This window comes from Anopheles arabiensis, chromosome 3 (genome assembly GCF_016920715.1).
Source record: "Anopheles arabiensis isolate DONGOLA chromosome 3, AaraD3, whole genome shotgun sequence".
Taxonomy (NCBI): domain Eukaryota; kingdom Metazoa; phylum Arthropoda; class Insecta; order Diptera; family Culicidae; genus Anopheles; species Anopheles arabiensis.
In genome coordinates, this window is record NC_053518.1 from 72487529 (window position 1) to 72559617 (window position 72089).

The following is a 72089-nucleotide window of genomic DNA, read 5'->3' on the forward strand; positions in this document are numbered from 1 at the left end:
TTTCCTTTTTTTTCTCCCGCATCGTCGAAGCAATGAATAAATTTCTCCACTCACACACACACACATGGGCTTGGGGAGGATATTTTAAATTTATTGACTTGTAACATTTTGTGGACTGACTGACCGGTTCGATCAGTCTTGACGCGTAATGGCCCCGCGGGGTCAAACGTCTGACGTCTCGTGTTGTTCTCCTGCACCGGGACTAGGCGAAACTGAAACCTCCAAACGGGGGTCGACGATGCGAGATCGCTCAGATGGGTCGGACAGGAAAACTGAGCAGGTCGCTTCGTTCGGATGGTTCGTTTCGTCAAGTGCACGCAACACGCTTGCTCGCTCGCGCAAGAAGGGGACGCGCTTGGAAAAGACGCGCGCGCGCGAGAAATAAAAACAAATGACCGTTATTAATCAAGCAGAACTTGCTGCTTGTGGATGGTATTTGCCGTTTCCAAAAGCAAGTACACCCGGATCGCCTGAAATATCCCCGATCCCACTTTGCCCGTTCCCTGTCTCGCTCATTCTTGGGACGGCTTTCTGTGCAGCGCTTTGCGCGACCATAGCGCACCATACGACCCTTGCCTAGGAGAAAAGGGTGTGTATTTTCGAGTGACATTTTGTCTTTCTACTGGAACTATGTCTACATGGAAGTGTTTTGTATTATATTTAGTAACCCTAGCCCCTATTCTTTGCGTTCCCTTCTAATGCCCAAGCAGCCAGCACTCTGCTGCAGTGAAGATTCTCCAACCTTCACTATCGCTTCTTTTTCCATGGGAAGTCTGTGTTGGAAATCAAATAACCATAAATTTCCAAAAATTAAATAGACACACCAACACCAAGTGGAGGCGCGCCGCAGCGTGCTAGCCTCACACACGCACACACAAGACACTTCAAGAACCTCCGAAGCGCGACGGGGCAAAACGGCACCCAAAAATCCAAAACGTTGGGATAGAACGTTGGTATCGAATTTCCAAAGCCGAAAAAGGTTTAAAATGAGATGCACACGCTGGTGGGTAGAGGGTAGAACGCGCAAGTGTTTGCCAGCATTTGCTGTCGATATATGCATTCTCTCAAGCGGCAGCTCAAGATCCATACTGTGCATTTTTGGTTTTCTTCGCTGGCACCAATTAACTACACGCGCTTGGGTCTCAAGAATGACGGTTTCGTGGCAGGTTTAAAGTTGAGCGCTTTATTGCACTGCCACGGACGGTGCAGCGATCGTATTCTTGGCTGGTTTATGCCAGTAGATCGTCAGTAGGATCGTGATCTTTATCGCGATTGGCAGGATGGGTTGACAGTCAAGGTCAGGCAGGTCGCATCAAAGCGTACGGGGAAGAGAGATCAGCGTTTGGACGTGGTTAGCATCTCCTTTCCGATTGAATTTTGCGCCTTGCGGGGCATTCCTTCCGAGCGTGCGTCATTTCGGGCCATCGACACGTGCGTACGATTTCAATCACGTTGCACGCATTTGACTGGATAGAATGGAAGGCTCCGAATCCCGTACAGAAAAAGAGCCAATCTTTTTCTCATTAGGATATGACGCGAGCTAAGCCTCGAATTCTTGCCCCTGGGCGCCAGCTGTTGCTGTGGCGATATGTTAATAAAGATTTCTCTACTTCTGCCCATGGTGCAAATGGTCGTCTTGGAGCGTTTGAGCGATCTCCCTCGAACCTATTGGGCTCATAAATTATGCACACACAAAATCCACCTTCCTCTTCATCACCCCTGGGCATGATGTGGTTGGCTACGAAAACAAGCTCATCAAAAATTGACATTCTGATGATTGATTAACTACTCGGCTCGGTGCGAAAGCTAGCTGAACCAACAACAAAAAAAGTAGAGTACGCCCCAATACGTGGCGGTGGTCATGCATCCGGTGAGTCTCTAGCATACGTGCGTGCGGAGCTAAATGAGTAGGCGAGTGTGCAAAACAACAACAACAAAAAATGGCAACCAACGAACAGGAAACACACACACAGCTGGGCAGAGTGGTCCGATTCCGATCCATCCACGCCGAACCGTCATGACAGGCCGGTACACCGCAACACACCGGGAACCGACATGGAACGCAAAACCCAGAAACGAAATCGTCCGGAGGAAACGTGCTGACAATATTCATCAGCCTCCGCCGACCGCAAGAAAGCGAAGATACAGCGACGACCTGGGCCTGGGCATTTCTCGGAGTGGCTCCTCTCTGTGTTTCCAACACCCATATAACCCCGGGTATGGGAACGAGCTAGGTTTTTCGGCACCCGGCACTCGGCACTCATGCACAAGCCGAGCGAGTAACAGTTGGACCGGGGCCCTTGTGTACTTGTCAAGAATGAATAAATATTTTGATTGATGAGGATTTCGTTTGGCAGCTTCCAGGCCGCACCGTGCCGTGCCGAAACAAAGCAGCAGTGCATCGGTGCGGGTGCGCGATGCACATGCCAACATGCCCGGAGATGGGGGGTGGTATCGGCAAAACTTTACAACATCTAAACCACCACAGCCGCCATAGCTAGGCCACGGTGCGTCACTCTCAACGTCACTGGCCGTCCACAGACCGGACAAATAAATTCCAGTGCCCTTTTTCCAGTGGGAGGGAGTGTAGATGGGAGTCTAGGAGAGTCCACAGCGCACACCAAAACCAACAAACCATGCTGGCCCATAGTTTCGAACGCCGTTCGCTTCGATTCGCATGATCGGCCGGCAGGTACGGGCGGCCTTTCCCCGGCGTCAGTCCGGAACCATTAATTTGTCGAATGACTTAACAGCTCGTTGGGCACATTGACGAATAAATTAGAGCGACCGATTCGATTCTGCAACCCTGGAAAGCGTTCTAGGCAGAATCACCATCACCACCACCACCACCGAAAAAAGAGTTGAATACGGCGGAGATCGGGGGAGGTTTGTTTACGATTTGTTTATGACCGAAGAATTAATTTGAATGGTAAAGAAATAAATTCGAACGATCGGGGCAGGGTTGCTGCGCCTCGCAGTGAGAGCCATGCATGGAGAGAATAATTAATGACAGCAGCAGTAGAGCCGGCAGGGTCGGATGGATGAACCTGGGGGACCCCCAAAAATAGGCGAGGAAATAAATTCGCGTTTGTTGCGAAGTATTAAAAAAACGCGACCACACGCTTGAAAACACACACAGTTGACAGTATCGATCAAGCGATCGGAAAAGGATTTGCCTTCTTGCGTTGGGGCAGTGAGATGTTTGGGAATTAATGTGCGCTGATTGAGAAGTTGTGTTGTGCTGGTTTATGGCTATCGTGGGCTATGTTTTGTACGAATGCCAGTCTTTTTTTGTTTGCGCCAATAATTCAAAGCTTAGAAGGATTTATTTAAAGCCGATTAAGAAGATCGCTCAATTGGAATTGAAGATCGTTATCTTATACCATTTAATATAAGCATAAGATATAAGGAGTTTACAAGGTATTCGATGTGTCTAAAAGCCATTTTTGCTCAACTTTCCTACAATGTTTTGTAGAAAAATGTACAGAAAGCATAACAAATCAGTTACAAATCATGCCAACCAAGTCTCACTCCAAGTACACTGCCGGTTTTTGGGGACTCCTTCGATGTGGCCCCCGTCATTTGGAAGGTCCCTTGGATGGTTAGTCCAGCATATGCACGTGAGGCCCCGTATCTTCATCCTCCTCTTGGGCCTCTTAGAGCCCCGTGACAGCCCAAACTCGCCATTGTCACAGTAGCTAACCTTGAATCCACACTTAACGCACAGTCCTTCACTTAAGCCTCTATTTTGCTTTATTTAGTCAACACCAATTCATACCCCGTCGGCCCATCTGTTCCCCTGGGGGTTGGACAGCGATTTGCAAAATCCGGTTGATTTATCTCAACGGGCCTTCCGGTGACCCTCTGGTCACTAATGCACTGATCCTATCCCGGTCGGCTGATAAAACGGGCTCTCAAAAGTGAGTCCATCTGTCAGAGTGGTTGCTGTGCGTTTCACGGGGACGGGCCCCATATTTAGCCACTCTAGGCACGTGTTTTTCTGCACCAACAGGAGTGAGGACCTTTTCCCATTTTCCCATTCACGCTCAGGATTAGGCACTTGGTGCACACAACCTTCCGTTCCGACCCATGCAAGACTCCTGCGTTGGCACGGTTATAGCTTTTTAATCCAATACAGTAATCCCGCTTTAATTATTCGTCCTAGAGCACTGCTGGTGCTGCTGCTACTCCATGCCCGCTTAGATGAGTCGTCAGCATGTTTACTTTCGGTGAACTTTCCTTTCTCCAATCTGTTCGGTTGCGCTGATCACTGAGCGCAAAAGTGAGAGGGCATCTGCGAAACCAAACCACCGCCGCAGTTTGTTTGTTCTTTAGTCAGCACCACCCAAACGCCACCAGCACAACAGGCACGGAAAAAGCGGGCCAGCAGGAAAAGTGAAAGCGCACACTCCTCGTCGTGGGCTTGTGTGTTTGGGGTGGTATCTTTCGCCCGTTGCTGGCGTGTTGTGAAGGTTTCCTGGAAAAACAGCAACAAGACAGAAGAGCAGGCAAAAAAAGGTACTTGATTATCACGGCTTACTGCTCCAGAACTAACGCCCGTTAATTACGGGCCAAGTTAATTTTCCACCCATTGGCTAGGAGTTTGCTCGGTGTGTGTGTGTGTGTGTGTGTGTGGTGCTTGTGTCTAGGCATTGACTTTACTAGATTTTGCTCACACACAAACACGAAAAAGGGCGGTTGGAGTGTATTTTGTTGTGGGTCATTTGCTGGGACAGAGCAGTGCCATAACTATCGGCCACACAGCCATTGCAACGGACGCACATGAATAAATAGAAGAGCAAACAGCGAAAAAAAAGTTACTTTTAGCTATTAATTTGTTGGTCTTTTAATTAGATTTGCTCCGGCAAAACTTCCACCCAGAACAAAAGGACCAAAATTTACGATTCGACTGTTATCCTTCTTGTCTGCTGAACCATCGTACATCAACAGCGTCCTCCCCAAAAACACACACAAACAACGAAATGAATCTCATTTCGCAAACACACTCTCTCCCAACCCATCGAACCGGGGAAGCTTTTCATCGAACAATTAAATTTACATCAATAAAGCAATAAAGACATTATTATGATGGAAATATTAAAATGTTCCGAATGGGTGAGTTTATGCTAATGCACAAGGTTTGACCCGCAGCTGGGGGCGTGCTTGGTGGAGCTTTTTGCACCACGCGTTGCTGTTCGCGCTTCATCATCATCGCCATCATCGCCATCTCAAGGGTTCGGAAGAGATTTGGCGCATGCTGTTGTTGTTTTTTTGCTAGTTTTTTTGAATATCATCCATCCGTTTCGCTTCGAGCGTCGATGTTTGTGTGCTTCCGATTGTTTTTTTTTTTTTTATTTGGCCGCTGGGGTAAAATAAACTCGACCGCTTCGAATTTCCATCCATTCAGAGAACCACCCAATTCCGAGGTGCTTCTCCACCGGCGAAGGAGCGAGCGCGCGCTCTCTCGTCGAAGAATCGTTTGCTAAAAATGTAAATTTCAATATTTCCTATTCAATGCTTCACTGCTTCAGCAGCAGCAGCTTCTAGCTCCACCGCTCCACCCAGACGATGATGGAGATCATTCTATTATCTAATAAAATATTCAAGCTGAAAAAGTTAAGTTGATTTCCATAACAATATCATGGCCTGTGAAAACAGCTCCCCGTTCTCGACTGGGCGGCTGGCGTGTTATTCTTTCCCAACCAGCGGTAAAGTAAGCGTGATCTCGGGTACTTTCGGGTGCGCTTATCTGCGCTACTGAGACTTAACTGGATGAGCGGAGAGAAAGGGGAAGGGAGCAATGGAAAAGCAACGGAAAAATATTGTTGGAAAAGTTAACAAGCAGCAACAAATACACGGCCCTTTTGCCTCTGCTTTGTGGTGGGTGTGCTCTTCTGCCCTACACCGGTACCGGTAAATTGATATTAGAGTAATAAAAATGACTTTTGTTTTCATTCATTACGCAAACCACCCCCAGGCTGAGGGAAGAGCTCCCCTCCCCCCAGTCCTTGTTGTAACGACGCCAAGGGGTGATGAAAATCGTGGCAGAGGAAAATGTACAACCTTTGCTTACCGAAAATCCACCGCTTCTGGTCGTGTTTTCCTGCCGGCGTAACATTGACGGATGGTTCTTGCACACTGCCACCGGTGATGATGCACTGATGCTTGCAAAATGTCAGAATCTCGTTGCTGAGGGATGCCTGTGCCTTACCGGGGAACACTGAGATGCAAACACGGGGACCGGCGGTGCAAATTAAATTATGTGGCAAACGATTACACGGCCAAGAAAACGGCTGCGGGCAACGTAGAACAAAAAATATGTGCATAGCGGCAAGCACCGGGCTGATGGTTGAGTCAAAAAAGCCATGTTCTTACCGTCGAGAAAACATGACCGCTGACAAATTAATGCACTGCTAGCACGATGCGTTCGTGACCGACAGCCAACCGGTAGCCGCGTCCGCGTTGGTACGTGCGCTGACGTGATGGTTTTGTTGTTCCCTACGCCGGCAGGGATGGAATCAGATTTTATTTATGCTCTTGTGTGTGTGTGTATGTGTGCTGTGTGTTTAAGACGCGAGCTGCTCGTGTTTTGGCCGGGGTGACAGGGTAAGATGCGTTTTCTAGATGTGTGCTAGTGCAATCGTGCCGCCGCCCGTCAAAACGATCAATAAAAGTTAAAAGCATTTCCCGCGAACATTACTCGCGCTCGTAAGTAAAAATGCCCATTTGTACCATAAACACGTCGTTGTGCTCAACTATTTCGGGCTGGTGCACTTTTGGGGTGGGAAGGAGGAAGGAGTTAACGGCCACGGTTGAATCTTTAATGTCGCTCGCGCGGGTTGATTAATTCTTCAATCACCGCCGTTCCATTTCGGTTCCGCAGCGCCAATGTGAACAGCATTCTGTACTTAAATTGGTTGACAGTGGGTTTGTCGCACTTTTTACAGTTACCACGCGGCTCGAGGGCAGCGGTAATTGGATGCGTCATTAACGGTAAAAGTGCATTCCCTAAATAAATACTTGGTTTGATTTTTTGGAAGATTGAATAATAAGAAGCAATGCAAGAATGGAAGGAATACAATTGTTTAATGGTACTTGGAAGGTTTATTTTTATTTTAAAGAAAATTTCCGAGCAAAAATACATTGATTTCAGAGTATCAATCTCTCACTGGATGATCATTGGACCATAAAAGTGTGGATTAATTGTTCCGCTAATTGATGCAACCATTTCAAAGGTGACTACAATAAGATCACTGCCCTGTTGCTATTTAGACCTATTCTATTTGAAAGAGAGCTACTCAATTGAAATAAGAACATAGCTTTTATGGCACAATGAAATGACGGACTTAAGTGGCAAAGATAAAAGAAAATAATTGAAAGTGTTTAACTGAATTAAAAAGTAGCAAAAAGCTAAAACGCTGTTTAGTTTATTATGACGACATAGGAAGACAATAGGAAAAAAAGAACAATAATGTTATATGATATTTCTTGCCTTCAAGCTATCAATCCATTCATTTTCAAGTTTTGGATTATACTGGACAAAAAAAAAACATAATAATAGGATACACTTTCGTTATCGTTTTCAATCTATAAATTATAATTCTATCCTGTTTCATGCAAAAAGTGCCAAAATGTAGTTTAAATTGCATAAAATTGTAAATCATTCTCACCTTACCTTAAATCGTCTTTGTATTAAAGCTCGCTTTTTATGCCAACCCATGCACACCTCCCCTTCTCGCTTTAATTGAGCCAATTAAATCAATTATCAATTTTGCAACAATCACCGTACCGTCGATGTTCCGCCACCGCCACCATCCAAAACTGCACTGTAATGTGTAATGTGCATTTTGCCAAACGGATAAACGGTTCCATTGCATCCAACGGCGATCAAGCGAACCTCCTTCTTGGTTTCTCCCCCTGGCCAACGTTTGACCTACATCAACGGCCCTGCCAATAGTCCGTCGAGGAAAGCGATTTTCAATTATCTCTAAATGTAGCTCACACATGCAATTCCTTCATCGCAGCCGTTCCAGCAAGACCAGAACCAATGCTTCCGGTCGGGAAGGGATTTTCCCTTTTTTTTTTGGCGTGCGAACAAAGATAAGCTTTTGTATTCTTACACTGTTCCGCCTTGCTCACTTCCGTCTTTTCTCTCTCTCTTTCTCTCTATCACTCTTTACTACCCTTGAAGCTATTCCGGAGCTTGGAAGCTAACTCTTGAAGGTAGCTTCCCACCGCAGGTGCAACCAATTGTCCACCGAAGCAAACAGCAAACAACGGCCAGCCGGACTTTGTAAAAGCGCTTTCGTGTTCCTCCGGGGACTTGGCAACGCTTGGCCTTTCCTCAGCATATCAAACAACGAACAAAAAAAGCGCTGAAAGAGAATTATGGAGACTGCCCTTTACAAAAACCTGAACTACAAAAGCTCCTCCTGTCGGGCGGATGTGAACGGTAAGCGAAGCGATATTATCCACCCCCTTTCCCAGCTAGCCCGGAAGCACACTTTCTCCCACCCCTCCCCCAATCAACCGAGAACCTTCTTCTCGCACATCAAATCAAATTCTGCCCGCTGTTTGTTTTCGACACAAGGCTTTGTGACTTTCTGACTGGTTGGGGCGAGTCTGTTGTTCGTGCCGTGCAGTAGCCCCGAGCCTTTACCGGTAAAGCCCACGCAAACCTACGCCGCATCGTGCGGGCACGTGGTACATTACCGTGCGATTATGAGCCGGCTCGATTGATGGCGGGGAAAAGTTTTGCCATCCCTCCCCCCCCTTGGTTTGGGGTTGGGAGGCTCCAACGCGATGAAATTCGATAATTTTGCCCGAAGCCAACGTCGAAGTGGGTCTTTCTTGTAGGCGAACGTTTTAGAGCGAATTGGAGCTCAAGGTATCGCGTACAGTAAGCGCACTGGTGGTTTTTGTGGAGCGTATTTGCTAGAATTCGCAGCGAGATGGTTTCAAGTTAATCAAACACATCGACAAAAGGTCAAACCAAAGGACCGGATAATTGCCTATTTTAGAGGTAAATTAATACTGTCTCATTTATTTGATTTGTTAAACAATTTCGTGCCTAGTGAAGTCTTTTTTTTATCCGAGAAAATCAATACCGAAAGCAAGTATGACTAATTTGCATTTGACGTTCATGAGCTGACAGCCAAAGCAAAGCAGGTCAAAAAGTTTACCCTTTTGCCCGAGGATGTATTCTATAGAAAGCTTCCCCGAACAAAACTTACACGGAGGTAAATTAAAAAAGGCTCCCCTCCCCCTTCTCACAACTCGTATGAAGTAGAATAGGGCCCAACGGGCGGGTCTAGGACTGCAAACAAGCCGTGTAAGGAGCAACTTTTTCCGGCCTGTAACGGCCAAAACCTATTGATGTAATGACTAAAACGGTTTTAGCGGAGGATCAATTTACATGAGCACCGCACCGGCCTCTTCTTCCTTACATTTTGCTGTACAAAACCGGGCGTAGCTCAATGTTCTGTACGCAAAGGTACAGCAAAAATCCGTAACCGACTGCTTAGAGGGGGCGGAAAAACAAAACGTTACCAAAGTTTAAATGCAAAAGTTTATGCCAGAACGCCAACAAAAGACTGGAAACAAAACAACAAAACATTAACAACGTACGGCCTACAGCAGTGCAGTGTCGGCAGGCCCAGTTTCGCAAAACCAGGACAGGTTCACATTTTCCCATCAGCCGCTCTAGCCAGTCAGCCAGCCAGCCAGCCAGCCGCCCAGAAAGATACAGGACTGTATTGAAAAGTTTCGAATAATTTTGTATTTACCAAATTCCACCGGCCACAGAACGGTGTGGTCTCGGCTCGTTCCACTTCTCGGGGACCTCACACACCGGGTAAGACACCTAGCGTTTGTTTTGGTGGCTTTTTTTCAATCTTTATTTCTCTACACATAGGGGTCTGATTTCTTTTTGTGACACGCAAACAAAAGGTGACAATCCTGGGATGCTGCTAGAGCAAACGAACGAAAGCCACCTAGAAGTGTGCGTCAGTGTGTGTGTGTGTGCGAGTGTCCTGTGCCGTTTGGTTTTGTCGTCTTAGACCAAACATCAAGATCGGTACGGTACGGGGCATTTGTTCAATCAATGGGAACGGGGATTTTAAACGTCTTGTGTCGTTGCTGTCTGTGTGACCAGGGGACAGTGGACAGCTTGCGGGAGGGCAACCTAATTTTACCACCAACACCACCACCAAAACGACAGCGGGTTGATGATGTGGGGTGCATGTTGGCAAACAAAACAAACGACATCGCACCGTTTGAATGGGATACAAATGACTTGTGAGACGGTTGGAACAAATCTTAGAAAGCAGAAATGCTGGGCAAGATGGGACAGGGAGAGCAATTATGAAGTGTTGGTGAGTGAAGAGAAATGGAAGATCAGGATGCTTCACAAAAAAAGGACAAAGAGGATAAAGTCACTGCGTGCAGGCAGGTGTGGTCTTGAAAATTGTTCTTTAATTTCTGCTGGTAGGTGAAATCTTACAGAAAACGAAATGAAAGGGAAAAAACAGTTTTCTCCGAATACATAATTGAGGTTTGGAGAATGTACAAACATAGGAAAAATCGATTGGTCATAGAGTCAAAATCAAGAAGAAAAGTCAGTCCTTAAGTTTCGGGCAAAAATACTGTAGGTAAATTAAAATAATCAAAGTATTCATTGCCAAAAACGAGAAAGATAAATGGATGGATTTTGTACAGTTTCCTAATGTTAATTCTTTGTGTTTTTTTTTATTTATTCATTTTGAGATTATCATTTTATGAGCATATGTAATCAATCCTGTTTATTCAGTTTTTAGATCAAAATTCCTCAGAAAAGATAATATTCTTTTTCTGTAAAACTTATTTTTGTACAAAATATAATCGATGTACTGCTTTTCTATCTTATCAAAAATAATTTGCTATAAATAGAAAAATATAAACTAACCTTGATTTGCGTGAGACTTGTGAATTTCAAATTGTATAATACAAGTTTAGTTAGAAAAACAATGTTAGCTCGTTCCAAGGACAACAAAGGAAAAATCAATAACCATTTTAAAACATTTTCGCTGACCTTTTGATGTTCTGTTGTTTGTGCTCCGTTTAACTCTTCTACCTTTAAATTAATAACGAAATATTTGTAGCCCATCACGCCCAAAAAGGATGGCGAAAGCATTTGTAACTAACAAAGAAAGCAAAGCCTCTCATAAATTCCAAAACACACACTCGAGCACAGTGACGGTGCTTATTTCATTTGCTACCACGATTGTAAATCTGTCACAGCGAAACAATATTAATCACCGTTGCACAAGTTGTTGCTAGAATAGAAAAACACACACAGAAATCGTCTAATCATTCTGCTCAAAAGTCACCGGGACATCGGGCTGAAAAACTGCTGATGAAAATTTCGGTCCAAAAAATCAAAAACCAACTCCCGGCCACTACTTTCTCCCATCGGGCTGGCATCGGGCATGATTGGCAACAAACGCACACGAGACACAGAACGTCGCGTTGTATGTGAGTAACTCAACTGCAACTCATCGTTAGTAGACGAAGACAACAACAGCAGCAGCAGCAAGCAAAAACAACAAATCCTCAGCCCTCCCTACGTTAAGGACCTGCTTCCTTTTGCACAAGCCCTTTACCTCATTTCCACTGCCAAAGTCGTGTCGAATGTATTTTATTTTCCCTTGTCTTTTTTTATTTTATTTTGTCCGTTTCCCATTCCATACCTTTTTGCGTTTTCGATTTTCGCATTCCGTACGTTCCGGTTCAACATGAGTTATACATTTTTTCACTCTCCACTCTGTCTCTTCTCTGTTGTGTTTCCTCTTCCTTTTCCCGTGTTTTTGTTTCGCCTGCCTTCCCATTTTCGCAACCAAAGATGCCTTCAATTTGATTTACCACCAACCGGCAGTGCATTAGAGGAGTATTTTGGGTTGACTTTTGGTACTGGGCAGAACAAAACACCACCGTATACCGTACCGTACCTCCCGGCCGCACACCACGGGTGGTAGTTGCGAAAGTAATTTTTAATGAATTGCTTTTTCAAGTCCCTTCCTCTCGCTGCCCGCTCTCTGTGCTTTTTTGTGTGGATGCATTTTTGCAGGAATCACCGGGCAAACAGCACAGCTTAAGGTTCCATACCGTGCACCAAAAATCTCCCTCGTTTTTACTGTTTCTCGTTGTGGCGTTCATGCTACATGGCAATGCACTTTTGCTGCATTGATGGTTGGGATAGGAGAGGAAACAGTTCGGGAACACCGGGGCGATCGCACCCGTAGGCAAACTGTGACAAAAGGTGTGAAATTTATGAGCGATCAAAACACTGTGTATCACCACCATCACCACCAGCGAGCGACACGGGTGTGGGTTTTGCCATGGTGAGGTGTTCCCGAACGCTCAACTGGACAACCCAGATGCTGTTGGTCCAAGCGCAGTGCGCGGTCGGTGATTTTATTTGTCACTCTTACCGGGGGGAAACATAATTTACGAGCTCGGTCGGTGAGCTCGAATAAACCAAAATTTCTCCGAAAATGGTTGCCACTAATTACTCCACGCACTGCACACATCGAATAGAGGGACCCATTGCAGATTAATGACAGAGGGCGCAACTCCACCGATCGTGGCAGTTAATGGTTTAACGATCGTTGCAGCTGCCATGTACGCATCACTTCGCGACGACAGCGGCGAAAAAACGCTAATGATCTATCATCGCTGACGATCCTCCGTGGAAGCTGGTGAAATGTCAGGGCCACAGTGCGTCTGCTTTGAAGTTTGCATGTGCAGTACAGCGCGGAACAGCGCTGCCTGCAATTATGAATTAATTCCTTACGAACATGATTAATGCTCAATTTGTACGGAGCCAGGGAGCGTTCGGTGTGCGGCGGCGAATGCAGCATTTGTGCGCAGTCCGTGTTATTTTGGGGTTGGATTTGCATCCCCAACGATGAACGTCTAAGCTGGCACGATTAATGTACGCGAATGACAGGAATGCCCTCTTCCGACACTACCCCGGTTGTGGTGGAGTATGTGAGTTTTATTACCTTTTTTTGTTGTTTGTTTAGCAATGTTTTTCCACGCAACACCCCTACTCGGGATATTCGCTGATTCCAGAAACGACAACAACGACAGCAAAAAAACACATGTTAAAAATCGTTAAAACACAAAAACATTATTCATCTTCTTCTCCAGACTCCCAGACAGGGCGCGTAGCACAGGCAGCAATGTTTTTATTATACTTCTGGGCTTACCAAAAGGTTCGTTTGCCATTTTTTCACCCCCGTTTGCTCTGTGTCTTCCTCCTTTCCCTGTTGCATTCTATTGCGAATATACTGGGAATGGGTTAGGATGTTTTTTTCTTCTCTCTCTCTCTCTCTCTCTCTTCCTGCCGTTTTCTCATGATGGCAGGAACGAGCATGTTTGCGAAACGCTGTCACCGCTCGCGTTACGACCCGGTCCGAAACGAGTGCGTCAAGATCCACTAGACGGCTACTAGCTGCTGCTGCTGCTGCTACTACTTACCCGCCGCGTGCAAGCAAGCAACATAACTACTTGACAGCTCGGCAAGTCGAGCTGCCGGTGCCGGTTGCGTTTGTTTGAACTGGGCCGACAGCTAAAACAACTATCCCTGACAAGCGCGCACGATACGTTTTCCGTGGCCCGTCACGTCGACGCACGCCCTCCGTGCCTTCCAGGGCACGCAGTTGCTTCAGCCGTGGGAGCACCGATCGTCCGAGAGTCTATTCGGTATGTTTGCAATGATTTTTAGCAGCTCTTTCGCTTGGCTTTTCTGTGTGAGCAGGATGATGTTGTACTTGTCGTGGAATCGGGCGGTTCGGGCGTGTCCTTCGCAGTCCAAATTGGGAAGTGAAAAGACATCACGTTTCGTGCATTTTTTTTAAAGGTGTTTTATTAATTTGATATGATGTGAGGTTTTTGTTATCTGTGATTGTTCTTGTCTTTAATGACTACATGAAAACAATCACCTCTTTTTCTTTCATTATTGCTAATGATCTTCGATTGTTGCAAGCGCTGTAATGAAGATTAATTGTTGACTGTTTAGAGTCATTTTACCTGTGTCTAATAGTAAGCTTCAGTTTTTCCCCTTTTCCATTACCAACCATAATCCTCTTACTGTTGCTAGCATATGTTATGCTGGATTGTGGTCTGATTAATTTTTATTGTCAACACAGCACTCACGCAGCACAGCCAGATATCAAGCCGAAAGAAAGGGAATTTTTATATCCAAAAACCATTGATTCAGTCGAACGACTCCAATCGGCTGTGGTGAACAGATGCCTTTGATTTATTTACAAACATACGTGGATTGCCGCCCGTTCCATGCACGGCAAGCCACAAAACCTGCAAACCAAGCGGTATTCATCCCAGACCCAGGCTCACATAAAAGCACCGAAAACATAACCATAAACAAATAATGCAGCCCATGTCCCATTTATCACGGGCAACGGCGAAGGCTGCCAAAATCCCTTTGGCCCCGCGCGTTAGCGCAAAAACCACATCGAACCTCATCATCATCATCGTCATCATCGGGGCCTAACAGGGGGACAGTCAATTGAAAGGGACAGTTCCAAAAACCCCGACTTTAATTCTCAAACAATCGATAGAAACCGACAAACTCCGGGGATGTGACTTTCAATTCTTCCTGGTTCTCTGCTAGGTCTGTTTCAATTGTCGCTCCCAGGACGATCCCTTTCGCTGGCAGGGTACGCACAAAGCATCAGCCGATCAAGCCGGCATTACGCCATTATCCACACTCCGTGGCCGTCAAAGTCAAAACATTTGGGGGACAATCCTTACAGATAGACAATCCTATAGAAATCACATTAATCACGGGGGAAATAAAAGGAGAAAAAGGAGCATCAGCAGCAGTAGTACCGGCTGCAAAAGGGACGACCAGTTGTGGACGATGTCACGGTCCACGGGAGAACGCTTGCGAGACCACAAACACTGAAGCTGGCCGCAAAATGTCAAACCAGCGGCCCCGGGACCGCCCAGGTGCAAACTAGGAGCTTCTTCCGGCGGTACATACGGAGCCGCTTCTCAAGGGTTCACACTATCCACTATTGCTAGGCATACCGTGTGCTTGTGTAGGTCAACTTTTTGACAAATGAAGGAGTTTTTTGGTTGCTGTTGTTGTCGCTCCTTTCGTTCCGTAAAGTTTGACCCCCCGCTGGAAGTGGCACAAGGAAGCCATTGCCATTGTGCCGAAAGCGCTTTTTATTATTTGGGTTGCAACTTGCAAGCGGTTTTATACCGAGGGGGTCTGAAAGTTGCTGCCCCGATAGCGGGCAAAGATGCTGCTGCCGATGCTTGCAGGAAGCGTGTTCACACATTGTTCACGATTGGAAAATGCGGTAAAGTTTGCAAATGTGTCGAGCTGCTGCAGCACACTGGTTCGGTGTGGGTTTGGCTTTGTTTGGCAAACAGTTTAATTGTTCCAGAAAAGTTTTGCTTCTTTTCTTGCTGTGGCTTCCTGATGGCAGGAGGGCTTGTGGTTTTTTCAGTGTGTGTGGTCCTTGAGGGCGGGAGGAGTGTTTTTGGGCATAATTCTTAGAAAAGGACTCATTTTTTGTTTGAGTAGTATTTTATCTTCCGACAGATATCTATAAGAAACTCGCCTTCCTGAAATTATCGACAAAATGTCATTTTTCTTTCTATCATGCTCAAGTCATCGAGCAAGTTTTCGAGGCATACTAAAGGCACCTCCAAATTCTAACAAGAACTGGGCTACATAACAAGCTCTCCTAACGACTCGCCGGAAAAGCTACTCGTGTTATTTAATGGACAATATTTTCAAATCTAAACTACAATTCCCGATGTCCCCGTTGCGGAGTTCCTCTCTTTCTCTCTATACCATAAATCTACTTTCCCCTCTTGAGAATCAACTGTAGCCATTTATCTTGCATAAAGTTTCGGCTTAAAAACATGTCCCCCTCCCCAGTATGTCCTTGCAAACCGTTCCTGCACACCATAAAAACCCTGCCGGCGGTTTCTCCTGGTAGCGATTTGAAGCATTTACCAAACTTTCTCACGACAAAACTTGGAGCTTGCCATCGGTTCGGGACGCGGTTGATAGTTTGGTTGTCGAGCAGAGTGAGTCGAGCTCGGTGGCTCGAACTTTACTCCGCTTTGTGGGTGAGAAAACTATTCCCAATATTCGTACAGAGCGAGGTAGTGGATACACCATTTTGGATGCCATGCCGTGGGTGTCCGTGTCTGTATCATAGCTCATTGCAGGGTCAGCGTGACCGAAGCGGGACGACAAAGACAAAGTTTGCCACCCTGGCCATGCTTTAATTGCAGTAAATTTAATCGTACTTTCAAGTTCATGCCATTTTGTCGCTTAGTTTCGTTGCTCGAGCATCTGGGCACTAGAATTAGCTCTACACGGTCGTACTTCAAGACGGGGTCTGTTGCAAATAACCTTCTTGTTAGTGAAATAACAACCAACCAACTTTCCAATCGGGGAGTTTGAGGGACTGCCCAAAATATGCTCTAAATTTGTAGCAAACCTTGCATCACGTCCACGAAGTGTTTCGAAACGCTTCAAGGATATTATTAGAACCTGTCCACAATCTGAAACGCGATAAATTCCAAATTCCTCATCCACCTATCAGATCTTCTTCAAAGCTGTCAAGATAGAGGCGACCCCGAATTAGAGATCGGAATCGTATGCAGCTCAGAGCCCTGTCAAACCAAAAACCCCCGATCAACGAAGAACTCACCCGTGAGGATGATGATGATGATGATCCTCTAATGCTGTGAATAATAATAATAACCCGTCCCAGTAGAAGATTGATCGAGTTTAAGGTAAAACGCGGGGGAAACAACGAAAGGGAACGCGCGAGTGCTCACAATTTTATCACAAACTTACGTCAAAGCAAGCAAGAGCATGTCCGATAAAGTGGCGTGTTTTTCCAACACCCGCCAGCTCTTTAACAAAAAAAAAAGGATTCCAATGGAAAGGGAATTCATTTCGTGGGATGAGGGGGAATAGAAACTGGCTAGAAGAAAGTCAAGCGAGGAACCTGCAAGTGGGGAGGGCGATGACTGAAACCTGATCTTTGGAACTGCGGGTTGTACCTGTTGTACCCAAGGGCGTTATCCCAGCGTGCCTCACATTTCGATTCTCCCCGCTGCCCTGGGCTCAAGGGGTTGATTCTTCGGTCAACGCGTTTCCCAATGCGTGTCTTTGATGTCTGGAACGATGCGCGGTGAGGACCTCCGTTGTCTTCAAAACCGTTCGTGTAAGTGTGTGTGCAGCGGGGGGATAATTTGTTCGGGGCAAACTGTAACATCCCTTTCGTTGCCCGTAGAATCCGAGCGGGGATGGGTTCTGGTCTCGGAACTTGAGCTCGGAGGAGGTCGTAAAAAAAACATTCCCAATGTTAATGCTCCGATCACCTGACCAACTCGTTCTCCCACTATGTGGCTAGAACAACAACATCAAACACACACACACACACACACACACGCGCTTTCTTGCAAGTGGTTCCACGGGACCTGGAAACCCATTTTCTGTATGCTAACCGGAGGGAAAGGTAAATGTTTGCCTTCGAATAATGATTATTTTTATCTAAACAGACCGTTGAAAAAAGAAGGGACAGTGACGGCGGCGGCGGCTACGATGGCAGATCCCGAAAATGTCAGAACTGGAATAACACAACCCGGTGTGCGGTAGAAATAGTTCCACAAACACTGCAGCGCAGATAGAGAGAGAGACTGAGCGCACCCTTAACCTGCCACCAGTCAATCAGGGAAGTAGCGTGTGTTTTGTTGTTGTAGCAACCTCGGGGCTCGGTCGGTTTCGTCGGTGGTCGGCTGTTTGCATAGGGCAGCCCGTGTGGGTGGATTATCGATGTTCAAAGATTACGGCAAGTGGCGATTAAGGATGAATCGATTGGCTTTAGACTTTCCCTCCGGGGTCGAAGGCAAAAGGGGCTTCCATGTTTTTTTTTGTGTGTGTGCAGTTTTTCGGTTGCAGGGCTTCTTAGGTAGAGCGGGAACAAGTTTTCCAGAAATTGTAAAAGCTTAACACCGCTTACGACTAAAGAAGATTAGAAGGTTTTAGCGGAAATGAAGTGGAAGGTTTCCGGAAAAGAAGACAAACGAAAAAAACAACAAGGTTATCAGCAAGACGGCATCAGTATGCAGATTAATTGTCTGAAAGGACTTGGGAGAACGCTTTAAGGAAAGGAACGAGAATGAAACTGTCCTTTTTTGATTGAAATAACAGCTTAAAAGTTTTCCCATTCTGGCAGAAATGAGCTACAAACGTTAATCAGTGTTAGAATTCCCATAACACTGTGGATGTTAATTAAATTGCAGCTCAAATTGAACGAAAATTCTCAAATTTCCCATCCTTGGGCAGTAAAAACAGGCAGCAATCAATGTGGTTTTCGCGATCGAATTTTTATTGATCCCTCGTCCCCGTCACCTTTACGTTAATCAACACGAGCAAGTGCATGTTTCGGGAGTGCCAAGCAGCGCTTCCGAAATGAGTTACGAGCTGTAGTAACTACCTGCATCGTGCAATTAAAAAAAATACGGAAAGACATCATTTGGTTGCATCTTACTTCCATGTGATCGTTAATTGCTGCCATCAAAGATAAGAGCATCGTTTCGCAAATTCGGATTTCTCATACACACACTCTGTATTCTAGCAAAGCGCGTTTGGGGAAGTGATCGAGTTTCGTGCAAAACGCCATAAAAAAGCTCCCAGGGCGCAATTAATCCGCACCCGAAACAGGGATTGGTGAGACAACAACTTCATTACCGGCTGGTAGAATCAACCGCACCGTGAATTAATTGTGCTACCCGAAACAGTGTATTTGATTTGGCGATCATTTGCTGCCAAAAATCTCCTGCCTCCTGCTGGTAGCAGCGCTTCTGGAATGACGGTTACGGTTTGACCATTTCGAGGTCTTTCACGGGAGCATTTGGACATTCGATATATCTCTTCGATGGATGGATGGGCTTTGGAAGTATGATCACTTTCCGGGGACAACGCCCGAGTGCAGCCGGTGGGCGACCAAGGATCGATAAAAACTGTGACAATAAAATACTTTTACCCAAAATGCGTCCAGCGATACGATCATGTAAGTGCGCTCCTTCCTTTTTTTGCGAAAAACCGAAATCTGTAGTTCCCGCAGACGGCAAACGACGAGAGTCGCACGGTCCGTTGGCAGGGACAGGGACAGCAAAGGGACCACGGGGATCGGCTCGGGAGGGCGGATACTCAATGCTAAGCGCATTAATGTTGGGTATCGATGTCAGTTCTGCCCCTTGCGCCGAGGAGCCGGTGCTCGTTTGGAGTCCTGCCCACGGAAGGCAAGCGACCGTTTTGCGACCGTGCGACAGACGGTCCGTTTGCTGTAAGCAAAACGGCGGCCAGAATGTCGGAAAACAACCAGCAGCAGCCGCAATAGCAACAAAAAAAAAAAAAAAAAAACCCCGAAAGGCTGAGAAGGGGCTGGGCCACGCGGAGATAGAATTGCACTTTTGAAGATCTACCGACGATACCGGCGAAACCTTTTGCGCTCGCGCGCTGCCAGCTTCCTCCAAAAAAAAAAAAACCCACAAGCAAAAAGGAAGCACAAGCGGACCTTTTCGGGAAGCGCACGGAACGGCAACAGCAGTAGGCAGCAACAGCAGCAGCAAAAAAAATCAGAAAGAAATTCCATATCCTTGCCAAACCGGCCGACCGGAAAGCGCTGCTTCCACCGGAGCGTGGAAGATCGGAACGCGGGTACAAAAGCGAGATCGAAATGACAACTTTGAACTCAAGTATCCAACAATTGTCATTGTCAGTCAGCGCAATTCATTTTGACGAAAGTGGTAAATCGATATCTTTTTGCCTCCAGCCGCCCGCCTGTGTGCCACAAGAGCAGGCCGGGATCCAGTTAACGATGCCGCATCGGGGATGCCGCTTCAATCGACTGTAACAGTAATCATCCGGGGCGGCAGATTGTGAGGATGATTGTTGACAATTCTTAAAGCGAAATCAGCTTTCGGGAGGATTATGGTGAAATTTGAAGTGCTGTATGAGAATTGAAGGCTACTGTTTTATTATGAATTGTGAAATTCGCGTGACTTTTTTGTCGTATTGTCCCAATGGAAGCATTTAATTGAGAGATTTCCGCTTTCTCGTCCCTCATCAGCATCATTTTCACATATATTTTTTAAAATAAACATTAAAGCAGTCATACACAAAAAGCGCCGATAAAAAAGGCCCGTAACGATATCGAATGTCTTTTGGGCACGGTTAACAACATGTTGCTTACATCACACGATCCGTTTTTTCCGATTTTTTTCTCCTCACACCGCAGATGCAAGTGATGAAACAGTAAAGAAAAGAGAAAAAATAGATTGCCATTCTAGCTCACAACAAAAAGCTAACTTCTTCTACGCCTTCTGCCGCCAGTTTTGTGCTAACCGGCGGGTACCGTTTAAAACGTTTGCAATCGGAAGAGAAGAAAGTGTACCGCTCCAACAAGTTGGCAGTAGCATCGCGATATAAAAGCGACGAATGCCGAAGTCGGGCGCGTTTGCAGGAAGTGAACGATTGTCGCTGTTGTTGGGCGAATCTTGCACGCTGCACACACACACACACCGGTCGGATGTACGGTTTGTTGCGCAATCAATTTAGCTTTCGATATGAAGAGGATGTAGGTGAAAACAAATAATTGAAGAATTGATTTTTGAATCGTTTATTTTATTTTATATAGTTTGCAATGATAGCCTTTATGAAGCTTTATTTGTTTAAAGCATGTTTAAAAGCATGATTATTACAACGTAAAACAAATTAAATTAAAATTATATCCTCTTACCAACGTTCTGAGTTAGCAAGCAACATACTTTTTTTGAATTAATGGAACATTATTTTTTAATTATATTCAGTCAAGTTAAAATTCTTTTAATTTTTCGTTGCAGTTAAAATGATGGAGTATAGTCAAATTACGAGTCCTGTAAAATACAATTTTATATGAAGTTTCGTCTTGAAAAACAATGCAAAAGTTCCAAAATTTCAATTTCACATGCATTATTTCTCTAATCACTGCTCTAGGTGAAACACCTTGATGTTCATTGATTTTTCTATCATATTTAATTTTAAAAACATTCTCCATTCTCCAAGCAATCCTGTCCCTCGTCACACTGGTTCTGTCAAGCCTATACAGCTTAACATGTATCTTCTCTTTTAACGAGGTTTTCGATCAAACTCAACAACCCGTTGATCGTCATTCAGGACGCTTCTGCTCCATCTACCAATTAGCGGGCCGAAAATTGCTCCCCGTTGTTAGGGAATACCGGCCTATTTTGGCGATGACATTAGGTTCGAGCACCAGCTTCCAGCACCCCTCTCCCTCGTCTATGTTGCGGTATGGAGGAAATGAAAAACAAACGACTGCATCGACTGCAACCCTGTTGCTGGGGCCCGTAGTCCCGTACGGCCGGCCGTAGCCGGACGAGTTGATAACACGCTCGATTTCAGCAAACAAAACAATCGAGTTTCAATATTGCCAAACCACCGCTCGCTGCTTCCCACACTGCTTCAAACCAGGCGATGTGTTGAAGCTCCAAAATTTGCCCCCCTCTCCTTTCCCCCTGCATAGGCCCGGCATTCGCCGCACCGTTCGATGGATATCATAAACTAAATCAATTTTACGCCCGACTGAGTGTGTCCTGGTCCGTTTTTATTGAGTCATGCGCTTGCATGCTTCGCTGCCCGATAAAACACTGCTAGAGATGGGAGAGATCCCCTTCACGTGTGGGTAGAAGTGCACTGTAAAATGCATTTTCTATTCCACGCTCGTATGGGCTGGGCTCTTTGTGTGTTCGCAACTCTTTTACCAGTTTTTGCGCCGACGACACGACACACCGGGAAACGCAAATCGAACACACGATGACGGTGGTACGGTGCGGTTCTGTGTTTGAGTTTCCTTGGGCTCTGTAGGAGGCTTCACCGGTCGGGCCGGTGGAAAAGGATCCGGCCGAGAGCCAGGAGCGTTCTGGCCGTGGTAATATCTTTCGTCTACAGTGATACGGTCCAGTGCAGGCAGCGGGATGGGTCAGAAATAATGAGACCGGAACCTGGTGGACACGATTTAAAGCGCTCTGCTTTCAACAACTCTTCCCGTTTGCTGTCAATATGCAGTGACCCGAAGAGCGGGAACGGGGGGGGGGAATGTTCAAAGGCGTAGTCTAATAAAAATCAAAAAGTAATTAAGCTGGACACAAATTCAGTGAAACGGAGCGAACAAAGAGCGATCAATTCCTTGTGAGTGTATAAGAAAATTTGTTTTAATCTTCCATTTTAATAAGTCTGGTAGCAAAGACTTTCTACACAAAATTGTAGTTTAGGCAAAACGTATTTTTAGTTTTATTTTTCATTAAATTAGACTAAGCTACTTATTGAGGAACACAATAATATTCAACAGATTTTATCATCGTTTTTATGATTTATTGTATAGCTTGAAAACAGGTTAACTTTCTTTACAAATGATTTGATATTTAATAAGATTTGAGTTCAATTTTAATAAACTATGAAAACCATTTTATCATTTTCATATGATGTGGACAGTCTTGAAGGTCTTTAAAGGCTTGTTTTTATCATTTTTATAATCCTTTCGTGAATTCCGACCTGTCCCATACACTATTCTACCTTCATGTTTATTTTTGTACAATTCAACAAAACCAACAAGACACCATGCTCCCTTGCTCCAAGCAGCACCAAACTAATCTCAATATTGAACCTCAGTGCAGCGAATCTCTGGAGAGTGCTTTGCTTTTTGCTCGTCTAAAATCAGCCCAGCCCCAGCAACGAGTACGAACGCCGTAACCTAATATCGCCTAAGTAGAGTGGGAAATAAAAACGAATGATCAATTTATTTCCTCGTCACACCTTACCCATTGCTGCCGGCAGCCGGAGCTAAACGGGAGTTCCAAAGTAGTTCTTTGCGAAGCCCCAAAATAGTACCTTGCGATAGTGGTTCCTACTCTTCCTACACAAAAAATCCGAGTGCAGTCCAGCGATCAACGATTTGTTTTTTGTTTTTTTTTTGGTTCAGTCTTGATTTTACTCGCAAACCGTTCCTTCTTATCCTTACCGGCCTGGCACTAGAAGCGCTTGCTTTTTCCGTCCAATCGAATAAACGGGCTGGGAAAAACTGCACCATTTTCCCAATCTTTGTACAGGGAAAAGAGTGGAGAAAAAAAATCTAAACAGCTCGCTTTTCTCCTGGTTTGAACTGGAACAGGGCAGTTTCCCTTTGGACCGACCCGAGAGTGGCTTTTCCGACTATTATCGTAAGCGATTTCACAGTATCACAACAATCAATTTCTATCTGGCTATAGTGAGGGGTTGCAAGCGAACTACAGCGCTCCCGGAGGCTACGAAAAAAGGGCTACAAGCTCCACACCCAAGAGTCTGGGTTGTGCTGGGGGAGTGGAAAATTGTTTTGATTTCATCACATCAATGAATTAAATATGCCGCTCCACATGGGAGTTGTGTGAGCTGTACATGTTGGGCAAAGAATTTCCACACAGCGCACAGGGGTTTCTTTCTTTCTGGAGCAACCAATCCAGAGGGAGAGAAAGGGAAAAAACGGAAATCAATCCAACATAAAATATGCAACATTATTCGAGCGACAATGATGCAGTGCTTATACACACGCGTCCCGGTGCAATGTGTCCCCTTTGAGGAGTATTGCTCGAACTAAAATGAAGTGATCCCTCTCTGCCCGAAAGGAACTCAAGAACTCCCAAAGATCGATAGGATGATGACGTCCCTCGGGCCAAACGGTAAGGGCAATCGGTAGTTTTTTTTTTTCGGTGAAGATGCTTATCAGCAACAGCAGGCAGTGGCGAAGTTTTGCAAGCGTTTCAATTGTCCGCAGTAAAGTTGAGCGATTGTTACGGAAATGGAGTGTAGCAAAAAAAAAAGAAGCAATACTTGAAATCAGGTCACATTTCACTTGGAAGGTTTTACCCATCCATTCAGTAGTTGTCGCAGGTATTGTCACAGCCAATTGAGGTGATGTGCAGCGTGAAGCACTTCAGGATGTGACGGCAATTCTTTCGAGTGCATTGGTACGATACGATCGCAGCATACACATACCAAATACCAGAGCACCCTTAAGAAGGTTTTGAGTAACAAGAACGGCGACCAAGAGGAAAGGAGCTGTATATGCATCGATGAGCTGATAGAATTATACTCCGGGAATCGATTGCGACAGTCGGCTGCGATCGCATGACGCTGAGCATGCAGCGAAAGCAAACGATGCAAAACGGCTCAAATCGAAGGAATGTGCGTGTACTGTTGTATCACTTTCTACAAATGAAACAATACAAAAGGACAAGATAAGAACCAGATTGGTTAAGACGATGGGTAGGAGATGCATTCTTTGGTTATGAGCAGATATCTATTGCGTGCTTAATTGGCAGATTCGACTGAAAGTAACTCAACACCAGCTGCTTGCGCGCAAGATGATGATGAATCACGAGGGTTAGTCAATAATCGCTATAAGTTTATCACCATAAATGCTTGAAAGGCTATATAAAAAAGGCACATATACCAATAATGGAGCAAAATACTGTTCTTCAGGAATTTTTGAACGTTTTAGAAAGGGAAATATTCGCATATCTCAACACATTTTCATTTGCAATACAATCGACATTCTCTAAAACAACCTTCTTTCCTGTGAGTACACAACTTTTACGACAATAATCACAATTATGACTACTTCTTTGCATCTCTAATAGTAATATGGTATGATGAGTCAACATTGAAATCATTGCTAACCTTGACAAAGACAAGAGAAACGTTCATATTGCGATAAAGAACATTATAAAACTATTGGTAGATTTTCTGTATGCCCTTTACTTATTAGATTTTTTACTACAATTAGTTACAGAGACTCTGACTTTATTCGCCTCTCCTGTTCTGTGATACCAATCGCTCAAAAAAACGTGTATTTTCTTTAAGCTCTTATTTGCCACTTTGTGTCTCCTGCTAAATTACCACAGTAATATAACAAAATCGCTAAAATAAACGACACCCTTACTCGTTTTATTATTCTCTTTGTCTCCAAAAAAAGAACAAGAACTCTTCCTAGCAGTCCCGAAGTGGCATGCTGGGGGACAGAATTCTATTGATTTTTTACACAGAGCTGAACACTTCTGTCGTTTGATGCGTCGCTTACCCCCTTGCTTCCCTTGCGTATAGACACACTTAACACTTCTGTCAACTTCCCTTGCGAGTCTATGGTGATTTTGGTTAGAGTCCGCGAAATCCTCGCCCACAGCAGACACACAAAAAATCCCCCAAAACTCAGAATGGCCACAAAAAAGGCAGCATTTTTGTTGTTGTTTTTGTTGTTGTGAGTGCGTGTCCGCTGTCCCTCCACAACACTTTATTGTCCTTTTTGGCTTTTCGGTTGACCGATATTTCCGCTCTGTCCATCCTCCCGGAGCGGATGACATAAAATATGCAAATTCGCGTCATTGACATTCCATTCCATTGCTTCCAACCGAGTGGAGGGGCGAACTGGCGCGCTCGGTTGTGATCAGTTTGAAAGGATTAATCACTCGTTGTGTCTCCTCCGCTGTCAGTTTACATCCCTCCCTCCGTCCGGTTGGTTGGGATTGTTTTATGCCTCTATCGCTATCATAAACCGCACCAAGCATCGTTTTCATCCCTCCTCACACACACGCATTCACATTGCGCCACTAATTATCGTCTTCATTATCAAAAATATTTGCTTCCCCGGGCCGCTGGCCGCTTGTGTGTGGTTGGCAATAGAAAGGAAAGTTTTAGGACCGCTTTGCGACTTCGACTCCGAGGTTCGTTGCATTCCATAAAGTGATAAAAAATTCAAATCAATCAAACCCAGAACCCAAAAACAGCCGCAAATGCGGGAGGGCGGTGTTGGGAATCGATTTGTGGAACCTCGGGAACTTGGGTTTTGTTTTTGTTTAATTACTCCTGCTCGCTAGTCTATTCGGTTCGAGCGGCTGGGTTTTGGGACTGTTGTGTTTGCCTTGTTGTGTACGACTGCCCCGTGTGTGTTGTTCGACATTGTGTGCTCTGTGTCTGTGTCTAAAACCAAAAATCTCGACGGGTGATCCCTTTTCGGATGCCCCCTTAAACCCTCGGCAAATGAGCTGAGAAATATTTGAAGAAAAGAACGAACCAGCAAACAACAGAAAAAGAGGTTAGTTTGGTAACTGTTTCATATACTTGAAAGTGGGACTCGCTTGGTCCTACCTGGAACCGGGGCAAGGATGTTTGTGGTGCACTTTTTTTTTCTTTGGTTGTTGTCCTTCTTCTTCAACACAAGGATGTGGACACACAGTCGGTCGAAATTAGCTGGGCCGAACCGTGCTGTTTCATGTTTTTTTTTTCTCTCTTCACAATATTCTCCGAACTCGTTGCAGATTGCGAAGGAACGGAGCAAAGCGAGACGAGCCAAAAATTATGACCGGCCGACGGTTTGGTTGTCTGCCTTCTCGCTCTCCTTCTGGCATAACCGCTCTCGCTTCCCCTGTCGAATGCATTCGATGCACTTGCACGCAACGACGAGCGGGATGCTGAGAGCGCGCGTGAGAAGCGAGCAATGAGCAGTGAGAAAGAGAGCGAGAGAGAGAGCGCGCGAGAATGAATGTTGTGGGCCGTTCGGGATGAATCGTTCGTCTCGGGATGAACGCGCGCGTTCACGCTTCGGCTTTTCTCACCGGCGTGGTGAATTTGACAAAGGGCAAGAGCGAGAGAGCGAGCGTGAAGTAGAAAGAGAAACGGAGCGTTTAGGGCATGCAATAATGGGAAGAAATGGAAACAAATGGACAAAACTGAACAAACCATGCGGGTTCACGAGAAGGGAATGATGTTACTTTCGTACCTCACGCTTACCGTGCTGTTCATTCGTTAACAAACTCTCATCGCAAGCGGACGTACGTTGCATTGGTCGTACGCTCCGTCTAGAAACGCCTAAGCTTAATACCGCTTTAATCATAACGAAAAAAAAAACAGAACAAAAACGATACAACTGTATCGTTTGTATGAAAGTTAAGCAAACGCATCGGTACATTCATAAGTTGTAAGAACTTTGAAGAATCTCACAATTGCTACCGTCGTGAAAATCAAACAGCAGTGTGAAAAGTGAAGCTAGCGTGTTAAAACCCGTCGCAATTACGCAAGAAAACGAACAATTTCTCTTACCATCAACCCCACGCGACTGGTGAAAAGTGTACAGCATTGAAGCGTGTGTGCGTCTTTGTGTGTGTGTGTGTGCGTTGTAGTGTCTGTAGCGTGAAAAGCAGTGTTGTGAAAAATCGAATCCTTCGCTAGGATAACCGGGAAAAAACGAGGCGAAAAAACCAATCCCTCCCTCCCCGTACCGCAAGCCGTAATGAAGAAACCGTGTTGCTCGAAGTGATGCGATTGTGGGGCGCGTGTGTAAGCGTGTGTGTTTGTGTCGTCGGCGTCTCCGGCGAACCGAAAACCGGGCAACCCGGGGCACCGTGGTGATATAGCCGGTGTTGCGAAAAAACCACCCCCACAACCAGCGACGATGATGATGCTGTCCGTGCTGGTGCTGGCGTCCTTCCATACCAACCGCACGAGAAAAGTGGCAGCCGCAGCAGCAGCAGCAGCAGTAGAGTCAGGCTCGACGACGAAAATTTTCTAGGCACCCGGGAGTGCGTTCGGGTGTGGGCCCGCGTGTGTGTGTGTTCCCTTTGCAGGGATTTTTCGTTTTCCTCCGTTTGTTACGACTTTATGTTTTCCTTCGACACAACACCCCCGAAATTCGGTGCTGCTAAGCTTCCCTTTCCCACGGCCGTTACGGTGTTTTCAACGATTTTACTTGCGTGTTGTGTCCCTCCGAGAGAGTGAAAGAGCCTCTGCAGTGTCTGTGAGTGTGTGTGTATATGTGTACGTGTGCCCAACTCGAAAGTTTTTACCCACAAAATCTAAAGCGAGGGCTTCACAACCAAAAAGAAAAGCAAAGAAAAAGTAAAGCAGAGTAACGCAAAAAAAGCCGTGTGAGTGTGTATGTGAACGTGTGAGTGTGTATGTTTGGCAACGTGGCCATACGAATTTAGGGAAAACAAAGTGAAAAGAGTCCTTAGAGTGCTTAGGGCGATATAGCGTATTGTCTGTTAAGGCACAATCATGCAGCTTCAACAGATCGTGACGGTCCTGCTCCTGCTGGGCCTGGTCACCGTGGCCGTGGCCCGCTCGAACCTAATGTCCCGCATGGACGTTGCACCGCGGGGCTGCAAATGGCAGCGCGTCCTGGACGAGACGGGCGAGGAGGAAGCGCCCGCCACCGTCACCACCGTGCTGTCCTGCAAGCTGAAAACGATCGGTGCTACGGACACGCTGATGCGCAACCTGTCCTCGTACCAGATCGAACGCATCAACTCGCTGCGGCTCGAGTGCAGTGACATTCTGTTCTTCGAAAGTTCGCTCGAAGCGAACCAACATTCGGGCGCGTTTCTCGGTTCGCTGCGACGCCTTCGCGACCTCAAGATCGAGTACTGCAAGATCAAGTACGTGCCTTCGATGGTGCTGGCTACGCTGCGGGACCTCCGCTCGCTGTCCCTCCGCACGCACAACACCGACTGGTCGGCGATGAACCTGGAGTTCCATCCGGAGAGCTTCCGCGGGTTGACCGAGCTGAAGCGGCTCGACCTAGCCGACAACAACATCTGGGCGTTACCGACGGACGTGTTCTGTCCGCTGTTCTCGTTGCGTCACCTCAATCTCACCCGCAACCGGCTGACGGATGTGTCGCAGCTGGGCTTCTCCGATTGGGGCAACGGACCAACGGCACCGGGCAAGGCGTGCAACACGGGGCTGGAAGTGTTGGACCTTTCGCACAATGACCTCCTAGCCCTGCCCGACAACGGTCTATCGTCGCTCCGGTCACTCAGTGTGCTGATGCTACAGGACAACCTGCTCACCGCGCTTGCCGACCGTTCGTTCGTTGGACTTGGCTCCCTCAAGGTCCTCAACATGTCCAGCAACAAGCTGGTGGCCCTGCCCCCAGAAACCTTCCAATCGACACGCGAACTGCGCCAGATCTATCTCCAAAACAACTCCCTGTCGGTGCTGGCGCCCGGTATGCTCGAGGGCCTAGACCGGCTAGAAATCTTGGACCTCTCGCACAACGAGCTAACGTCCGAGTGGGTCAAGCGCAACACGTTTGCCGGCATGAAGCGGCTGGTAGTGCTGGAAATCGCTCACAACGCACTCACCAAGATCGATCGGCACGTGTTCCGGGAGCTGTACAGTCTGCAGATACTGAACCTGGAGGCGAACCAGATCGAATCGATTGCGGACAATGCGTTCAGCGATCTGAAGAATCTGGTCGCACTGACCCTCTCCCACAACCGGCTGAAGCGCATCGAGCAACATCACTTCTCCGAGCTGTACGTGCTGAACCAGCTGTACGTGGAGTCGAACCTGATTGAGTCGATGCACGGCAGAGCGCTGGAGAATCTGACGAATCTGAACGATCTGAACCTGAACGACAACCGGCTGACGGAGATACCGGAAGGGTTGGGCAAGCTGCGGTTCCTGAAGTCTCTCGATCTGGGCAAGAACCGTATCAGTGCGGTTAGCAACGCTTCGTTCGAGGGTCTGGAGCAGCTGCTGGGACTACGGTTGGTCGAGAATCGCATCACGAACATTTCGCGCGATGCGTTTGTGACGCTCTCGTCGCTGCATGTCCTCAATCTCGCCTCGAACCAGATCCGTCACATCGACCAGTCGGCATTCAGCTCCAACCCAACGATTCGGGCTATTCGGCTGGATAATAATGAGCTGGAGGACATTAGCGGTGTGTTTACGTCCTTACCGGCACTGGTGTTCCTGAACGTGTCCGACAACCAGATCCGGCTGTTCGACTACTCACACTTCCCGGTATCGCTCGAGTGGCTCGATATGCACCAGAACAACATCACCGAGCTGGGCAACTACTACGACCTGGACAATCTGCAGATCAAGATGCTGGATGTGTCCTTCAATCGCCTAACGTCGGTCGATGCAAAGTGCATCCCGGACAGTATCGAAACGCTGTTCCTCAACAACAACGCGCTGGAGGAGGTCGCTGCTGGTACGTTCCTCTCCAAGCGCTCCCTGGAGAAGGTGGTGCTGTACGGGAACTATCTGCGAAAGTTGGAGATCGGTGCGTTGGCTCTAACGCGCGTTGCCGACGACCGGGAAGTGCCCGCGTTCTATCTCGGCGACAATCCGATCCACTGCGACTGTACGATGGAGTGGCTGCAGGGCATCAACAAACTTGCCCATCTGCGGCAGCATCCCCGCGTCATGGATCTCGACACAGTCCTCTGCACGATGGAGCATGAACGGGGCGCAAGCATTCGTCCGCTGATGGACCTTCGACCGCACGATTTCCTGTGCCGGTACGAGACGCACTGCTTCGCAACGTGCCACTGTTGCGAGTTTGATGCGTGCGACTGCAAGATGACGTGCCCGGACCGGTGCAGCTGCTACCACGACCACACCTGGAAGGCGAACATCGTGGACTGTGGCAGTGCGGACTACACGGAGGTGCCCGAGCACATCCCGATGGACGCGTCCACGATCTATCTGGACGGGAATGAGCTCCGCCAGCTCGCGAGTCATCAGTTCATTGGGAAGAAGAAGCTGGAGGTGCTGTACCTCAACGGTAGCAACATCCGGGACGTGCACAACCGTACGTTCAATGGGATCCCGAGCCTTCGGGTGCTCCATCTCGAGAACAACTACATCAACGAGCTGCGCGGCTTCGAGTTCGATCAGCTGACGAACCTGAACGAGCTGTACCTGGACCACAACGCGATCGCGTACGTCGGGGAGCGAACGTTCGAGAGCTTGCGGTTCCTGGAGGTGGTCAGCTTGAGCGACAATCGCATCAGCGAGTTCCGCCCGTGGCAGGCGTTTGCGGCGGCCGGTGAGACTGGGTCGTTGGCGCGCGTGGCATTGGACGGCAATCGGTGGCGCTGCGACTGTGAGTCGTTGCGGCGGATGCAGCGCTGGATCCGGACGGTGAGCGGTAACTTCGAGCTGCAGCGGATGATCTGTGCGGACAGCCGGGTGGTGGCCGATGCGATTGCGTCGTGTGACAGTCGGCAGGGTGGTGGTGTGTTCGGTGCCGGTGCAGAGGCGGGCGAAGTGGACGGAGATGGACCGCCTGCTGTGCATCGGACGGTGCTGCTCGGGCACGGACTGATTGGTGGTGGCTATGTGCCGCTGCTGGCGGCCATTCTGGTGGCCATCATCGGTACGGCGCTGATCGTCGCGTTGGCTTGTGTGTTCCGGCAGGACGTGCGGCTGTGGGCACACGCCCGGTACGGTGTGCGGTTGGTGAAGGACCCGATCATTGTCGGTGGCAGGAAGGAGCCGGACTCGGACCGGCTGTACGATTGCTATCTCGTGCACAGCGTGCACGACAGTGACTTTGTGGGCCGGCTGCTCGGTGCCGAGCTGCAGCTGCACGGCTACTCCGTGTGTCAGCATCATCGCGACGTCCATCCGGGGGCGTTCTTGGCCGACTCGCTGCAGAGTGCGGCCGATTCGGCCCGCAAGCTGCTGCTCGTGGTGTCGATGAACTTCCTGCAGACCGAGTGGTCCCAGCCCCAGTTCCGGGTGGCGCTGCAGTCGGTGATTGAAAGCATCCGGCCGGCCCACCGGCGGCACAAGATCGTGCTGGTGCTGACCGCGCCGGTGGAGATCGTGGCGATGGATCCGATCATGCATCTGCTGATCCGCACCTGCACCGTGGCGTGCTGGGGCGAGCGCAAGTTCTGGGACAAGCTGCGGTACGCGCTGCCCGACGTGCCGAAGGACCGGGTGCCGGCCAAGCTGGGCGACATTACGCGCAGTCCGGCGAATCTTCGCTACACCCCAGCGCCCACGTCGCTCGAGCAGTGGTGCAAGATCAGCCCGGGCGAGACTGGCCCGAACGGAGGGCAGATTGTGCCACCCGGGGGGCCGGTTCCAGTGGCCGGCATCTCGCAGAGCACGCCGTCGCAGAGCACCTGCAACACCGAGGACGAGTCGTCCTCGTCCGCCTCCTCGCAACACTACGAGGCTCCGATGAGTCAGCACTACAACATGAGCCGCTCCAGTGCCTCGCTTGGTCACGTGTACTCCACGATACCGGAGACGCCCCAGATGGGACGCAACGGAAGAGCTTATTTCGTGTAATTAGTGGGATATTTGGTGGGATAATGGGGACGCTGCGGGGAACAGGGTTCCTATTTTCCGTTTGCCCCAACAACTAAAAGCGTTTTGTACATACGAACTACTTGTAAGTAGTGTAGGAGGAAGAAGCAGAAAGCGGACACCATTATAGTCAAGCGAAATGTTGCAGTCAACGCTATACAAACACAAAGGCAGTCAATTTTGTTGATTTTTAGTTTTAACATATTTTTGCGAATAAGATTTAGCATTAAACAAACAAAACACACGGAAACATACACACACAAAACCCTCGCCTCTTAAAACGAAACACGTTAACGATGATCTCTTTGGCCACGTACGAAGCAAACGGAAGCGCAGTGGGCCTGGGTCAAAGGGTTGCCGTGCAGGGCGCTATGTATTGTAATTCTTCCGGGAGGCTTTGAGGCGCAAAAAACAAGAGCTCCCACACGGTAGATGTGTTACTCCCTTTACTATTATTATTACTATTATTGCGCCTCTGCTCTTATTTGCCAAATATATTTGAAATGTGTATTTTCACGAGGAAGTTGCGCGATGAAAACGAAAAAAGAAAAACAACCTAATGCAAAAGGACCAGAGTTAGTGTGGGAGGGTGAAGTGAGTTGAGGAAGATTAAGTGGTGAGACAGGCGTCCCAGGGGACTGTGAGAGGAATATATAGGACTAAATATATATATATATGAATGACTTAAATGATCGTGATACTAGTTTTTACATGGCCTTCCATATAAGAGCGATAACGGTTCCACGTAGCTGTGGTCCTGACTTAAGCATAGAAAACGCAAAACACAAGAAAAGCGCACAACGTATAAGCGACACACATACACACCGAACGAAGTTGAATCGTTTCAGTAAGTAAGAAATGTAATAATTGTACTTGAATCTGTTCCCACCTCAAAACGTGGCACATTGGTCCCCGCGAGTGTTTGTGTGCGTGTGTGTGATGCGCTAGAGAAATCTGTTCTAACTTGATCCCTTTTTTCACGTAACACACGAACACACTTTCCTGTCCGTGTTTTTTTTCGGTCCGTTCGATCTTTTGTGCTCTTCTCTTCGTCAGGTTAGGTGATGGATAGGATTGGAAGCACAAAGATGTGTAAGATGATTAGAGTCGTTTTGAGTTGAGTGTGCCATTTTCGCAAGACAAAAAAGCAAACAGAACTGACCAACAAAATGCATCTAGTGAGGGCGGGAAGAAAATAGGAAGCAAGCAAAACAACAAAACAACAGTCTGAAGCCGTTGCGTGGTGCGATCGGGAGAGAATTACACAATTATTGCCATAAAGAGACAGTGCAAAGAAATTACAGGAAGAACGAGCGAAACAGAGAGAAACAAACACACACACATAATGTATATTAACAAGTTACCGTAACAAAACAAGAGACAAAAAGAGTAAGAAACACATAATGCAAGGAAAAGGCAAGAAAATTACATAATAAACCAAATCAGATGAAAATTAGACACATCCAGGCACAAACAATGGCGCACACTAAAGAGATATGAAGTGAAGAAGAGAAACACGTCGAGTCGAGCAATGAAATAGTAAACCAACCCGGACAAAACACGCAAAAAAAAAAACGGCGCATCAATGTAAAACTCGCTCCAATTTGTACATTTCGACATTAGGAGATAATAATTTATTACACACGTGAAGCATAAAGCAAGCGCGATGAAAGAGATACACACTCACAAAAGGAAACAAATAACAGCAGTAACAGAAAGGAAAGAGCCACGTTAAAGAGGTAAATAGAAGCGGTTAAAATTGAAGGTTTGAAGGTGAAACTAGATAGAACGAAGCAAAAGGAGCAAACATTGTTAAAAGCGGGAAAAGGGTAGAAACAAAACTACGAAAAAAAGCTCCTTTTTAAGAACGAGAAGATAATAACAAAAAAGGGAGAAAGAGAGAGAGAATAACACTCGCACAACACAACCGAAAACACAAACAAAATCGAATGAAATACAATTTTGAATTCACGAAAAATGAAGCATAATTTCGCCCGTGTGTTTGACTTTTTTTTTGTTTCTTCTTCTCTGTTGTAGTGTTTGTTTGGGGGCTTTTTGGGGGAGCTGTTGGAGTTTCGGAATTGGAGTGATTAAGGGCGGTTTTCTTCCTCTGCTTCTTCTCCGCTCTCGTTGCTTGTTGTTTGCGTTCGCTTTGCTTGGTTCGCTTCGGTGGTTGTCATAGTGATCGTTTCGGACTCCTTTTTGAAGGCGGTGTTGTGGTCGAAAGTGGTTCGGTTTCGGCGAGGCTCAGGTAAGTCTGGTAAGGTTGTGATGCTGGTTGTTGCCCAGCATCACCACCATCATCATCATCAGCATCTCTGGCATCATCTCGTGGTGCGTCGTGAGAGACGGTGAGGTCTTTCTGTGGGACGTCGTAAATTATCGGAACTCTCGGACTGCCTTTGGGAGCGGGAAGGGAAGCGCACCACATCGGCTAGGTGGCTAGCCGGGCGCCGAATGTTTTGTTTACTTGCCCTCTGTCCATCACTTGTTCGGCTTTTTTTTCGTTCTCTTCTCGCTTAAGATCAGACAGCAATCCCCCACTCCCCCCGAAGTACGAGGGGGGACGCAAACAGGCTCGGTTTTGTAGGCGGCCTACGGCGTGATTGGCGTGCGGTGCGCGCTGTGGTCGCATCCCCTGTTCGCTGACCGACCGACCGGCTAGTTTTCTTAAATTATCAAGATTTATTCCATCCGATTCCGGGGGCCGTCGTGCAGGAGGCCCCCGTTTGCTAGGTCCAGACTCTCCCCCGGGGCCATGCCTTTATTTATCCAACACTCTATTTTTTCCATCCTACCTGGCTGCGTGTGCACCTTTCTGTGCCTCCTATGCCAGCGATACACCCTTTTCGGAGTAACCGTCCACGGTTCGGGTGATGCTTGTGCTTGGGCGCACGCTGACCTTCGCCGGATTGCAGCACCCGGGGAATCGTGCGCTGGAGAGATGGGTTTGGCCCTTTTTTTTTCGTTATCTGTGCGGCGGGAACACCGCTGGGAACAGGGCCGATACTTCGGGAGGGAGGCGAGGGTATCGGGGGTTGCTCAACAAATATGGCCCCATTTCAGGGGCTTTGAGGCTGTTGCCTGGGTGCCTAGGGTTTGCTTCGCCGTGCCTTACTCTTGTGGGTGAGAATTATCGTTCGGGGAAGTTAACAACGGCCGGCCTCTAAGTGTCTTTTCGTGCGGAGGATTGATTTGGGTCGTCGGTTTTGTTGGATGTCCCGTGGAAAGAAATCAATATTTTAAAGGTACATAAATCGTTTTGAAGAAGATATTTTGGAACGAAACTTCATGAAGAGGACATTAGAACAAACCAAAAACCAAAAGATAGAGTCTTCCCAAGCAAGAGTTTAAATTAAATAAAAGAAGGCTTAAACAGAATCACAATCGAAACGAAAGCGGCGAAAAACAGCATCCCAATTCCCAACTCCACACACCAGACAGAAGAAACGAATGGACCATGAAAGCCAAAAGCCAAACACAACTCGCCGTGCTCGACATAACGAGCACCAAGAACGAACAAGGTAAAGCTTGGAAAGGGGGAAGCGGGCGCTCAATGATGGGTGGCAATGTGAAAATCACGGACAGATTTGCTCCGGCTCCAGTTCTTTATGATTATGATCGTGTTTCTGATCGTGAAATTGATGTTTACTCGTTGATGATGCTGATGAGTAAGAATAACAGTCCTCGTCTCGTCCGCGTCGCGTCGTTTGCCGTTGTAGTTGCTTCCCTGGGCCGTTTCTGTTCGGGTTTCTAAATGCACTTTGATTTTTGCTGTCCGCTCTGGATTTCTGGAGGCACCATTGAGAAGGATGTGTGTGTGTGGTGGAAAACCGAGTCGGCAGAACGAGAAAGCAGCGAGCTTATACAGTATTCCTCCGCTTTCCATCCAGCATTTGTATGCTCGTGCGGCTCGTGGTCGCACCCTAACTCCGGTGAATGCATGTAAAGGAGTTGTGCGTGTTTCTTTTTCTTCGGCCAGAGAATTGTTATGCTCACGATGCCGAAGACGACGTACGACGCAAGAGTTGAGCATTGTGCGTTTTGGGGCGAACGATCGAATCGATGCGACAGGGGTTGCTCCGCGTGTTTCGGGAAATCTGTTTGCAATAAATCAACCGCTTCTCGGAGGCAGCAACAGCGGAACGAGCAACCAAAACCGGGGCTCACAAATTAATTTTTGACAAATCATTTCCCACCGGTGTGTACCCAGAGTACCCGTACACCGGCGCGCGGCTATTGTGGCCGCGGAGTTCGTTTGTGGCCGTTCCGGTTTATGTTCCGGGGCGGCTTTCTCAAGACGGTTGTGTTGCGTAGCGTATTTTCTCCTGTCTTCCTCTCCTCTGTGCGTTAAAATTTCGAGATGATGCCACAAAAACGACGGCGACGGCGTGCACTATTAGCCACGTCAGTCTCGTCCCGTCCGCTCCGCGATGATGTGAAAGCGTAATGTAAACACAGACACCGGGAAAGGGTTCGTTGGGTTGGGATGTTTGCTATGGGATGAGCCGCACGCAGGCCCCGTGAATAGAAAGGGGGAAGAAGTCGGTAAGCAGGGCCAGGGCAAAATTGCTTCCCATTAACTGGTTTGGCATTGTTGTTCGGACATTCTTTCGTTACCCTGCCGGGTGCGTGTGTGAGTACGCAAATTCCCGGTGGAATTTTATTTATGCGTGTTCTTTTACACGCCAGACTCTCCTCGTAAATTCTCATTTTACAGATATCACTAATAGTTATTGAGGTTTGAAAATATAAACGAAAAAAAAACAGAAATCATATCAAGCTATCGATCCCATTAAAGCCCATTATCATCTTGCACGGTGTCTACGGCGCTGCCCGGGGGCGGCGCGGCCCTGCTTCACACCATCCATTTGGAATAATTAATTAGTTAATTAATTTCAATGCATCAGCACCTAATTTATTTATCGGTCTGGGAAAAGCACCGGACAGTGCAGTTCGGACCCATCGCCCACCCATCGAAACCCATTCCAACCCACCTACACACGCGCACGCACGCACGACATAGGGTCAGACATAAATATGCAAAAGCACCGTTCCGTGGGCGTTTTGGGCGATTCAATGTGACAAAAAACGGGGGAGTGAAGGGGAAGTCTGCGCGCAGAAAATGCTGCTACTGTGCGGCTGAAAGGAAGGAAGCAAAAGCCTCCCCAACACTCGCCCCCCCCCCCCCCATCCTAGTGGTGCTGCCTGTCAAGCGCCGGCGAAAACGGAACAGCGCAGCACGCTCTATAATTTATTGACTTATTTTATCGGAATTTATTCCATTCCGATTTCCACTAGAAAAGCATGCAAAGCGGGGATGGGAGTGGTTTGATGAGGCAGAGGGGACAGTTCGATTCGATCATGCCCAATGCGCCAATGCCCCACCTACGGAAGGGCTCGTGAGGGGTGAAAATGTGAAGAAACGGCAGAAGAAGGCAAACACAACACAAAACAAAAAAAATACAGATCGCTATACATAAACGGTAGCATAAGTGGCTGCTTAATGCTGCGGTTTATGCGGCTTCGGGTGGGGCCCGCTTCGTGTGGGTTTACGCGACAAACGCCGCGATGCCGCCTTTGAGCGAAAGATCGGCACGGCAGCGGTTGGCTTGGGCGGCTAGATTTATCAGGTTCAGCGGCTCAACCGGTACGTCAGCCTCCGAGTCCGTCGAGGTCGAGGCATTCCGGTAATGCTGCAAATTGGAATTGAATAAAGTACAGCTCATTACACAGCGAGCAGCAGGATAAGCTTCAGCCACCGTAGTTCACCGCGGTGGTAGGTTGCCGCTTTTCGATGGGAAACGTATCAAAAGCAGACGTACGGGAGGGGTAAGATCCGTCCTCCGATCGTCTCCGATCGAGCGAACAAGATGCATTCTAATTGAAGCTTGGACCAATGGACCGGAGGGGCTTGGCTTGTTATCTCTGAGTCAGAGCCGAGAAGACGTTAACACGATGGTACGGTGCGATGAGCTTGGCGAGCTTCTTTCTATATTCCAGCGGATGCCCACCGTTTGAAGGGTGTTTGGCGGGCCAATTATAATGATAATAATGACAGCAGCGAACACCAGCGACCTGAAGCGGGGTTGCATTGAAAATCGTGTGCCCAACGGGCAATGGATGGGTCGTGGCCGGACCGTGTTTGGGCAACAGCGGCAATCGGAAAAGCGCAGTGAATAGCAAATAGTTCGAGATCCATAACGGCTTCCTCCCCTCGTGGTGGATTAGCTAATCGTGAGCGTGATCGGACGGGGATTGTGGTGTCGTTTTTTTTTCTAGCTGCTTTCGCAACTTCTATTCGATTAAATGAATTCTTAGTGCGGTTGGTTTGGTTTGGGAAGTTGATTGGGGAAAGGGGTATGATGGAATGGAATTTTGAAGCCGTGCTACTATGGGATGTGCTTCGTGTGGTTGGGCAGGCGAGCTGTACAGCAGCATTGCATTGTTTTGATTGAGGACTGAGGAACACGGGGCAGGCGGGAGCAAAAATTAAATAACGAACTGTGCCGATGGGAAAATTCACTTCACGAAGAGACATTAGTTGATTATTTTCTCATGCTGCTCAGAAACTGGATTGGTAATATTAAATGAATATTCCGTCCCGATCAAAGATGGATTCAATTAGGACACTAAGGAAGACTTCTGAGTTGTTTATTTAAACCATTCTTGTAGAAGATAGCGTTTAAGGACATGGAAACAACGTTAAACTAAGCTTGTAGAGCTCTCATAGCCTGCACAGTGTAATGAATTGCATCTCCAATTCGCAAGGTCCCATTACAAGCTCGAATTGATTTACATCCTAAAGTAAATCTTCAGTCCAACTCTCGGCGAAAAGTTTGAAATATTTTTATGCGACGAAAATTTCAAGCCAAAACGATAAGGAATTTCAGAGTAGATGAATAATTGACTAGACTGGCCCTTCAAAGCTATTTTTATGAGATTGATCACACAATTTCCTGGCAAAAACTGAACTGATTGACACATTTTTTGGGCACCTGGAAACCACAGCTCATAACACGATTTCCAAATGTAAATCATAAGCTTTTTTCCTTTAAGCAAATCAGCTGTTTAGCTGCCGCAACGGTATGGAATCTCAATGAAGAAAATAAAATAGAACATGCATTGAATGAAATGCATTAGACCATTAGTATTTTAGACGTTTGATTGAGAGTTTGAGCTGGATTGAAACACTCTGTATTTGGAGAATACTCGTCCGCTCTCGTTTAATATCATGGAGTTTAACCTGGTACAGATAAGAGCGACGGCTCGGTGCGTTGTAGTGCGCTCGATCTTGCACAACAAAGGTAGCGTGTTCGATTCTAATTTCTGAATATCGTGATCTGTGATAATTCTGATTATATTATCATCGCTGCTGTAGTTTTATAATAAGAACGAAGTGTGGCAATATATGAGGTAAAAGAAGATAGAAAATTATTTGATTAGATTAATATTATGAACAATGAACTCCTTACAAATATTGCAACTCTGTAACATCCATCCATCCAAACAACACACAGTGAATGCTTGTTTTTTGCAGTTTATATTGTTCATTATTTCATTTCTTAATATATGCCCTCATTATTTTTCTCCTTAAGAAACATTTATTTAATCAACTGCTGGAACTCCACCATGTGATTGCCCTTCAAACTGGCGACGGTGCACCAGAAGCACTTCCCTCGCTCTAAACGCGCGCACGCTGCTCCCGTCTCGCTTAACGCTTTATTGCGCAATTTCACAATCTAAGCTCGTTTGCGAACCATTTTTAGCCTAAAGAGAACGTACGCTAACTAGCAGTGAAATCAGCCAGCTTCCACCAACATCACCACCACCACCGCCGATTTGCACAACCTGCTCCAGTTCCACGGTGCAAAACGATCGCACTGAAACTTAATATCATATTTAAGATTTAACTTTATCGACCAACAAAAACGGAACAGAGTAGGGAAGAAAAAAACAACCCAAGCTGCACTGCGCTCGGTCGGCATTCGGCTGGAGGGCTGCTGTTGTCGTCCACACAAAAACACACACACACATAACCGTTGTCGTTTAATTTAAGCGCATTACCATGCAATCACGGCCAGCACCGTTGCGAACACACCGTTGTTCGCAATGTGCAGTTTTTTTTTGCTTATGTGTGTTTTGATGCCTTCCCCGGTTTTGTGATTTCAGTCAGGATTCTTTTTTTTGTCCTTCCCTCGCGGTTTTGTTTTCATCTGCCGCCCTGCACTTGGGCCTGCAACTGGTGCATCACGTGCATGCTCGCGCTCATCTGGGAACGATTTGGAGAGTCGTTTTTGTGTGTTATGCTGCCGCTGTGTGTTGTACTTTCCTTCTTTGAATCTGTTTTCCATGCACACACACACACAACCACTCACACACACACGGCATCGTGCATTACAGTGCAGTCCGTTGCATCTAATTTGCATTCAGTCACATTCGAAGGCACACGGTCGAACACGTCGTTGCTGAGGGATAGATTTTTCGGAACGTTATGCTACCGAAAAAGGCGCTTGGAATGCGCATGGCTCAGGCATTAGGCGCATAAGGGAACAGGGCGATTTCTTTTCCTGAAAGAAGCACTTTTTTTTACTACTCCTCTCGATCCATTCCCACGTGCAGGTGCTCGGGTTCGATTTTTCAGCCACCAATCGTGAGTATTACTTTTCCAGCACATCCCCTCGGCGGGCGGTTTGTCCGGTCAGCGGGAGCTATGGATGGATGTTTTTTTTTTTTTTGAAGGCGGCAGCAACAACAGGAATTGACAATATTGAATGAAAAGTGAACAATTTCTTTCGCCCGACGCAAGGGAAGCCGCTGGCGAGTCAATTCCGATTGTTCCCATCGACACGCATTCGAACGCGCGCAATGACCGTGAAATCATAAAAAGAGTAGCGCGCCGTCCACCCCTCCCTTCGGCCCGGAATACTTTGCCGTCGTCTCTGTCTCTGTTGGGCCCGGTGCTGCAGGGCTCGATCGATCGATTTTTGGGCAGGCAAGTTGTGAGCGAAAGTTGGGCTGGGGGTCGTGTTTTTTTTTCTCTCTCTCTTCTGCCTCGGAACGCCGAAAGCGAAGTTCCGCCAAGCAGCGGGAGCACCTTGCGGTGGAACGAAAGTAAACGTTTGCGCTTCCAGTGGCGCACAGTACGTGGTGGAATTTTGGAACAGTGGAATGGCTTTTCCCAGCGCACGTGGAAAGGGAAAAGGGTGTGCCGGGTGTGGATCTGCCGAAAGGGGGCCGCGTGTTGGAATGAGTAATAGTGTAAATAGTACAATTAAAACGAGGGGAATCGATAAAGATGATTACCCTTCGGAGGGGTTCCGTTCGGTTTAAGCAGGAAATGAAATCGTTTAATAAAGTTATATCGATGGACAAAAAATGATGATAAATTGTCAAGTGGACGTAAAATGAGCTGAAAATAATGAAAACAAAATAATATTGAAAGAACTGTTTCAGCATTATACCTTCAAGAACAAAGGTGACACAATATCAATAAAAATAAATAACTAAACAATTAAATAAAAATACCTAAAAACAAAACAGTAGCCATGAAAAAGGTTTACAGTCTGTCCAAAAAGGCTGGTCAAGTACTACGTACACGTTAATTGTGTTTATTATTATCAATCTGCTAGTGACTTCCTTCTAAGTTAATGTATTTCTGTTGCTTGGATTACACTTCAAGCGCTCTCTGACCGCGCTAAAGGCAGGAGAGTTAAATGAATGGAGTATGATGGCGAAAATCTTATCTTAATCATATGCATAACCTATCCTATTCATTTTTTGAAGGTTACAAAATGTGTGGGAGGCCTCGTTCCTTCATTTGATCAGCGGTTGGCCATTTTTCAGACACTAATTGTGTGACAAACTGCCATGTAAGCAGCCATCCTTGACAGTTAATCTAACGAAATAAGCGGCTTAATGTCCAAAAAATCAAATATTACTCAAGGAATCAGTGAATATGATTTTGATGGCCAATAAGATCAGGAAAAGTGATGGGTCACATTTGGTTGATAGATCATACTGCATTTCATTGTAGCTGGTCATGTTATGGCTTGAATGAGTGAGTTGTTACAAAAATGTTTTGTAGTGTAAAACACCATATTCAGAAAGTGGCCAAATCTGAGGAGGAAAATCAAATAATTCAAAAAATCATTTCCAATAAGACTGTACTAACATATTAAAAAAAATTTAGCTCGTCAAGGTCATACTGCCACCATCTAGAATAGCGAACACAGTCTACTAAGATCCAACAGCAAAATCTCGTGTAACGGTAGCACCATGGTGCCATTATACCAGGGCTCATTGAGCAAAGGTGTGCTAGAAAAATGATTCAAATTAATAAGGGAAATGATAAGGGAATGATAAGAGACGAAATAGGGAAATATATTCTTGCAGTTTTAAAGTACTTTGTGTACCAGTTCAGAGAAATTGTACCTTAAAAAATACCACATTTTTCCTTGGCCACGAGGTCCGGAAATGCAATATTTCTACCAGAGATTAATTAAGTCTTGCAAGATGAGTGGGTCAAAATACGCCATTTTTGAGGTTCAAATGAGTTATGGCATTGGTCAAGTAGTCAATAATAGTCATGAATACAATAAGAAATAAGATCAAGATTTTTTTTTTAAATTCCATAACTTTTGTTTTTATTCGCATATTTCGCCAAAAGTCTGATGGCCGAATACTTTTTGCGCACTCATCAAACAACTTTTTTTAGTTTTTTTTTATAATTCAGTTATAATTGTACTATTTTAGTGCTTATTTTTTAGCAGTACTTGTGTATAGATGGTCCCTCCATCTAACCCCATCATTACTTTTACCGCCCCATGCCTATTGCGACCATAATTCTCTTTTTTTCCGAAAAAAAATCAGCTAGACGAATACTTCTTGGACTGACTGTAACTTGCTACGAAAAGAAATCTACCACTACAAAACAATCAACCAACAGAAAGCATAATCTAAAGTGTAATGAAATCAAAAAACTAAACTACTAATGAAACACAACAAAACCCATCATTTTGCCTGGGTTGATAGGCTTGCATTTTGTAGATGTTTGACTTAAAAGATATCACAAAATTGAATAATTGTTGATTCACATCCTTCAATACATAATCTTATCCTTGAAAGGATTCTGGTAAAATTTATATAATTTGCAGTTGAGTTTTCCCACATGACACAATCAAACCCATTGTTTGAATAAATCAACCATTCATTCAAAACACATTGCCAATTGATTGTGTTAAATCAAATCTCAACCCCTCCCCAATCGCTCTAATGGTCTATGTGTATGATCCCCGGCTCATATTGCGGCTTTGACCAACATTCCTCAACCAAGGCCTTTCCCAACCACAGTGAAGAATGTCACCGAGATGACAATGTCGCTGTGGCCATCTGCGTTCGCCCATCTGAGTGTAAGCGTCATGTTTACATAGCAAACAACCTCAAAATCGTTCAAAAACCACTTAAATCTTTGCCCGCACACCGCACGGCGCGGGTCACCAGAACCAGAACAACTAAACACTACATTAAAGTGACGAAAAAGAAAAGACGAAAAGATCTGTTAAAAATCAACCAACAAAAACAACACCGAAAGAGTTGTGCGAGTGATTTGCGTGCGAGCGCGGAGTGGACTGTTTACGGCTCCCACCCGGCTAGTTTGGGGTCTGGGGCGGTGATGGCCGGTCGCCACTTTCAACTCATTTGATTCATTTACTGGCGTGGCGTTGTGGTTGCGAAAAAAAGAAAGAAAACAATTTCTCGAGCCGAGTCCTCCGGCGACGACAAAAGAATGGATTTAGAATTCATTTTCAGCCCTCCACAAATTAATGCCATTCTGGCGGCGCTCCTCTCGCAGCGACAAACAACGTTCAGCGCATAGCGTGCAGGAGGAGAGCTACGAGCAACAAAACATCACACAAAATATCACACTCACATACACCCGGTGCCCATCTAATGATGACCGAAAAATAAAGCAAAACCAACCCACAAACACACCAAAGGCAGAGTGGACGAAGAGAGCGCACTCGGGGGGCTTGGGAAAAAGCGTGCCCGTAAATCTTCGCTTAATTTAAAGACTTGAGGTCGCACTTGTTTTGAATAAATTACCGGCACGAAGATGACGTGCTGCACAGGGCGTGATAGGTGAGGCGAAACTGATGGGGGTAGGAAAACTAGAAGCCAAGTCCGGGCACGCTGCGAAATGCTGCGAAAGTGCGAAGGCGGATTATGGTCGGAATTGCCAAGACCGACCGTCGGCAGGCGATGGGTGTGCGATGGGTGTGTGATTAATTATAAAATATTTTCATTACCCACATTACGCCGGGCGTCCGTTCGGCAAGAGAAGGCAGCAGAAGGCGTTGGTGGATGTAAGCCATCTTCTGGCGAGTCTTGCTGGAAAACGAGCAAAGTGAGAAAAGAGCCACCATTTCCGTAAAATGCAGTCCAGCAAGCGGTTGCCTTTTCCATCCTTTACGGCAACTGCTCTTTGGCGTGGAAAGAAGTAGAGAAAGAAGTGAAAAATACGCGAAACCGATTACAACTTAATTGAAAATCGATGGAATCTTGTTGGAATAGAGCGAAAGAAATGCGCTAAAAAGTCTATTGGCCATATGAGCCTCGCCCGGTACATGATTAATTATTAGATCGAAACAATCGAGCAAATTGAATGATTTCGAACGAAATGGAAAGCACCTTGCAAGCGCAGCTCCCATCTCTCCTACCCGCCCATTGGATTTGACCATCCCTCCGAAGGTCCGAAGCCTGATTGATGGCGCAACGCAGGTTGCTGACGGCGGGCGTGGTCCACTTTTAAATACCGAAAACCCTTCAGAAATGATTGATTTATTGTTGAGTCCTCCGGGGTGCTAGATAACCCAGGCGTTTTGTATCCATCGCCCGGTGTAAAATGGAGTTTGTTTTGCAAATTTCGGACGAGATAACGATAACGAGACAGCCTTAGACACAGCTTAGGGTAGCTTCGCGTACAGTGTAATGAATTTGTAAGCAGCTTGGGTGTGAGCGGATGTGGCATGGATTTGTTTTAATTTGCAATTTTATTATTAATTTAAACGTAAGCGAGCATAAACTGGAGCTTTTTTGCTAAGCGTTTGGATTTAGGTTTTGTAGTTTGCAAAGATTGATGGTTGTTTTGTATTTTATCATCAAGCCAGTCGCTAACCGGTCGCTTTATTATTCATTCACTTTTAATGAAAAGCGACGCATGGCATGGTTTTAATCGACTTGTACGAACTTGCAGGCTTGAAGTCTAGCAGAAATTTAATTTAATCTCAACTTTAATTTTTCACAATCATTCCCGCTAGCCCGGTTGGCTCACGCACGGTCCTCGAGAAATAGCACACTCACAAAAAGTCCCATATTTTCTAGTTTAAAAAAAAACAGCTCGTCGCAGACTCGACTTTTTATTACGCCGGCTACAACCATTGGCTCAAGCACTTGCACGAGTTTTGCCCTTTTCTCCTCTAAGAAGTTGTGCGCTTCTTAATTAAAACATAACAACCCGTTGCTGCCGCGCGTCCGCGGGTTGCCAATTTCGAGACGCCACACTTACCACTACATCCTGCTCGAGCAGCCTTGAACCACGACACGAGCATTTCTTTTCGAGACTTTGTTGGCCTCGGCCAAACACGGGGGTAGCATCAGCGGACGGGTGAAGAAGAAATGAAATGAAATTTCGCAGAAAAAGGACGAAACGGCGTGGATTCAAGCTGCTGCTCCTGCTGCTTTTTCGATCAAGCCGTGGGGACCGCCAGTGTGTGTGTGGTTTGGTGGATGGCGGGCCGGCGAGAAGTTTTGCGAGATTTATGGTACACCGGGAACGGGTGTGTCCGGGCGCGCAACAGGCTGGATTCGTTTCCAAGGATTGGGTGTTTTTTTTTTGCTCCGTATCTCCCTCCGCACACACACACATATTCACCTTTCCGATCGTTGATCGTTGCACTTTTCGTGTCGAAAATGAGTAATGGGAAGGAAATATTTCATCCCCTTGGCTGCTGCCTCAGAACCCAAAGGTATGCCTCGCTCGTTCGGGAATGTGTCAATGAGGCGCGTTGGAATGAATCCGTCGGTCACCTTGCCACATCATCATCAGTATCGTGCCCTCCGCCCCCCTCCCCCTCGCGGACGACCACAACAGCATTAAAACAATGGGGAGGAAATATTTTCGGGACCAAAGCGAATCGCAACCCGCTGCGTGCGACGGAGCATTGTTTGGGATGACTGTGTCAGTTTTTGTTTCCCTCTCCTCCCACATTTCTATTCTATCTGGCGGTTGCGCTAGAGAATCCAATCTTTGGCCACGGTTGACCGCTTCAAATTCACACTTTTCCGGTCACTTGGAATCCCGAGAAAAAAGGTTCAACCCCGGCTCCGTACCGTTTTTTTTAAATTTCATTCTCAATGTTCAGGGTTGTCGGGTATTTGGTTGGGTTCTTTTTCCACCTCGCCAATAAATCTTCGGAAGAGGTAAGCAACGACAATTAGTTCGTATTTATGAGGGAGCGAAGTACTATCGTGAACGATGCTTTTGTTCGGGCTTGGAAAGATATGGATGGGTTTTTTAGCATAATGATACCGGTGTTAAGATACATCTTGTACGCTTACGGACTTACAAGATATCGAATAATAAAGCAGTATCTGGACAGCAGTGTATGGGAAAGTGGGGCCTAAATTGAGTATTTAGTTTTGTGAATTGTCCTGTAAAGTTTTATTTCAAATGAAGCCCTACATTTTAAGAACTACAGTGGAACGTCGATTATCCGGGCAGCTCGGGACCGGGCGGTTGCCGGTTAATCGATTTGCACGGATAATGATCCAAGAAATGTCAAATTCACACAAAAATTAAAAATCCACTAGTTTTATAATTAATTCACCTTGAATCAATCAATAAATCGTTAGTAGAATATTATTATAATCAATAACTATAGGTTTTACAACTGTTCATGAACAAAACTAAATTTCGAAAACACCACTAGACACTACAGAGGTGCACAAAAAACTGTTTGCCCACTTGACTATCGCAGCAAATGGTCTCTGTACGTTTGAACAGCTGTCACGGCCGCCCGCCGGTTAATCTGCCCCCGGATAATCGACGTTCTACTGTATTTATACTATAGCTTTTTGTACTAGAAACCTAATTTCAAACCCATGTTGATTCTGGAACTTTAAATAATACAAATTCTGCACGTTATCTCAAACCGATACAAGATTTAGGCTCCTGAAAATGAATCGATAACGTTCTGAAGTCTTGCTGATTCTGGAATACAGCCTTAATCTTGGAACTGATCTCGATCGTGGATCTGATCCTGAACCCATACAGATCCTGGAACATATTCTGAATCATTACCACTTCTGGAACCAATAATGAATTCCAGAGCTGATACAGTTTAAAATTGAATCTTCAAGGGACTGTCAGCTTGGAGAGATAAGCATATTACTGAAAACTAATGAAACTATGAAGTAAATAAGAAACCATATGAGAAATCAGGTTGCCTAATGACTAATATTTTTATGAACTGTCCTCATAAAATTCATCTTAAAGAATTAAGGCTGTCAAATCGTACATGCAGTTTAGAGAATATATGCCTTAGGGAGACATTCATCTTGAAGAGACATAACATTTTCTGCTGAAGAAACTAAATCTCAGAGAGATTTCATTTATTTTTTGGAGTAGCACATTTTTGTATTAAAAGAATATTTTTTTTAAAATTTTTTACATTCACACATATCCATTACAATTGTGCCGCAACATCCCTTAAACCAATACACATCTTCTGGATCGTGATTTTTTCCCTATATTATGAATCATTAAACTATTCGCGGTCATCTGATTTATCGGATCGGTGTTGCACTTGCATATTTTATGCTTCTCGCTTCCTTTCACGTTAAATACAAAAACGAACCATTAACTACCGTCCCCGTGAACATGATCGGTTTCAACCTTCCACCATCCACCGCCACCGTTCGCAACAACCTGAAGTGCCTGCACGACGCAACAACGATGTATGAAAATAAAACATAAATAACACCTCGATTGCCAGGGTGGTAACAAATACGGCCAGCGCACTTGAACTTCAACCGAAGATATTAATTTCCATTTTATTGGTGCGATTTATTCGCAAACGTCCACCAGCCCAGCAGTGCAGGGAGACAACTCGCGAATCCAGCCTGATTTTAACGACCCACACCTTAAGGGGGCAGGGTACAGGCCCGAAACGGGGTTCATCTGATCGTTTGCAACCGGGAGTCAAGACAAGATAAGCGACAAACTAGCGCTCGGGATCGAGGAAGTAAAACCGATTTCCATTCCTGCCACGGGGTGGGCTCTCGCCCGCGAACAAATTGATCGCATTCGTTAAAATCGTTTAATAAAAGCAAAAAAAAACGCACGTCCCTGGTGGCCTCGCTCTTTGGTGCAGAGTGTTGATGATTTATCCCGACGGCAACCCGGCGTTTGTTGACTCGGGCGTCCCGGCGAGGGCTCGTTACCGGCAGCAACGGCAATGCGGTTGCGATGCAACAATGTGGCCTCCTCCGTTTTCCCTTGCAATATGCAAAGCATCCCGTGCTGGTGGGGCTTCGAGCGGACGAAGCAGCAGAGTGGTGTTTCGATTCAAACACGCACCACGTTTGTATCTCGCCTTGCGTTTGTCGTGAGCAGCAGCTTAGCAGATTGTGATAACAGTTCGTTAAGGAGCCGCTTGTGACGAACGGGGCAGATTATGGGTTCGTTCGCGCAAACACACGGGGGCCACGAATGATGATGAAGAGCGCGTTCCGACCGATTTCCGGGGTGATGATCCAGGCACGGGGAATATGCACGCAAATTGGACGTTTTGCGCCGTAATGCTGCTGTCCGTCCTTCCAGGCATTCCCCGGCATTCGACGTCTTGCGCGAATGAAGCGCTCGTCTCGTTTACAGCATCATCGTCAGCGCTCAGGCTTAGGGATGCTTTACAATGTCGCACATCCATGTATGCAGACGAGTGAGAAGCGAAAGCAAAAAAAAGGAAGAAAAGCCCCTCCTCAACCGTACGCTATGTCCTCGTGGGTTAGTTATTTTTTCAGCGAAGTAAAGCTACCAACGATAAGAAGGATTTGTGTGCCTTCGTACGGCCAGTACGTACGTCACACTGGCTGGGTGGATTATGTAACGCACCAAACCGAGACACCGGGTCCCTTGCCCGCTGCCTCAAGCGCCTTCTCTGCCCCGTGGACGGAAAACGGATAATCACGTGAGGAATGTTCGCAACAACGCTCTGAACTCTGACACGTGTCAGCCGGTACACTTCTGCCAACAACCATCCGTATCGGGCCGCGGGGAGCAGTAGAACCGGTCAGAGGGCAGCAAATCATCGAACCATGGCACATGGCAGCATATCTCAGCGGCTCGGAGATTTGAGTGTGCATGCGAACGGCAGCCACAAGTAGGCACGCACAAGTGTACGAAACCGTAACCGGGACCATCGGGGGTGATTATATTTTGATTTCTGTATTCCAATGGGTGCCCCAGCCGATCTCCTCCCCCCTCTCGAAAAACTTCTCGGAAGGCTCGGAATGGGTTACGCTGAACGATGGGGAGGATTCATAAAGAAGGCATTTGCTGTTTGGATTCGGTGGATCAAACCCCGCGTGTGCGTCATGCCCGGGCCGTTGCGGTTGTTGAGAAATATTTAACAAGAAGTCTAAATATATAAGCGATGTAACGATGTTGTATGTCAACTTGCGGGCAAAGTTGCTTAACGAGTGATTTGGCTGGATAAGCCATTGCTGCGATGGATAGGATTCCCTACTTATGGTGAAGCTGTGCAGGGTGAAGTCAAGTGCAAAGTTGGCGCGCAGACGGGAGTTTTCTAAAGGTTGATTGATTTTTTTCAGGGAGTGAAGTTGCTGTGGGGCGTATCGTAGGTACTTTTTATGAGGATTTATTTAGAGTTTATTGTGATTCCTTTGGGGGCATAGGAAGTTTCAAGAAACGGTCATAAAAATCCACATAATATTTCCCATTAAAGGCATGAAAATGTAGTCTTTTTTCTAATTTATCTCAAAAGTAAATAATAAAAATGGCTACTTTTATATATAAATGGTTATTAATCATCTCACACCTTCATTACATTCATATTGATTCATTCGTTTGTCTTCTTTAAGACTTTAAAATCCTTTCCTTTCTGTCCTATATTAATTTATATTTTATTTTGAACACTTTAACATCATTTCACATCAAGAACAGAGAATTCATCAAATTCTTTTAATTCTAATAGGATTTTAACCAACTTTTTCGATTTATTTTAAAAATGCTTGTATTTTTTTAGATTCAAATGTTCAAATTTTGTTAGTTTGAAGTTCGTTTTTCGTTCCTTCTGCTTTTAAACTGACTGAAATAAGATTATATTTCATGATTTACTACTTTATCTGAATACAATCGCATTCTTGCAAATTTGCGTCAATAAATTGTCTACAGATTACACAATATGAGAAAAACATAACATGTGTAGCTTGCAGTCAAGTCGAATATGCCAGATAAAGCAAATCTAGCAGCAAAAAAGGAACTCCTCCCTTACAACACGTGTAGATATTGAGCAGAAAAGACCCATTATACATCAGATCGATCAGTCCCTGCATAGTGTCAGTGGCAACGTCCCTCACACACAAAAAACGACTGGTTTTCGGTGTTGAAAACCCATGACAAGTGTGTGTCATTTGCGCAATCAACACCTTCTCCGCGCTGCAAAGCGCCTGCCACAGTCGAGCCGTATGCAGATAAATGGTTCCGCTGAGAGCATGACAATACAGAGTTTGACAAGTTTGACAGCTCGACGCGGGGATGTTGGGGACTGTTGGCTGAAAAATATGGAAGCAAAAACAAACACAAAACAAAACGCTTCTTCACAAGCAAGCACAGTGATATCAAGTAATGGAGCGACTTCCTTTTAATGCTTTGAAATCTTTGACTAGCAACGTCACACACACACACTAAAAAACAAAGACTCACCAGCGACCATTTACGGTGAGTCCCCTTACCCACGGTAATGGGTGGCCGAGTGTGTAATAATTTCTGATTAATTTATATCTCCCATTTATGGCCACGTTGGGCCAGCGAGGAAGCAATAAATTCTAATTTCATCTCAAAACAAAGCGACGCCAGGCCGTGGCGTACTGCTTTAAAAGCAAAAAAACAAACCACAACCTCAAAGCAAAAGGCACCGTTTCTTAAGGGCCTGCCTGCGTGTTCTGAAATCCCCTCCATTCTGGCACAAAGGAAGTAAAAAAAGGAAAAAAGGAAAAGTTTTTCATAGCTCTTCCCGCCACTAAAAAGTGCAAAACCGTGTGCCATTTGAAATTGGTTTAATTTATTCGGATTCACTTTTTGCGCCCTCCACTACGCCTTCCAACTGTGTGGACAGCAGGAATTTCCTAAAGGGAGTCATAAATTTTGTGGAGGAAAAGATTTGCAACATTCGTCCCTAAAATGATGCATTTCTTCACTCGCTCGCTAAGACCTGAGAACCGATTATAACCCGCACTTAACCTGAATTTCATCAAACGTTTGATCGTTTTTTTTTTTCGGTTCGTTCTTCCACTCAAACGAACCGAGTTCACTAAGTCCTTCGCCAAGAGCATCGCTGGTCAATAAGTCATCTAACCGACTGCGGCGCGGGTTTCGGTTGCCCGTCTTCCCATTACAAACGAGTTGCGGAAGCACTCTGGCGGGAACAAAGCGGGAAGGTTTGAGGCGGAAAAAAGGTTTCCGCGAGCTTGAAACTCAACGCTGACAGTGATTGATCTTCGTGTGTAAGAGCATTCAGCATTAAATGGTTGCCACATGTGCCCGTGCGCTTGTGTGTGTTGTTGGTTATGTAAAAACGGCTCGTCGGAACGCGCCCAGAAGCTCTTCAAAAGATTAGACACATCATCGTCGTCATCAGAATGCCGAAGGGGTTTTTTGCTGTTGTTGTTGGAGAGGAAAAGGAATCCACTGCACGAGTTTCCATCCCGGTCGCACCGTCGCACAGTCACTCCAATCAATGGAAATCCTTAAAATGTTCTGCCGAATGGGGTGATTGGAGAATTTCGGTCACTTCCAGTCGGCACTTCTGTGCTTGCCCTCACTCTTTCTCTCTCTCTCTCTGTTCTACCGCACTCTTTATTGACTTTGATGCATAGAAGCATCCTTTCGGTTCTGCCCCGAGGGTAACCATTGTGTCCATAGCAGCTTAATTGATTGATGTGAGTAAGCGTGACGCTACCAAAGAAACGATCCAAAAATCTCCGTTCCGTTCCCGTCCTCCTAGGAACTCCAGGCTATCCCAAATTCCCCACCCAAAGTGTGTGAAATCGAGTCGAAAGAATGCTTCACCGGTTCGGTGTTATGATGAAGTCACCTTCACCAAAAAGGCATCGGCTGCAACCCGTGAATCATGTCACCCAATAATAAAAAAGGGACGCCATCGTACCTTTTACCTCGTTAAGCGCACCTAGTAGCTGCGCCGTGCGGTAGTTAAGGATCATTTTTCCACCGAAAATCCTCTACAACCATGCACCATCACTCCGAACGGTTAAGAAACTTTTCCCCAAATTTGAATACGACCGGCTGCGAAAGAACGGACATTCATTTGCCATTTGCCGAGTTCAATGGCGTTTAGCTTCCTGCAACTCCGGTCGACAAACGTTTTGCGTAATTGATGGTTCGAAGCAATGCTCCCGAAGGGCAAACAATATGCAATATTTAAATTCAATCAAGAAGGGTAAACTTCTACCCCGTTTCACTCATTCTTGCTCTTGGAAGCGAGAGAGACATGGAGATGCTTTTCCGTCGGAGAATATCTTTGTTTAAATATCAAATTTGTTGCAACAGGAAGCTGCGGCAGCGTCTTGAAAGCGATGCCTGACCGGACCAGGCTCCAGACGTCCAGAGTGCAAACGGTCACTTGTGCAGTGCCCAGGCCCGGGGAAGTTCTTGACCGCTTCCTTGAACACCCTGTCTCCTCCCGGACGGACGAACGCTGCCAAGCACCGAAGGTAAATCAATTGAAATGTATTTGAATAATGGCAGAAGTCAATTATCTGAACCCTGCTGAATGTAAATCAACTAATCAGTTAGGCTTCCTGGTAGCTCCCCGATACTGCCGGAGATGGAAGGGAACGCAAGCACATACACACATAAAATAAATACTTCGCCAGTTTTTAGCCACTCTGGTCGATTCTGTACGGAGCTCGTCTCTGGAGTCGTCTGGAGTGTCTGGTGACTCTCCGAGTCGATTCGCTTGGGTGGAAGGGGCTTTTGCTTGCAGAGAAGGGAGCTGGCATGAAGCTTACCCTTGCTGGCACCTGACCCCACCGGTTGGCCCCTTAATCATATACATGTTGTTCAGTATGTATCGTAGATAACCGTATTGCTTACTGCAAACAGGCACAGACCGACACACAAACACCCATTGGTGGGGGGTGATGTTTATGCTTACAGTCGGTTTGGAGGGAGCGCGAGCATAAAGGAGAATAAACCCCCCTTTGCGTCCCTGTTGTTGTGTCTGCATACTCGTCTGCATACTCACGCTTCAATGTGTGTCTAGGCGCAGTTTTGCGCGCTCCCCTTTCGGACGGCCGAGGACGAAGTCGTGGCCGCTGTAACGGCACTTGACCAACAGTCGAAGAACAAGTGAGGAAGTATAAATGTTCCACAAATAAACACAACCAGCATAACGCCCATAAATCGTTGGAACAAATATATGTGAGCGAGATCTATAAATAAGCCACTATGCACATTATGCTGGCGGGATTGGCACTTGGACTGGCCAGCTCAGGTTGGAGCCAAATATTCCATCGGTAGAACTAGTTGGGGCTAGGCTCATTTGATGGCTAAATCACATTGAACGGTCAAAGGAATGAGGTTGTTTATGATTTGATTAAATTTAATGGAGATCTTAAGTTAATAGAGCCTAGAAATCATAGATTTTAGATAGACAGTAACAACGCAAGACAGTGTATGATGTTTAAAATCAAATATTTTGTTTGGAATTGGAAGAGACCTACAAAATAAGATGATACTAGGATTCTTTGCATTTTCTATAAAATATCCTTTTTTCATTAAAAGGACATATTGTTCTATAATATTAGACATTCAAAGTCCTCTGTTCTTTATTCTTCCTTTTTCTATCCGAGTCTTTCTAAAACCTGCAACATCCAACGCAAAGAAAGTTCTCCTTTATCTAGTTTCGTAGACAGAATCACTTTGTCCCTGAGCGCGCCGGACGGTCGAAGGCCCAACGCCCTTTCGCCAGCAGTCGCCAGATCCATCCCGGCTGCTGCAAGAATCAGAACAAACATATCGATGAATATGTTTCGGGCTCGGTGCTGCACAAAGCGTCCGTCGTTGCGCAAGGTTTTATTTATGTTGCACGGTAAACATGCTCGGGCAGCGTGAGCACACAGTGTGGCCCCGTATAGTCGGCCCCCGGTCGGACGATGTGAGGTGCTTGCTAAACGAACGCATTCCACACGCCGCGTGGTTCTCTCTTTCTCGGAGGGTCTGCGGATTTGCGGGTCGTCGAAAACCATTGACCGAAAATGATGATGACGATGATGGTACTTCCATCGGATGGTGTACGAACCCGTCAACATATAGGAAGAAACTGGAAGAGGGAGAGCAACGGAAGGTAGAAGCTGGACAAAAAAATGGGACCCGCACAAATCGGATGTCAAACGATTTATGCAAACGCTGGCGAACGGCTGCAGCAAATCGAACGCACAGCACTCGCCTAAGATAATCACTTGTAATGTAAATTTATTCCACCCGAGCTTCCCCATTTTTACCGAGCTCGAGGTACGCGAACGCATGGATTTTACTTTTTACCCAGCATGACCTCCCGGTTCGAGAGGGCGAGTGGATGCACCACCCGGATGCACACATTTGCACAATCGAGGCGGGGGCCCAACATGTGTACCATCGTTGCAGTGCAATTCAAAACGAGCCCATCAATCGTGTTGCTGCTGCTGCTGCTGTTGCCATCGCATAGAACAGAATACTCAGAACGCACAGTTGGTCGGTGCACAAGTTTTGGTCCTGTTGGAGCTTGGAATGGGTTAGTTAGCGCCTCCGGGGAGCCCGAACCGAGCCTGCGTTCGTATTTGCCAAACAAATCATATTACATACAATGTGCAATTCATTTATGCTAAATATGCAACCCGATAGCGTGGATGAGACCTTACCGGACGTGTGCCATATTCCTGCGTTGACTGCGGTGGTAGATTGATGGGAACAAAGCACCCACGAAATGTATCGCGGCGACCGTTTTGAGCAGGACATGGTTTGGCCTGGTCAGTGTTTGACATTTTGTAGATCGATTGCATGATGACAACGAGAAAAACATGGTTCAATATGTGAGCTGATTGTTTCGACTTTTTGTGATGTATCTGTCTTTTTGTGATGCATCATACAAATGTATAACTCTCTCAACATAATCAATGTAATACTCTTATCTTTACTTGTATCACATGTTTTACTAAACATTATAAAATAGTGAAGCGATCCATGTAATTTAATCCCGTAGAATCGAATCGATAGAGTCATATTCAAGATTTAATACATTTTTGTTTAGTGTCCATATAACTATCTATTTGGAAATGAATCTTAGACATCGTTTGTAGAGTTTGTACTAAAATATCAATATTGAGATATTGTGTCCTGAAAATGATGATTATTGTTGCAGGACAACATCAGATTGCTCAAAATAAAGGGTAAGTTGTACATCATGCAATTCTTTTACTTTTAAGATTTTTGAAGAATGAAAGACAATTCATTTTCAAAAATGAATTCAAGATTGAATTTAAATAAGCAACAAATATTCCTAGATATGAAACAACAAGGAGATCAATCGATTTTTTTTAAATAAAATGTATCACACGATGAAGTTGCAACACGAAACACGTTCTAGCGCGAATGACCATCACATAAAAAAAAACATAAAATTGCAGCAAAATCTCATCACAACGCCCGACGCAATTTTCTCAACCCCTCCGATCCCGCCTGTGTCCACTCCGAATGCATCCAGCAAATCGGGTGCAGGTTGTCCCGGTGTCCCTGATAATCGCTGATGACCGTGTGCTGACGGAATCACACCCAATCAAATGTCGCGTCCAGCTTGCCATCGCTGTGACTGTCGCTATCGGTGCGATCCGGCCAACAGCAAAAAAAGATTGGATTCCACACCCAAGCACACCGATCCGAGCGCGTTGAGATGAAGGAAAGCATCCTCATTTATTTCCCTCGTTCCCGCACTTGCACGTGATAAGGTGTTGGGAGTGGACTCCCCACCCATCCCACCTTTCATTTCATTACAGTTCACACATTCTCGGCTGTAATTTGGAACATCCTTTTGTCGCTTCGTTTGAAGGAGAAAGACACAAGGGGCTGTTCTTTTTGCTGCTCTTGTTGCGAAGCGTTGCAACTATTTTTCGATTTGTGCAAAAATTCCACCACACATCGCACATCCTTTTTGCGATTCCGATTCCGTAGCGCGATTGGCAATGGCGCGCGCGAGAGGAGAAGGTGATGATTGCGCTGTCCCATTTGTGGGCAGGGGTTGGTTTGGGTTCGGTTGGGTTGGACTTTTTTGCCTTCTCTGTGTGTTTCAATCCCCGTTTGAGCCGCTGGATGTGTGTAACTCTGGTGGATGGTTTTCGCGTTTTTTGTTGCGCCGCTCTCAAGCCATCTCAATTGTCCATACTAGTGGCCAGTGTAGATTTGTTTGGTTTTTTTGCTAGCATTTGCTCTGTTTCTGCGAGCGAAGGGTTGAGGTTGTATCCTTTGATTCAACCGAGCGTCTGCTTCCATGCGCCTATGTTAGGGTGGATCTTTGTTATTCGTCTGTCGTCGCCCGTTCGGTCGTGTCTTTTGACGGATGAAAGCGAGCGTAATTATCAAACACGTAGCGAACCGTTGCCACGTAGTGATGTCACGGGTGTGAGTTTTCACACCGGAAGTGAGAAGTGTGAAACATAAAAATGAAATTTAAATATTTTAAAGGGCTAGATGAAGCAATTTTTCCAAGAAATAAATAGAACAAAACCTTCTGTAATGTATGTAAAATAGAATTTTCAATAAATTTCATCCACATGGCACTACGCACCAAAGGCTTTACAATTCTCCCTACCAAAGATTGCATTCGGTGCAAAATGCTCCACTTCTAACTGTTGAACATGCCTTTCGGACCCATCCGCCGTAGAATGTTCCAGTTTTTATTCCACACTCCACAGTCATTTAGAGCCATCGTTGTCAGCAGCCTCGCACGAACGACCGAACAAACCGAAACTGGCCAACGTACGGAACGGATTTCCATCAGCACCGTTCCTGGGTATGTACTTTATTTTTTATCCCTCCTGCCCAGCAATAGGCAAGCCCGGTTTTGGGTTTTGAAAATTCCATTCCATCTTGGCACGGAATTGGCAAATGGCCGGGAGTACATGGGCTGTTCCCTAAAACGAAGAAAAAAAAAGGCGACACAAAATTGCTCTTGCTTTTGTTTCCGTTTTTGTAATTCCTTAAATGTGGTTCAGATTCCGCGATTTCGATGCCGCGTACGTGTCGTCACACACAGGCCCGTTCGGAGCAAATGTGTGTCTTTTTTTGTTTGCTATTACAGTGCACACTAAAAGGATGGTGTTACTTTGAGGCCCAAGTGGCTGGATATTTCATGAGACACTGCAACGCGTTAGCGCTTCACGCTCGTTTCATGCTTAGAAGTGGGGAGCAGGATTGCACGAGAAGAGATCGCAGAATGTGGCATTGATCTTTTGCCTGCTTGGAAGAGCAAAAACAGTGGAAGCAAAACAGCGCCCCGGCTGGAAACAATTCAACTTTGGCAACCATCATTTTCCCACTATCAACCATCGGTGTTTGTGTCTTTTTTTGTGTGTTCTGCTCTCTTTTCCATCTTTCAAATCCATTGACGATGGCCGAACACAAAATTGGCGAAAAATTCCTGTTGCACTTCCAACGCCGCTCAACGCCGAAATGTCGCAACAAACGAGCTGCTTCCGACGCAAAAGCCAGCCGGAATGGAACGGATTGTTGCAATAGTTGCGAGTTTCGCGTCAACCCGCGCTTTTATCTATTGCGATGTGTGCTTGTTCACGTTGAGCTGCACTACCCCTTTGGGCGGAGAATGCACGGTTTCACTCTTATTTTGGCAAATTGTCAACATATTTGAACGGGGGACGACATGTGGCATGAGCAATTTATTTGCCATTGTGCGATGCGCGAGAGCGTTTACAAATTGGATAAGATGCACTGGCACTGGTGTGGTTTGTGCACACACACTGCACACGCGATTTGGGTTTGAAGATAGAAAAATTAAAATACTTTTTCGAATGTCGAACACAACTCAAGCGGTTTTGGTGGTGTTTCGTGCCGGAGAGTTACCACAAAAGTGTCGTTTCGATAAGAGGAGTACTTCTTCTCTACATTTTACAGTGTTTATAACGCAATTAAAGAGCGACGTACTTGATCATTGAGCATCCTTGTTGCGGTTTTTGTTCGCTTTACCAGAGCGGCGGCATCACGAAAAAGGACCCAACTCACTCCTCGCGCCACGGCAAAGTCCTTCGCAATCTTAATCAAAATTAATTAAAATCTCCTTCACAGTGCCTGAAGACGACACGACGACGAAGACGACAACCATCGAGACCAATTATTTGCTGACCGCAGTCGTGCCTCGCCCGTCAAAAAGCCACCGGATTCTTGAGAGAGCGAGTCCCCAACGATTCCACTACGCCCAATCTTCTCCTAAGGTACTTCTCGGTACGAATGTTAAATTAAATTTTATTGCCAATTGAAATCGATTGGTCCACGGCAAGTCGTGGCTGCTGTGTCTCCAGACAAACTGTCTTGATGCTGGAATGTCGTCTTGCTCGCTTCCCCGGGTTCTCGCACGAATTTCGAGCCAGCAGATGAAGTCCGCACAGCTGATACCGCTGTCCGCGGTAACACATTATTTTGACAGCCATCAAACCGGCGGCAGCCGCTGAACCGGAGTCGGCAGATCGGGAAATTATTGCCAACTTATCGGACGCACCCGATCTCTGGCTCTCTTGGTCGCTTTGCACATCGGGTTAATCGGCAGCCGGGCTGCTTTACGACCGATGTACGACATATGTTTTCACGAAACTGTGGCGTTCTTAATTTCGGAAGGTGAAAATGGATTAACACGGCCACGGATGGATCGCTGGATGCCATGTACCTGGAAGGGTTTCGTGGTCTGGTTTTTATCTGTCAAACGGGATCGGGTTGGATGGATGCTGTACGCGTCTCACCGCAACTCTCGCTCTTTCTCTCTCATTCTCTCTGTTCTCTATTGAACTGTTATTCCCCGCACTGACCGAGCGATTCTAAATCAATTAGATCTTTTATTCCGTAAATGGGATGAACGGAACAGGTCTCCGAACAGTGTGTTTGGGACCGGCATTACTGATTACAATCGAACGAAAATCATAAATTTCTAACAAAGCCCAAACTGAAGAACCATCCATCGTTCTGGGTCCCCGTGAAGAATTAACACGGTTTAGCCGTTTTAGCCGAATAGCGGTGGATGTCCCTGTGGAAGATGGGCAATTCCCTTCCACCCGTACACTGTCCTTGGATCCTTTTTTGTTGTTGTTCGTTTTCCTTTTTATGCTCCCTTTTCCCATTGCTTTTTAAAATGGTTTATTTTATTAAATGTGTTTACTTCAGGCCCTCAACCGTGCCCTCGTGGTCCTCTCGGGGCCTCGGGCCAACGAACGGCATGTCATATGTCGTCGTAGTTGATGACGATCGGGCTGTGCGTTGGTTGCTGTACGTTGGTCAATGATCAAATCTCATTCCCTTTTTTTCCGGGAATAGAGAAGAGCCAGACGGACGGGTTCCAGTGTGCCAGGGATTAGTCGGGGGTTTGTAAGGATTCGAGACGACAACAGGAGAGAGCACCAGAAAAAAAAACTTCCAAAGGATTATGGGACATGAAAACAGATCGATACAGGTCAGAATGTCGATGAAGGAGGACCAAACTTCAATCGTGTGTTGAGATCGTGACATGATAGTGGGAAATAGTATTCGTTTTAAATGTTTTTAGTTTTAAAGACACAAAAGAGAGTCAACATGATATGATTAACACATTTGTGTTGTAAATTAGAAACTCTTTAATTTCAGATCTAAACGATTTGCTTCAACCCATCAAACGATTGCTAAACCTTCTTCATAAATTGTATCCATCTGCATGCAGAATGGCAAACGCATGTGGCAAACGGTTTGCGTGAAATTTGATACGCCCCGGCTCAATCAACAGCCTGCCGCTCAATATGGCGTTGACAATATGTTCCTTTGAGGGGAAGGTTAGCAAAAACCTGCCACGGGAGGAAGTTCGTAGAATGGTGTACGAAAGAAACAGTTCCTGGTGCCAGCGCCGGTTCCAGTTGCTGTCTGTTGTGGAAGAGTTTTGCCCGGGTAAAATGGGATTTAGATTAAATCGCGTCCTGGAAAGGATCATATGGTTTTTTTTCCTGGGTCCGTTTCCAGGGATTTGTTTCACAAAAATCTGCTCACCCGGAAGGAACGGCTTAACCTAATTGGAGCGTAAGAAGTGAAAATGGGCACAAAACTGCACACTGCGGCTCGGGCAGCACCGTGTGGACCATCTGGGCTTCAGTTTTGAGCATCGGAAATGTACACCACCAACGGGAATGGGCCCTGGGGCCGTGTAACCAAGAACCAAATGGCATGAATTATTGAGCTCGGTCTGGGGCTCTTGCGAATCGACGAAACTGCGGTGCAATGCGACAAACTTTCCGTCGCCGTCGTCGCCATCATGTTCGCGTGGGTTTGGTTAAGACAAACCGAGCACACGAGAACTTTGTTCGTTTCGGTTTTCGTTTGACTTTTGATGGATTTTGGAGTGCGATTCCAATTCCAATGCGAACGGCTGAAGCTCGTTTCGGTGCAGTTTTGGGGTTTCTTGGGTTGTATTGGGAGGAATTTGGCGCCAGAGAACAGTTTGTAATCGTGTAGATAGAGTGGTAGCTCATTTAAAATTAATTCGTTCTGATTGATTTTCAAAGTTCGTTGCACACGAACATAGTGTAGCCGAAAGGTTGATATGGTTTACGAGTGAGTGTGTGGGTGTGTGTCTTTGTTCCACGATAATCAACATTACCTTTGAGAGACATTTTACAGGAAAAGTAAACATTTATGTCCACAATATGCTCGTAAAAGCAGTACACGAGTGTTGCTTAATTTTCCTCACCATATAACTCGAACTGGCAATGGAGCGCAAAAACAAAACGGGAATCAAATTAAATTCCCCACCCGAGCGTACGGATCAATCTCATTATCATAAAGTAAGAAACTGTCTTACAAAAAAAGCGTAAAAAACAACCACCAAAAAAGAGCACGGCTTTGACAGGGGATATATTGATTATAAATCTAACGCAACATGTTTAAATTCGAGCACTACCACCATTATTTATTGCACACTTACAAACGCTTCGGTTCCGTTTCGATGCCATTCGGGAACGGTTATTGTTTGGGTTCTCCTTTTTTTCGCCCTTAGATAGCCCATTGCGACGGTCGGGAGGGGGCCAATTTTATGTACCGATGCCGTCGAGTCAATAAGCGAAGCCTCCGATGTGGCCATTTAAAAAAAAACACCTTTCCCGAAGCCCCTCGCATCGAAATGAAGCTGTTCCCAAAGGTACGCGCGCGCGCTGTTCCCAAACTTGCGCCTCGTGAAAACCGCGAACACATAAACATGCGTCCTGGCGCAAAAAAAAACGCGAAACACAAAAATGCGCCAAGGGACAGCAGCAGCGCAACCCAAACAAAAAAAGCGATACAAAACTGTATCCCAAAAAGCAATTTTACCTTCCAGGCTCGTAAAGAAAATAAAATTTCGCACAAATTGGCCAAAACCGCGCGTTTCTTGCGCAAGAATGTATGTGTGTGTGTTTGAACGTTGCGTTTTTTTTTTTTTGTGTAATCGTAGCCTCCTTCGATTTCGGGTTTGTTTTACGTTGTTTGGTCGTTTGTGGCGAAGCACGTCCATTATCACCCAGGAAGCTTCCCACTCTGGAACGTTTCCGTCGTAAAAAAAACAACCGATTCACCCCGATACGGAGTTCGTCGCAGTCGCTCTAAATTCAGTTCCAATCAATTTATATTATTTCGTCCTTTTTGGGATTCGTTTTTGTTTTTAGAAGATGGATCTTTGTTTGTTCGGGAAGAAGACACGATCGTTTCGAAGGCCACGGGACGGCTGATGCTGATTTATGATCGCGCCAGTGCAGTTAGAAGTTGGTTTTAGGGACGTTTCCCCCCAAAAATCTTGCAAAAGCTTTCGTGCAGTCAAAACATGCGTTAGATGCTTCTTTAAAAACAGTGCTGATACTTCAAGCCTGCTCGTGTCCATTGCATGTGCATTCAGATGGGAGAAAAGAGCGTTCGCTATTCAAATTTCACAGCAGCAGCTCTGTTTTGGGTCCTGCTTTCCTGATTAGCTTTCCACGAATCGATTAGAGCAGCTTACCATCCACGGAGATGAAGCGAGCGGGCTTTCAATGCTATTAATTGGTTGCCATTAAATGATTTATACTGTCCGGGAACAACACACAGCCCACGAAGCGCGGTTTGTGTGGCCGGAATTGATGGCCGGGACGTGCTTTTGTGGCCGTTTCTCGTGCGATACATTGCACCGGGGGGGAAGGTTTTATCTATTTTCCGCTTCATCCACAGACGGCTGACAGGGGTACAGTGTGTCGACGCGCTGACCTCAAACACGCATGACAAATGGCGCTTGTTTTCGGAGTATTGGCATTTCACCAGCGAGCAAGATTGGGAAGATTGTGTGATTTGCTGCTAATGTTTTTCGCCGACTAACCGGGAAACAACAATTCCATTCTCCATTCCATGAAATAGTTACATTCGTTTAGCGTGCGATTTGTCGGCTTTTTTTTCGTCTTGCGCACGCGATTTGCACGTTGCGATAAGCGTCACTTCTTTTTGTTTGATTGATTGACGGGGAGAAAGTACGCGTTTGTGGTGGTTTGGAAGGTTTTTGTTTTGTTTTTTCTTTGGAACAGAAGATTTTTGACCAATTCTCTTGTGGAAGGCAACAAATCATCTCACTCAGAGTTTACGCATACAGGCAGCATTAGTACTGAGAACGGTTTTTCAAAAAATGAAGAATTCCTCCGAAGCTTAGGCACTGTTTGGACGGAGGGGGCATTAATCCTTTTGGGCTGTAGAAGTCAGTGGGCACTCCTAACCCGGGGAGGGAAGATGAGCTACACGGAATCGACCGGAGCAGCATCAGCAGCGGCTATCTTGATGGTTTGCATCAGCTCTTTGAATCCCACAGCTTGCTTTAGTCCCCTGCCTACAGAAAGGACGACCTGGTGAGTTTGCGCTATCAAGATTGGAAAGCATCACGAAGCACACAGAAACGCATCGAGCGTCTATCAAACTGCGTGCTGCGGTGCGGGAGAGTTATGAAGTTCTATTTTTCATGTCAGAAAGTACGCTCGGTGGTTACACGAGTGCTCCGAGGTGCTAACGAGAGCTGTAGGCCCGCAGCTCTGCCACAGACTCGGCCCAAAACCAGCCGAATCGAAAGGCCAAACGAGACCGGGCACGCGAGCCGAGGAACAGCTCTGCTGGCAGAAGATCTGTGATAAATCTCCACTCCTCTACAACCACAACTTCCAGCTGGACGAACCCTCGATTCTGAGCCCCGGCAACCGTCTACAAAGTGGCAAAGGTAGGTTGATTCGTTGAATCCATTAAAAATTCCTTCGCCAAGCTTCCTTTTCTTTTGTTGCCGCAGTGGTTGTTGTTATTTGCCCTCCCTTTCACCCAGCCGATAGAATAGCCCGAGGTGTGTTCTAAAAATGTAACCTCAACCATCATGCACTCGGGAGCTTTCGGAGGCCAGAGAAACGAAGTGGAGCTCGGCCCAACCAAACCAAAACATACTTTAAGCCGGAGCACATTAAGATATATAAATACCGATTGGTGTATTTTGACTCGATTGACGGATTCAGATTTCAAGCCGTTGATTGCGGGGCGGAACACTGGCCTCTTGCGTTGTGTGACTGTGTGTGTCTGTGTCTAGGGCACATGGTTTGTACTGCGTCATCGTCAAACTGTCGGTGCAGACAAACTCTGCCCCTTGCGCAGTTCCGCACCCCCTTTACGCCGGTGATGGTGCGTACTAACGAGGGTTTATTTTTTGGAGGCGATTTTGCTCTAGCGATTGATCAACGAGGGCGCAGCATTAGGATGCGAGAATGACATTAAGGGTGCTGGTGGTGAAGATTGGCCTAGAGACAAGAGGCTCTGATGTTGAGTGAGTAAGTTCGCGTGCTCTTTGTTGTTTGATTAGCGAAAATGAAAGAACGAGGAAAAATATGCGAAGATGAACATTAATGTTTGAAGTCGAAATGGCCTCCAAAGTAAAGCGGAATTAATGAAGAGGCTAGGCGACTGCAAAAGCATGTATATTTGACGAAATGTGATGATGAGAGACATTGCTTTGTACTGAAATAGTTATTAGGAGCCTTGAAAATTTTTAAAAAGAATGGTTCGATGTCAGACTTAGATGAAGATAAGTAATACTCTGTGTGTATGTTATGGCGTATGAATTTGATCTATGAAATATCAAATTCTTTTTTAACTTCGTTTAATTGCTCGCCCAATGATAAAACAGAATACCAACATGGATAATAAATTAAGCACAACAATCAGTTAACGATGAGCGCCTGTTCAAAGCTTTCCAATCATAGACAAACACTCACTCAATTCGCTTCTTATTTATTGAGTGGTTCCCTTGAGTTTATGGTGATTTTAAAACACCATGCGATGACTTTTTAATGCACAGCCGTAGAAACGACCATCCAAAACCGAACACCATTGACGTGCACATAAATTGACTCGCTTCTCCATTGACCACAAAGTGCTGGTCGAGCTCGATTCGATTTTTACGAATTTGATCGCGTAGGGCGTAGGGGTTTACGATCGCCGAACCCCGGCGCGCATACTTTGTGCAGTACTAGTTTGCCATCCATTCATCCCTAGCCAAGAGTTTATCACCCACCTGGTGGATGTCCTGCGGAGGTGAGGTGAATTTAATGCGCCCAAAAACCAACCCATTCATCAACGTGCATGTGTACGTGTCTTTTTATGGCGAACGATTGGGAAATGGTTGCACACGGTCACATAAAGCACACAAACGTATCGGCCCGGTCAGCCAGGAGAGCATTTTAACTATGGATCATAATAAAGATGTTGCTGGATTTTATTTGTCTCTGCCGGATTGGACCGATTGGACGAATCGATTTGTGCAGAGGTTATCGGATCGGATCAGCACCTATAAACATATCCACACGCGGGTCATCTACCAGCTCCGGGCATTTCGGAGTCAATCGGAGCGAGTGACACGTTTTGCGGTCAATCTAAATCGCAGCACGATTACATAGTTTCGTCTTTTCGGAATCAATTTCAAACCCCCTGGTCGATGACGTCCCGAGGGTGATAAATTAAAACCCAGTGTGGGGACAATAGGAGCATGGAGAGAGCTGCATGCTGATTGTATCGATTGACATCTTTTGTGTGTCACCATTTTTTTACAACCATGTTTGAAGCACCCTATGGACACGCAGCTCGAGTTCGAACGATGAATCAATTATTTTTATCACGTGTGTTGTGTATTCCTCCATCGCAGCAGTAATTTAAACTTATTCGTAAAAAATCGGGAAAAACTATTTCAATCGCATACTCCTTTGAAGGCGACTTTTTACAATGGTCGAACCAGACGGCAACAGATCATCAGCAAAAGAAGCCATCCGTGTCTCGAACGCAGCTGATGGCTCTCGCCAGCACATCCGGCTAGCACGTTACAGCAGCTCCACCGTGCACCAGTTGGCATTCGGCTTCTCTCGCTCTCGCACCGTTCGACGAAATACAGTCCGGCCAACAAATCACCCGAGGAAATTTAATTAATTTTGTATCATATTTGATCAGGGAAAGATGATGGGGAGGCATCTCCACCGGCACCGGCAGCATGTCGTGCCGGGGCACCTGTCACGTCCAATTTCCGTCCGAAATTTTCGCACAAAACTTCACAGCACGGCGAAGATGAGCTTGCCCGATGAGAGTAGGCCATGCGAAAAGAGCTTCTGAGCTTTGCGGATGTGTCGAGATGGACGGGAGGAGGATTTACAGTGAGAGACAGAGAGAAGCCGCGTGAGGAATGAACCATTGAATGAAGATTTAAGACACACTTCAATGGTGCAGTAGCACTCCCACCTTCACTCCACACTCTGGGGTGGCCAAATCCTGGTGGATAAAATATGCGAACAACTCCCTCCTCCTGTAATGGTCTGATAATGGTGCACCGAGCTCGTTATTTCGGGTGGCAAAGTGAATAATGCTGAAATTGCATTTGCATAAAATATGTCCCCCACGAGCGCTCGGTGTGTAAGACTAAACGTGGAAGTCAGCCCGTCAGATGCACTGAGTGTTGATGGTGCATCTGCCACGGCTTCGATTGTATCGGAGCGCTATCGAAGCAGCGCACAACACGTGCAGGGACGACTTGTCAGGGGATAGCATTACGTGTTCCATTCCCAGCACCCAAGAGGTACAGAGAGAGAGAGAGAGAGAGAGTGTGTGTCTAGTGGTGGGGGACCGTTTCTAATTACATAATGCTCCAATAAATTCATTATTAATAACATCGAAGCCACAATACAAGGGTGTAAATGCAATGATGCAATTAAATTTATAACACATCTGTGTATGTGTGTGTAGGCGTGTGCGTGGGGTCGGGCTCGCGCCAAGCTGCCGAAAAAACGGCTTCCAGTTTGGTTGTACTTGCTGCAGGATGAACGAGGTGGTATGCAAGCAAGGGCTTCCGATTGGCTTCCGGTGCAGACACACGTAATTCTACCCATCCCGTCCCAAACTACCACTCCACTGGAGGCTGTACAGGAGAGGCATGAACCTTTCGAGCATGAATCTTACTTCCGGAGTGAGTGCACTCGATGACACTGTGACGAGGGGGAAGGGGAGCGACCGGCCTTTTGCAGAGTGCGTACCGTAACAATGCGACAAGTCGCATTGCATTTGCACAGGAACTGGCACTGGTCAAGTCTTGTGGGGCAGCCGGACTGCGCTCTGGAGCAGCAGCAGCAGCAGCAGCAGCACAAGGTTTCGCAGGAAATCTGTTTCGATGCTCCCGGATGCAATGGATGGGTGGCTTTTAATTTGGAATCCGTATAAAATATCGTTGCACCGTATCGAGTGCGAAACGGGGTGCCAATGCTTCGGTTGGGCAATGTGCACGGCGATGCACTTTGCAACACTCACTGGATGCGTGGTAGTACGAGTAGGAGGCGTCCTAATGGAACCGAGACCAAGGATGGCCCGGGGAGGAATTATAGGGATTAGTGCATTGAACGTATTTGAAAGGAAGGAGTAAATGCATCGGACAAATAGGGTTGCCCAGTTTGTGTGCTGTTTCGTTGCTCAGATCGTAGGAATATGTGCACAAAATGTTTGGTCTCCTTGTGCACAACATTTTGAGGTTAGGAGTAGAACAACAACACGGTATGACAGTTGCTTCAATTCACTTGTCAAACTACTATCCGGTTCGAAGGACCAAAACTCAATATGACGTAATGCTGCATCATTTGTATCGCGTTCGAAGGGCAAATTTATTTAATTTTAACTAAAAAAATTCTTACAACTCTCATTTTCCTTTCACTCCATTCCAGCCCTTCGATTAGCACGTGTGAATGACAAATTCCAACCAGGAGGCGTCACTCGAGCGGCAGCAACATTAATTAGATGAAAATGTTTCTGCCAACGCGGAACACATCGTCGGGTGTCGGACGAACATGGCCACAACCAGGGCCACAGTTTCGAAAAAACAAATTGCGTCAAACCTCAGCGCTGGTGTTACACCAGCTGGTAATTACACGGCGAAAACTCGTGCACACCGCTACGGTCAAACATGGGTGGAGGGGCAATATTTTAAAAGCTCGATTTAATTGCACCGGTATTAACAAACGCGCAAAGCGATCGCAAGGGGACACACGGTCCGGGAAAGTGATAAAGCGTGTCCGGACTGGTAGCCGCGATATGTTTCACTTTCCCGGGGATCCCGGGTAGTGTTTCCAAGCGGAGATTTTCGCGCCGTAGCACACGCGGTGTAAGCACCCGGTCGTGTAATAAGTTAATATTTTATGCTCACATGCTGCTGCTGCTGCTGCTGCCGGGCTAGTAGTTTGCCCAAAGCGATTGCTCCCTTTCGCAGCCGAGCTCTAGCCGCACTAATGCGGTTCAATTACTTGTGCATATGCACACGGGATTCATCGTCGTCTTCCAACGCTGTCGCTGCAAGCTGCTAGAGCACATTTGTGTGTGCGTGCGCTTGGTCACTCCCAATGGGCGGGCGCTAGAAAATGGCACATGGTGAGAGAGAAATTGGACGCAGATAAAAACCCGGCACCCGGTTGCAAACCAACGCCGAACGCAGTTTAGAAGCTTCCAGCGCCTTCCCAACCCATTCTAGCCGGCGGGCATTTCGTTGCGTTCGCTGCCAGGGTATGCTGCGAGTATTAGTTGAAACGATTTATTAGGTGCTAATAAACGGAAGAAATAAATAAAGACAGCATATAAAGGCGGGCACACCGCTGCACCACGAGAGCAACGGGGTTGAATCATCAGCCCGTGTGTTGTGACCACAGCCAGAGCGTCCTAGGAGTTGGCAGTGCGAACGATGCAATCATACAAATCATAACTCATTAGCGACGGGACGCGTGGGAAGCTTTTTATAGGGAGGCGATGGCTCGATGCTCACAGTGCGATTCCATGCGCTGGCCCGGTTCGATCGAGACACACAGCGGGAAGGAAATAAATGTGAACCATCAGCAAACAAATTCAACGTTAATAGATAACATGTTTTGCAATCGTAAAGTGAATCTCATTAAGCTTGGTAGTTCGTCGTTCGTTCGTTCGTTCGTTCGATTGATAATGGGGGGCGGAACTGTTGAAAATGAAGCGATGGCGATGGGAAGCATAGTTTTTATCGTTTAATTAAAAATTTTATTGAAACACTTTACAATCGTAGCTGATCGTTTCGTATACCTCGAATGAGGAATGCTCGAAAATGTTGATCTATTTCAAGGCATGGTTGTTATTGTGGTTGGCAATTGAGGTCATCAAATCAGATCATTTCTGTGGCTAGACAGCTTTTCAAATATCGCTATGTAAAGTTGAGTTCTTTAACAAATACGTCGTTTATTGTCTTTTTTCGCCCGGATTGGCTTCCAGCCAATCAAGGCCAGTAACTCCAAGTATACATTTGCGATTTAGGCATTTTCTAGATGTAAATAGAAGTGGCGATAACGTCTTTCAAATCCTACGTATCACATCTCTTAATGCAACCACAGTGCTAAAGAGTTCTACTTTGCCGACTGCTGACCTGTGCCAAATATTCAATAAGGCACACTGTTGACCATCGATTCTAGAAAGCAAATAGAAACTTGCTTCTTGTTTGTTTCCCCAATTTCGCTTAGCCTCAATGACAGACCGACGGCTGACCTACTCCATGGGGCACCTAAGCAAAACAAATCTGAAACAGATAATAGCACTTAACGAGCTCCAAAGTCACCACGCGTTATTTGCTTCCGATTGCCGGTCAGCGGTGAAGGTGTTGATGCGGCTCTATTGCTTCGACCGACATGGGAAGACAGAGAAATTCCTTTCCAAGTCATCCCCCAAGCCAACCGATCACCAAACAATCGTTTCGTGCAATGGAAACAGAATCCTCCTCGTCGGCAATGCTGTACTGTCTCTTCTTGCTCTCAGCTTACTCTAACGATAGACCTCGGGGACAGAGCGACCTCCTCGTCGGTGCTATGAATAATTCAAAGAGAAAATATTTATGTAAATAGTGTAACCCTATTATTATCGTCGTCATCATCATCATCGCCCATTTCCCTTTGCGCGCCATTATTTCGATCGACCGACCCAACGGACTGCCGACAACGGTTCGAACAGGGATAACAAAGTCACACTTGTGGAAACCGGAGTGTCGATGAAAAGTTTCCACCGGCAAAAATCAAACAAGTGTCTCGGTACCGCCCCCCGCCCGGACTCGCGTCCCACGGAAGTCTCGGGGAAGTTTTGGCGAACTTTTCCACGTCAAAGCATCCGCTTCCGATTCTGCGTTCTGCCGCAGCGCGTGCCGAGCGCGCGACTACCTTGTCGAACGTGAAATTTGAATTATTTAACAAATTAAATATTGATTCAGTCTAATTTGTTATTCAAACTTTTGCCCGAATAAAGGTTTCACATTCAAACAGCTTCCAACGGGTTCGTGTCTCTAAGCTGGTCGCAGCACGATAAAGTTCGTATCAATATGCATAACTTCTACAGGACGGGACGGCATACCGGGGGAGAAGGAGCGGAAGCTTTTAGTGCCGGATGTGCCCAGAAGCTACGAACCTGTTGATTCCTTGCTGCCAAGCTTCACCCGAAAATCGAGTGTCTGTGATTGTTCTTGAAGCTTTTGTTTCGCTTAATTTCTGCCTCCTGCCGTTTGCGCTCCTGCCGCCGGTTGAGGATATTCCCCCTCGTTGCTTTGAAAAGTGTCCCGCCCGCATTGAAGCTCCCGGTGTACCGGTGCGGATTTACATAAATTCTTCAGCGAAAGGACACACTCACCGGCGGCCCAGTGATTTATGAACCGTCGCAGAACAGTCGTTGTTCATTGTCGATTCTGTTGGGACGAGGGAAACGAGAACACAGCCAGGACTGCTGGAGCCCTGGAAGCTCTTTGCGAAAGTTCGGGGAAATCTCCCGCTGACACCGCCGCTGCCGCCGCCATCCGGAAGTAAGTCACCGTGCGTAACAGGATTTATGAGTGGCGCGGAATCGACCCGCCCGGGCTTTTGAGCTCTAAATCCTTTCTTAATGAGCAAATTAGGACGCGAGGACACAAACCTGAGGGGTGTGTACCCGAAGGGTAAGATTTGGTGTGTTTGAATACAGGTATTCAGGCGTACTTCCCCCGAAATGTCCGGTGAAAAACAGGAACAAATGCGGTTTAGTAGCAATCCGGGAAATGGAAATAACACAGAGAGCACACAGGTACTTCGGGACAGTGTGCCAGTGCTGGGTTTTGTCAAAAACTTCAGTGTCCGAACCAGGTCGGTGTGGTTGGAAATTCTGTTCTGTTAAGCCACTTTTCTATGGCAGTGTTTTGTTGCACGGGAGAAAGGGCCCGGGATAGGATAATGAACTGACCGGTTTGGGTGCCGTAGCATTAAATCCTCTTTTTTGTTTCCTATGTTGCTGAACATAGGAAAGCTTTTTGTTAATCATGTCTGGGAAACGGTTTGTCGGGATTGGCAAGCAAACGTATGCCATTTTGCGTTCTTTAAGAACGCTCAAAGCGCAAGAAGGTCATACGGTATTGTTTGATTGAAAGAAAAGGCATTGAAGCAAACAAGATTGTATGCTACTGGGAGATTCGTGTTCTAGATATAAGAAAAAAATATTTTTAAGTTTGTTATGTTTAACCACAATTGAGGTTCGTATCGTCAACCGTAAAGATTGGTGATTTAAAGATAATCAATTTTAAAAGCGATTCAAAACAATTCAATTTCCAGCAGTTTAAAGCTTATTTTTCATTTTGATATGGACTGTCTACAATTATGTTTCAATGGAAGAGTTACTTAATAAAAAAATAGAGCTGTAATAATTGTATGTATAATTATAAGAAATACGACCGAGGCCGTTCTT

General features: G+C 46.2%; 1 protein-coding gene across 1 annotated transcript; it reads left to right on the forward strand.

The window, feature by feature from the left end:
* Positions 1–26918: 26918 nt before the first annotated feature.
* LOC120901824 (toll-like receptor Tollo) lies at positions 26919–34240 on the forward strand. The gene has a single exon (XM_040310117.1). It carries the CDS (start codon positions 28187–28189, stop codon positions 32228–32230), a length of 4044 nt encoding a protein of 1347 aa, XP_040166051.1. The 5' UTR covers positions 26919–28186; the 3' UTR covers positions 32231–34240.
* The last annotated feature ends 37849 nt before the right edge of the window (positions 34241–72089 follow it).

Excerpts from the sequence above, each read along its gene's own strand:
- LOC120901824 (XM_040310117.1), top strand. The coding sequence starts at position 28,187 with ATGCAGCTTCAACAGATCGTGACGGTCCTGCTCCTGCTGGGCCTGGTC.